Source organism: Oreochromis aureus, linkage group 20, assembly GCF_013358895.1.
Source record: "Oreochromis aureus strain Israel breed Guangdong linkage group 20, ZZ_aureus, whole genome shotgun sequence".
Taxonomy (NCBI): Eukaryota; Metazoa; Chordata; class Actinopteri; order Cichliformes; family Cichlidae; genus Oreochromis; species Oreochromis aureus.
In genome coordinates, this window is record NC_052961.1 from 15322156 (window position 1) to 15394244 (window position 72089).

Below are 72089 nucleotides of genomic sequence, written 5' to 3' on the forward strand. Positions count from 1 at the left end.
CAACTCAACAGGGCACCGTGAAACGAGTTACATTAGTTACTGTTTTTTCATTAAAGTCTCCTGAATGTGATGTTTCATTTTAATATTTCTGCAATAATCCATGTTCCTTTTTCATTTCTCTCGGTGAGGCCCGAGATGTCGACAGCGCAGACTTATTGCAATGTCTTGGCAATCTGTTTGCGTTTAAAGATTAGATGGCAAGTATTTGTGAATTTGAGCATGACTGTAGTCAGTGTGAGCCATCTGTGAAATCATCACAAAAGTACTCAACCTCTGGGCAACCAGCTAGTCACTGTAATTACTGCAGTCAACAAATGTGAAAAAAGTGCAATAAACTCTTGATAGCTCCCCTCCTATTTTATACTAGTGAGTTATTAGACATCGCTGGATCTTCTGCTAGAGACAGAAAGAGACAGAAAGCTGGAAACTCGTCTCTCTTCACTACTGATCATCATCAACACTGTCTGATCAATTTGTCACAGAAGTTTAATACAGTGTTTTCTCTCTGTTTGATGTCCTTAGTGAAATCACTGATGTGCAAGGGCCCAGAATGGGGCTGTATATGTAAGGACCCTTTTTATGAATGGACTCTAACTACAGTTCTTATGTTGAGAAAAACTTTCAATATTAAATCATTATTATTATTATTATTATTAAAAAAAAAAACAATTAATTGAATTGCTGTGCTGTTTAAATGATAATTTATTATACTGTGCATGTCAAAGACGCAGTTAAGGTTAGGTTATATATCAAAAAACATGGAAGAGGGTTATGAAAGTAAAGTCTTCCAGACATCTGCATTTAATGAACACTCAATTGTTTACATATGTAGCCTCAGCGTAAGTTTACATACAATGAATGGTCGCTGAAGAAGACGGATTGCAGACCCTTTAGTGTCAAACAAACAAAAGTTTTTTGCCGAATGTTTTGCATATATGATTTTTTGTGTGCCAATTCTTTATTTCCCGCTGTTGTATGGAAGCACATCAAAAGTATGATTTTATAAAAGGCATCTTGTTTAGGAAAAATTGAGCAGTGTATGTTTAAATTATTTCTCATTATCTGAATTCTGTCACCCAGATGGGTGATTGCGGTTTCTTCCTCTTTCAACCACCAAAAAAACCTGCTGTAGGCCTCCAAAAGACCAGATGTCCTCGTCAAGCTGTTTTTTGGTTTAACTGGCAGTGTCATCTTTTACCCCTCGTATTGACAGTAAGACTAAAGTACATGTAATTTTGAAAATGATTACAAGAGCTGGAGGATCTTTCCATTCGGACAAATGGATTTAGATTCAAATGTGTGGCTTATATCAAACATTTTTACCAACCGTGACGCATCTAGTCGGCACTCCTGAGTAATCTCTGTGGGCTGATTACAGCTGTGAACATGTACTTCTGTTTTGATAAATGTCACAGTCAATCGAGTGACTTCCTCAGAGATTAGACCTTTTGATATTAGTCATAGTAATGTGTAAGCAGAAACAGCTGTGTCAACAGGATATTCTCACTTATACACATATTTGTGGCTGCAAGGCATTGTTTTGTGAAATGACATTAAACAAGCTGCTTCTATTTTCTTGACACAGCATGACTTGTAAATAATCCCCACTTTGAATTTGTTTTTTAACGAAACCCCAAAACTTGAGCTAGATTTCTTGTCAACTGTTGTTGCTGAAGGGCTTCAAGACTTTAACAGTCTGTAGAGGGTTTGCTGTGGTTATTAGAGATTACATTGTGTAACTTCTTCAAATCCCTCATATGCTGCTTTAATGACCTCCTGCTGCAGTCATTAAATGTCAAGCACAAGCCAAATAATAGTCCAATTAAAACTGTATGTGCTGGCTACAGACCTTCTTGGTACAGTGGAGTACAACATATCCTGTGAAATATGGTGTCTGGGTGTCACTTTGTGTATTTTTAGTGATTTTATTGTTGCTATTATGGAGTAACGTGCCTTTGCATTGCAGCTTTTCTGGTTGCTTCTAATAAGATCCATCTTGTCATCAGGGATTTTTTTTCCCCGTCTTCTTACAGACACGCGTTTCCCTTTTTTGCCACAGGAATGCAAAGATGGGTCTGTAATAAGCAATATGAGTGGTCTTATGTGCCTGAGCAATGTGAGAAGAAGGCAGACTGGAAATTTAAACGAGTAGTTCGTACTTCAGTGAATTACTTACTTGATTTACTTTTTTTCTTCTTCTTTTTTCCAGTGCAAACACATGATCCGTTCTGTAGACTCAGTTAAAAAAAACCAAACAAAAAAACCGAGTAAAGCAATGCAGATCATATTCATATGACAATATTGATGTTCACCTCAGTCGATAATATGTAGAAGCTAAAACTGACATGCATTTGCAGTTGCTCTGTGTCTTTAACAGACATGGCGTATGATGTTGGAGACACATGTGGACACTGAATGATGATTATTTCTTGTTGCAGCCATATGAAAACTGAGCCCACCCAGACAATTAGCATCAATGAGTCCATAAACCATCCCTGGATTAATGTAAGCCTGAATCTGTTTATGTCACTGCTGCTTTAAAAAGATGTCTTTGAGATCTGGAGAACAGTTATTCAATATTTTGTTTCCTGCATGAGTCAGTGGAGGTCCCTCAAACGCACGTTCAGACTAGTTCAGGTCTAGGAGCAGGATGCCTGGGTGAAGGTAAAGGTAAGTTTTGGCACTCATGTGTATGTATTTAGTACTATTTCTTTAATGCTGATATTTTCATGTATGGTTTGTACTTAACTCGGTGTTTTAACTGGTTGAATTTGAAAGTTAATGATGATACTCCAGCAAAAAGTGAGAGAAAGATTAAAACTAATTAAGACTCAACCAGTCCTAATAGTATTAAAAAGAAGAAGAAAAACTAAACACAGCCATGTAGCATCAGGGCTAAATCAGTTTTTCAACCGTTACCTAAATAACATGTGTTAGAAACAAATGCTTTCATTAACTCTAAGGAAATTAAATCATAGTAAGAGTCTATAGTCTAATAGTTTAATAAAATCGTTCGGGCTTTTGTAACAACATTATTATTTTGTCTTCGAAATGATCAAACTTGAAATTAGCTGCGCTTTGTGGTAAAGATCCAGTAAGCTTTATTATTATTCTTCATCCTCTTACTATGCAACATTACTCTGTTCTCTATATATGAAATTATTAGCTGTTCTAGAAAAAATGTTTCTTACTGTAAGGATTTTTTGGTTTCCTAGCGGTGGTACAGTATATAGCTTTAATCATGCTCGCTTTCTCTGATTATGGGAAAATAATAACTGCTAATGATTCGGTACTAACTAAACTGTTCATGTTTCTAGATTATTTTTGTCCATAGCAGAAATTGGGAGTAGTGGATGAAGGTAAACAACAGTAAACCTTTAGATAAAGATAATAGTGCTGGAACATGGTAGGAAATGCTTGACATCACCATTATGCTCTTTCTTTTTTGCTATGAAATTCATTTCTTTTCCTCTGAGGTTTTTTTCATGTTGTGTATTAAAATCAGTGGCTTCCAGCTTACTTTGAGATGAGATGGTAAATGTAAAAGGTTAGTAAAGTAAATATGTTGCTTTACAAATAACCAGAGCAAGCTAATGTTTCCTCACTCCCATTTTCACAACTCAGGATTCTGTGTAAAATGTAAATAAAAACATTATTTATGTCAAATAATGACACTAAGGCCTATTTAATTTTAAACTTTTTAACTATTGAAAGTAAAAATTCTCAATTTGAATTTGATGCCAGAGCACAATTTTAAAAATTTGGTAAGGGGAGGAATTCAAAAGTTGTTAGCGCAACAGAGAAGTTAAAAAAATATCCAAAAGTGGATAAAAGCACCAAAATTTGCAGGGAAAAATACTTTCCTTTTGAATTTTTATTTTTAATGCTTTAAACTGTAAAGAAAAAACTTCAAGTAAATCAAGGTAATTGCATTGACATATATGTTATTGGTTGCTCCAGTGGCTCACTCACAGGTGCAGCTGCACACTGCACATTGAGGAATTCCTCTTGTACTCCTTTGATATCTCTGTGCATACAACTAGGTTTGCATCTGGGGTCAATTTATTCCTGTGTGACTGAAAGAATATCATGTATGTGATGCATGAAGGCTTGTTTACTCTTCACTCAGCTCTTTCATGCTTGCACAAACCTACATTTTTTTTAATCACTTATTCAATTAAGGGATCCCAGAAATTGGGTAAGAGACATTATATTGGTGAATCAAGTTAATAAGGTTAGTTATCTAACTCTAAACCCTAAGAAGACTCCCACCTGTGATGTCACTAGTGTCTGCTCATCTACTGTGGGAACTTGTAAATGTAATTTTTTATCCAGATGTTCTGTGTTCTGCGCTGTCCATAAATAGTCTGCATTTTATTTAGTCCTTTTTTACTCTACTGTGCTTTTTACACTGCAAATTGTGTCCACAGAAATATTTCTTGCACACACATAAACCCAGATGGATATTTGAGGTGTGTCTTGCACAAGGGCACTTGGATGCAGGAGCTGGGGGATTTTGCCACTGACCCAATGAATAGTTGACATCCTGCTGTAAATCCTGAGCCACCACAAACAACAAGAATTTGGGGGGGGGAATGAAATAGTATTACTTAATATTGTACCACATGCCCGGTTACCAAATTATATATTTAAAAAAACAAAAACAACTTCTGAGTAAATTCAAAAGTTGATTTTTAGTAATTGTATCCACTTGTGAATGATTTTCCCCATAATGTACTAATGTACTAATGTGCAGTAAATACATTACTCAAAGGTCACACCTTGTGGAACTAATTAGGTTAATTGCAACAAGTCAGTCATATGATGGGAGAGAAGAAAGTGTTTTTGAGCATTTCAAATGTCAACATGGGAGGGTTTCCCAGCTTTGTGAAAGACTCCAAAGGCCAATAATTAGGCAATTTTAAAATAGCATTTCTCTTAGCGAATTCCACGAATTCTTTACTTTTTAAACTAACTTTGTTACAAAATATGGCCTGGCCAAAACCCAGTTGTGAATGGACGTGATCTACAGGCCCTCAGGAGAAAGAACTCTGCATTAAAAACAGACACAATAAACTTCTGAAAAGCTTTGCCAGTAAATATAGTTTGTGGCAGTATCCACCAATGCAAGTTAAAATTCTACCAAGCAAAGAAAAAAAAATATATAAACAAGATCCAGAAATGCTGGCGCCTTCTCTGGGCCCAAGCTCATTTATGATGGAATGAGGCAAAGTAGAAAACGGTCCTGTGGTTTGACCAATTAAAATTTGATATTTTGTTTTTTTTTTTTTTATCATGGATACAGCACTATGCAGGGTAAAGATGACAGGGAGTGATTGTTATGTTGGATACTTCAAAAGCAAACATCTGTGATGGTATTCTGACATATTTTTCAAGGAAGACTGCGCTTATTTCAGGAAAACGATGCCAAACCACATTCTGCACGTACTACAACAGCATGGCTCCATTGTAAAAGACTCCAGGTGCTTAGCTTACATGCCTGCAACCCAGACTTCTCACTCACTGAAAACACTCGGTGCATGATGAAATGAGTAATATGACATAGTAGGCCCTAAACTTTTGAGCAGCTGAATCTTATATCAAGCAAAGAATGTTTTTGAAACTACAGCAGTTGCTCTCCTCAGTTCCCAACAGCGTTGTTAAGAGTGTTGTTAAAAGAAGAGGAAATGCAACACAGTGGGAAACATGCCCCTGCCCCAGGTTATTGCACTTAACCAAAACTAAAGTAAAGCAAGTTGTAAAAGAATTAAACCATGAGTAAATAAAAAAATGTATAAAAAAAGACAACTTAAACAACATTGTGCACTAAACAAAAACAATGAAGAAATGTGCTTTAGTTCTCCTTAGTTTGGCCAAATGTACCAACCCAATTAACCTCAGACAGCATTAATATCTATTTAGGTCTTGACAAAAAGATTATTCACATTAAAATGATAAAAAAAAAAAGTAAAATTAATACTGGAGCCAATAAAAAGACAAAGCAATTATAACTTTGCTCTGCCCCAGCTTTTCTTAACGATGTCCATGACGTCAAATTCTAAATATTTTGAGTTTCAGTGTTTGCTATGTTCTGTTTCTGTTTTCTTTACATTAAAGGTAGGACTTAAATTAGACGCAGCATTGAATGGCCCCTGGGCCACTTCCTGCCTGTTGGTTGCCTCTGATTACCCTTGTTATGTCAGTGAGAAATAAGGTTCAAATTTTCAGCCAGTTTGATCAACTTCCCATCAGAGAATAGTTTACTGTTTTATTTTTGCAGTTTTGTTGGAAATCACAAAACAAACTTGCTGTTTTTATTTTGAAGCCAAATGCAGATTTTATACATTTATTTTTTAATTTATATATGCACAGTGAATGGAGTTTTACTGTAAATACATTGAAACTGAAAGACTTGAAAGATTAAAAAAAGAGTTTTTAAAAGCTTTTAAATAAGACATAACACTTCAAAGTATTTATTTATTAAAGTCAGATGTAAAGCTCTATGCTTAGTTTGTGGAAAGCAGATTGAGTGTTTTTCAAACCTTAGATTAAGGATTGTTTTAATCACCATTATAAGATTAAACTTGCAGAGAAATACACTACCAGAACTGCACTGATGTAGAGTGGAACCTTTGCTGGCAAGCTTTCCAGGCTTCATGCATCCAGGGATGGAAAAGTCTAGATGAGCTTTGTGATTTCACTCAAAATCGTGAAATCACATTCTCAGTGGAAATTCATGACTGGAATTTCAGTTGAATAACAAAGTGAAGCATTTTGACTGTTTTCTCCTTAGCACTGGACTAGATTTGTGAGGTCTGTGATAGAGCTCAATCGGAGGAACTGGCAGATATTCACTCAATGAAAGGGACTATGAGAGGGAATTCATGCATACTCAGCTAAGCTGCATTACCCATCCATCCATCCTCTTCCAATATTTGAATTCAGGGTTGTGGGGGTCTGGATCCTGGACAGGTCTGGACAGGTCATTAGTCAGGGCTAACACATAAACACAGGCAATAATATTCACACCAGCAGCTAATTTAGAATAACTAATTAACCTAACACACATTTTTGGCAACGGCCCCAGCCAGGCAGACCTAGAACTATCTTGCTGTAGGCAACAATGCCAACCACTGCATCACCGGCCACGATTTAACAAAATAACTGCGAAGTCACTGTTATGGTGGCTAACCAGCTTGCATCTCTAAACTGTTAGGAATGGTAGCATGCTCATGTTAGAACCATAGCATTTTATGTTAGGATTAAACTTAATGACACGAACATTCCCCACATTCAACAGTTTACTGCCCTAGTGTGTCCATATGTGTACTTGAAAATTAAAAACACTGTTCTGCGGTCTTCACCTACTCTTTCTTTCTCTGTCTCTTTTAAGAATTCTCATTCAGAAATTTTCAAATAAGCATGTTTACTTTCTACTATTTGTATTCAGTACTGAAATTCATTTACAATAAGAAATATCACATTTACCTGTCCTGTTGTCCTTGGGCAAGTCTACTGGTGTTGGCCAAGGGGCAGAGAATGGGTCTGTCTGCCCCAACATTTCCACCAGTGTGTGAATGTGAATGAATAATGGCATTGTAAAGCGCTTGGGTGTGAAAAGCTTATATGGTTAACATTGATTCAGATGTTTTGGATTAAACACGACGTTCACATTATAAGAAAATACTTTCGGTTATTATTCAAATCCTGTTTTAATTCAAACTTTCTTTGTGGTGGACTCAAAGATGTACACAGAAAAAACAAAGCTGTTTATCTCATACTATCTAAAAATCTGGGTTGTATAAAGAAGATTAAAGTGAAATCTGGACTTTGTGTGACAATGATCGATCAAGGCCAAAGTTTTCACACGGACATGGTTCTACTGGAAACATTTAATTTCTTCCACCAATATTTCTACTCTGGAGGTGATTTGTGACAAAGCATAGCCATTTTTAATTGATTTTGCACTTTTAGCATAATGCTATTTGATCATTGGGTCTTAGAAAATGTAGCTTCTTAGTTTGATAGTTTAGAAAACGAGTTCTTTAGGGATAGAGTGTCTTGTTGTTTAAGAAAAAAGGGAAAAAGTCTTCCAAGTCTTTCCTGGAACGATTCCCATCTGTTATCCTCAGGTTCCCTCATCTTTCATCTAACATCTAAGAGTTTGGTTAAGGTATGTTACGTGTTGAACCACTTCCATCTTAAATCAGCACATTGTCTCTCACTTTCTCAGAGGGGCCTAGAAAGAAGACTGGGAAAGACACACACACACACACATAATCCCTGAAACTCTGCATCCAATTTGGTGGAGGACATGAATGGAAAGGCCTATTCTGAAATCTATCCGCTGGCTGATAATGATGCACTTCTGTCTGCAGATGCCAGCAAAAACACATGTTATCTTTCTTCACCACTTGAATACTGTAATTGAGAAAAGTAGTACTTGTAGGCAGAGAAAGAAATAAAAATATTTAAGGCGAATGATAGTAGACAAATGACAGGGTTTGGCATAGTTTGTTGACACATACTGCATAGTATATATTGGACAAAAACATGCTGCCATTTAAAAACTGTACTTGAAATTATACTTAGCTCTTCCAGTATTTCCAAGAAATAATGGCACTAATTTAATTATCAAGGCTGGCAATAGTGCATTTCCATACCATAACCTCCACCCCAATTTTTTCCATGACCACCACACCACAATAGTAAACATCAAGCCAGACTGCATGGCTGTACTAATGATAAGGCATGACGCAGTAAAGGAAAACAAAGCTATTAAAAAACAGATGTCCATACTAGTTCACACATGGTATTGATATTTGCATGGCTGGAGGTGATATGTTGATGTGTAGATGGTGGAAAATATATGTGCACTAATGAGACAGAGTGGCTGGGGCTACAGGGGCTACAGCCTCAGAGAGAGGGGACTTACTCTATACCGACAACATTTTCCACTTATTCTGAGAAACACACAGGCAGCGTGAGCAAGGGAGGAAGCATCGTCTCAGATCAGCCAACTGGTAGGTATACTGCACCCACCTTACATTTAAAAAGTGGAGCAGAAAGAATGAGATCTGTCTGAAGTTAATACAGCAGCGTAAGTCAGTGTTAGTTGCCAATCATTTCCACAAAGATCAGTGTTGTTAGGACTTATTATTACCTTTTCAACTACATAATTTCTCCCCGTTTTTCCTGGGTTTTTCAGAGTGATCATGCGGACATTGGTGCTCCTCCTCACAATAGGAATAGTGGATTTGGGTATTGGCCAACACTACAGCCAGATCCAGTGGCTGTCCCACCTGCGCAGGCGGCAATGGCACGCTGGCTTGCAGGCTGAGGATGCGGATTGCCCCCTGGAGTGTAACTGCCCCTCAGCCTACCCCACAGCCATGTACTGTCATAGCCGCAACCTTCAGCATGTTCCCTATGTCCCCTCGCATATAAAGTATGTCTACCTGCAGCATAACCAGATCACAGGCATTCAGGATGGGGTGTTTGACAACGCTACCAACTTGGTCTGGATTGTGTTATTTCACAACAAGCTCACCTCAGACAAAATCGGCAAGAACGTCTTCAGCAAGCTCAAGAACTTGGATCGGCTCCTCTTGGATCACAATGACCTAACACATGTGCCTCCTAACTTGCCTACTTCAATCACAGACCTGCGACTCGGGCACAACAAGATATCAAAACTCCTCGCCAGCTCATTCGAGGGGATGGCCAACCTCACCACCCTTCATCTCCAAGCAAATGACATAGAAGATGTTGGAGGTGTGTTCAAGGGGTTCAAGTCTCTGACAATGCTGGATATCAGGAAAAACAAGCTAAGGAAAATCCCTGACAACCTCCCTGTGAGGGTGCAGCAGCTATACCTGGAATTTAATAATATAGAAAGCATTCCAGCAGACTTTCTCACCATGTATCCCAAACTGCAGTTTGTCCGCTTGGCTCATAACAAGCTGACTGATAAAGGACTTCCTTCCAATGTCTTCAATATCAGCACATTGGTCGAGCTTGACCTGTCCTTCAATAAACTGGAAAAGATCCCTGTTGTCAGTATGAACCTGGAGAACCTTTACTTGCAAGGCAATAAGATTAAAGGTATGAGGACTTCTATTATTTTAAATTAGATAATGCCTTGAGATATTTTATGGGCACAGAAAGACAAAAAGGTTAAAAATAAGCAAAGAAGAGTAATATGATTACATACACCCTCAGTGCAGAACTAATTTCCTGAATGTTGCAGGCTGTCTTTATGTAAGTCTCAGAGGTCTCCAGTAGTTTAGTGGTTTTACTCAGTGAGACACACACAATGCCACGCATGCACATAAAGCGAGTGATAATACAGAAATCTTGAATACTTTAGATGTAATGTTTAAAAGGACTCTGCTTTGTCCAAATATGGTTTGCTAGTCAATTTGTTATGCTCCAGGATGCCTCCAGTGGTGTAATTTTCTCCCATTGCTTGGTTGATAAAGAGATGTGCTAGTTAACCTGTATGCTTCATAGCTATATTACTCAACTTCATTCAAACGGTCATCCAGCTTGTATGTATATATCCACAAATATGTTTATTTGGCATATCAACTTCCTAAAATGTAATTTTTTTTCCGTTCTTTAAATGAGAGTGATGTAAAGTCTGTATGTAATGTTCGGGATCGGAGCTGCACATGCAGCAAAGTGAAAATTTCAACCACTAGATGACAGCAAAAGCAAGATTTTCAAACTGTTTACCAGATATTTAAATTATTCCCTTGAAGCAGGGATTTTCCACGAACTCTCTCTCAGTCATGGCACAAACTTTACGAAACACCAGATATTCTCACACTAGGGCTCTCAATAGAAAACAACGTGTTTTTTTTGTGTTTTTTTTACAAACTCCAGAAAATAACTCTTGACTGACTCCATTTAAAGAAAAGTTTAGAGAAGATCTGCCCCTTCTGACACAGTCATACATTTTGGAGTTTGCATGGACTAATATGCATAGGTTTATGTAGCAGTGAGCTTGGTTTGGTAACACGTGTTACCAAACCACAAGTACTTGTGGTGAACAGACATCATCAAGACATCCTTTTTTACTTCACATCTCACAAGACGAGAGTAACCTATTTTCTCGTCCCTTTCCTCTTTCAGAGTTCTCCATGAGCAGTTTCTGCAGTGCTGTTGACATGTCAAACTTCTCCAGGCTGAAGATGCTCCGTCTCGATGCTAATGAGATCAATGCCAAAGACATTCCTGCTGAAGCCGCCTACTGTTTGCGGCATGTTGCTTTCATTGATGTGTAGAGGTTTCCGAAATGTCTCTATCTGTAACACATGCCATGCTATTATGCTTCACTGTATTTACCTGATATTACTCACTCTCCTCTCCATTAAAACATGGTTGAATAATGTTTGTTTAACCTGTTACGAAAGCTGTTAGCATTACTGAAATGATAAAACTAGCCAAAAGGAAATACCATAGTTATACAATCACATATCCGGGTGGCAGACATGTGGATGACAAAGAGTGAAGAGTGCTGGTCTAATGAGTTACATCCGCTCAACTAATTAATTGGTTCCAGTTGTCTGGTAAAATGGTTAGTAATAATAGTGCTCAGGTATAATAGGAATATATAATATGAATAATATGAAACTGCCAGTCATTGGATTTTTGCCTCCACCATGTGGCACCTGGTGGAAAAAACAGGAGGCCAAGCAGCAGTGATTATCATCAGTACGTTTTAGTGAACATTTTAAAATTATAATCAGTGATGGACACTGAGTAAAGCATTTACACTTTGTCTTCTGGTTATTCAGTCCATAGAACAATTTTGATTTTCTCCCCCTTCACATTTAACCTGTGAAATTGTCTGATTAAGTGTGTCTCTAATTAAATATGTATTCTACTTCAAATGAGCCGTGACTGTTATGTCTCACTGTTATCTAATTGTTTACTTCAGTTCACACAGTTACTTTTCAAGACCTTATTGGGCCACGTAACTCGTCAGAGTTTTTGACAACAAGTTAATTTGGTTTCCTCTAATTTGAAGGTAAGAAGCAGACGTGCTGGGAAAGAGGACTGTCAAAAGGTCTCTCCGCTTCTTCTAACTGATCTTAAGCAGTTCCCACATATTTATTGTTGAAGACAACTTGCCTTTTCATCTTCCACAGCTGCCTTTAATCCCTTGCAGAAAGGCACTAAATTGAATTAGAGAAATACTTTACTTGTTTTGTAATGGTGCAGTGTCTTGGGATAAAGAATGGATCACTGCCATGCAACGGTGGTTTGCACTCTGATAAGCGGTAGCATGTGAAATTAAGTGTGTTATAGATTAGGTTGTATTGCAGGTTGCAGTTGGTCCTGCAGACGATGGGTCGAAGAGCTGTGTTTTCCCTCTCTGTTTCCTTCAAAAATTCATTGAAAACACAACAGAGGCCAGCACACATGCACATGAATCCTTTGACATGATTTACTGATTTGGTCCTCTCAAAGCCACATGCAAATGTTTCACTTTTTGGGGAATTGTCCAGTTCTTCTGAAAACCGTTAAAGTATTTATTAACACAAATAAAACATTTGGCCTGACCATCATGGAGTAAATACAAGTGAATACAAGCAACTGACAGCATTAGAGAAACGCATGTGCACAAAGCCTTTCTGTTTTCTCAGTATTATAACCAGTTATTTGTCATTACCATGCAGTAATGATTGTTATGCGTGCGTATGAATAAATTGTGTTATTATTCCCACTAAAATCTGTCACCTCCATATGTAATAAAACACATTTCCTTTGAAGCTGCAGCAGTGATATGCATCTATTGTAATAATTTCCTAACTATTCTCGTAACCAACAACACATTATTGTACAGAAGTCATATTGAAACTGTTTGTACAATTTTGAAATAATTAAAAAAAAACAATCACATAAAAAAATCGAATTCTTTTAACAAAAGAACAAGTATGTAAAGACTTTGTAGATTGATAAACTTTTTGCAAGAGAAATAAAATGTCCAACACAAAATGTACAACAGTGGACACTATGAAGTGGCTATAAATCCTTTAATGAGAACATGACCCGCTCTGTAGATGTGAATGTATTGTGTTCAGATATGAACTGGACAGCTGGAGAGCTAAATAAATTTTCAGCTGGTTATCGATGGTTAACTTTTATTACCAATACAGTGATTGAATAAAGTGACGAAAATAAATAACTCTTGGAAATGTTTGGCAAATAACATTAAAAACATGATGTTAACTTGTAGCAAATAGAGACACATAATTTCAACATTCATAACTACTGTAAAAAACACTTTTTTTTAGTGAAATCAAAAAGTTATCTGTAATAGAATATGCATAAACATAATATACATACCACATTATTAACAAGAAGTTCCATCTTTGGTCTCAGATAAAGCAAAGCTTTTTATCCAAAAGGTGTGCATGATACATTACACATATACTGACACAAAAACTCAGGTTCACAAGTGCTCTGTCTGCTGCTGCAGTGACTGCCTGGAGAGAGAGAATGATACTGAAAATACACAAAAATGTAAAGACGTATGTGCAGTTATACTGCTGCACATAATGCATTTGTTTAACGCATTTAAACAGATCCAGATGCTTAACTGTTAGCAATGCTTTATAGGCCAGTAGGTTACTCACATTACTGTCCCTCAATTTCTATGTCCGGCAGGTCTGTGCTTTAATAAGATCACAGAGGCATCCTTTAACGTCATTTCAGTAAAAACAGCAAAGTCGGTGTTTTTGCTTAATTAATCCATATATTCTCACCTTGTGTTTGTTTGTAATCTTGATCCATAAGGGCTGTGAGTTTTCTGTATTGGGGAAAAAAAAGCACATTTTAGACACATCAACACATCTGAACAAATAATACAAACAGTTGGACTTGTCTTTATTGAAAACACTGCATAATCACTCACATTGCCAGCTTGTAAAACGTGACTTATTCAAAAACTTCTTCAAGAAGATGAGATGCGTGGGTTGTTTGAGGCATGCAAAGTCTTGTTCATGGTAAACTACTCTTTTCAAGAAGGATTGCAATGTGAATTATGCCTCAATTATAGCAACTTTCACAGAACTTTAGAAGAAATGTTATGAAGATGCACTAAGTAAGGCTACAGAAGTGTGTCTGAAAAGCTGGATGTTCATCAATTCACAATAAGACAAAATGTCTTATGTATATATAGGACTTCTGTCAAAAATACACAATGCTATTTTTTGAGGCATAAAGGCACTATAGTACACAACAAAGCTTCCACCATGTCTCACATTGTGGATGCACCGTTGTAGTTTTGGGCTGCTTTGCTCCCTCAGGGCATTGCAGTCACTGAGGGCACAATTGCATGTGGGAACATTTAAACTGCTATTTTTTAGGAGAAGTGGAAAAAAAATGTATTCATTGTTGCCTCAAGTCTTTTAAACCACTACAAGCACCATCTGACGGAGAAAGGAAGTTTTTATAAGTTACTGAAGCTCAACAGTTTGTAGCATGCAGATTATTTTTAGTCTTCACTGTGCGTGATTGCTCATTATGTTCAATAAAGACATGAAAAGTACAACTGTTTGTTCATTATTAGTTTACCTTTAACATGGAGTAATATCAGACCACATTTTTGTGTGTAGTCAACACAGAAATTCTCCTAATTCCAAAGGGTTCAGAGCTTTTTCTGGGAACTACAATGTCAAGTGGTGATAAGAGATAAAATCAGTTCCACTGCTTGAACTGGTCTTGTTGGAAGGATGGCTGTAAAGACTAACAGAAAAAGATACGTTTTTGACTAATAACCCCAAGTAATGAAACGCACCAAGATTTCTGTCAATATGCAAAACAGCTGCGAAGATAAGCTCTCACTTCCATCCTTCTAAGTATGGTCAGAAGTTCTGCTCCAGTTATGGAGCACATTCCAAGATGACTGTCCTGGGAATATTTTTAGACATTTCATTGTGATCCACTGTGACAGTCAAGTTTGGTAATTAGAAGAACATTAGAAGTTCAGCCTCCCACTTGTCAACAGACACAACAAATATTTGTTCAAAGCAAAAAGAAAACAGCCAAAATGTTATTTTGCTCCCTAAATGTTAAATACCACATTTCATGCTTCCCTTTCTAAACCTTGGTATTATAAGTGGCACCATGGTGCAGTGGTTGGCACTACTCTATTCTGTGTGCATGCTCTCTTTGTGCCTTATTAGGTACTCCAGCTTTTTCCCACAGTCCAAAGACTTACTAGGTTAATAGGTAATTCTTGGTGGATCTGTTTTTCTGTCCTGGACTGGTTAACCTGTCCAGGGTCTAACTCGACCAAATGACAGCTAGTATAGGTGTCATTTGGTGCCCCAAATGCTTTGAGTTGCAGCAGCTTTTATGCCCTTTCCTTTTGTAAAGGATAGCCCAGAAGCTCCAATGCAAAAAAACAAGGCAAGTAAGGAAGCACTGAAGCACCTGTCTTTGAACTTTCCTTTACGAATTCATCAAACTTTTTTTGTGGCTACAACTGAACTTCTTTACTTTTAGTGTCACTGATTGTGCTGGTGCCCATTTTTTGTGGTGTTGCTGGCATAATTTGGCATAAACGTCCTTAAACTTTGAGAAATAATGTTTTCATGAATTTCTTTACAAATAAAGTTACTCAAAGCCCTCCCACAGATGTTGCATATGTATCATTACATACAGTAGCTTTAGAAACCACTGAACTTTATTTGTTATAGATTGCTACTCTTCTATGTATATCAGATATTTCCTTCAGTCCCCTTAGACCCAACACCATTGATTAAGAAGCTACTATTGGCTGCTCTCTTTTTCATAAGTGGTTACCACAAAAGGCAGCACCACATTTTTACTAGAGATGGCACGATACCACTTTTTGATGTCCGATACCGATACCGATATCATAAATTTGGATATCTGCCGATACCGATATGAATCCGATATAGTGTGTTTTTTAATCAATAAAACTGTTTTTTTAATATCTTGCTGCATTTTGTATACGTTCATACTCAAGTTTAAATAAACAACAACACTAAAGCTATTCTGTTATACCTGTATGTAAAAATACACTGCACCCAAAATATTTCATAGTTCAGCAACACTGATCAATCTAATAAACTTAAACCTACTCCATCCTTCCTATTCTGGTATTTTTAAAGTACTTAGCAGAAATATTAAGCAACCTAACTAATAGGGTTGCAAACTCCCAGCAAAAAAATAGGGAACCACCCCCACCCTCCACCTCATGATGCTTAATCGACGTAATCAACTTTAATTTGATGCAGGGTGAAAAAAAAATGCACAGAAATAAATTATTTTTCAAGAATAATTAAATGGATTCAACATCTTTCTTCAACAGAATTGCAGACTGCACAGATGGTATCTTCCCAAAGGAAAAAGTACTATAGCTTACTAGGGTATATTAGACTTAACAGTTACTATATACAGTAATGGACTTCGATACATTTTACATCAGATTAAAACTTTGGGTGTAAGATTCAGATAATTATTTATTAAAAGCTAGACATTTTAAATGAGAATAAGAAAGAAAAGTATGTCTTTGTGCCCCCAATGTTTCAAATGCAGTTTTGACAGGTTTGTGAGTGTACACTTTATCCAAAACCTAGTGAGGGTTTACTCATCTTTGCCACTGGGCGGCTGTAGCTCAGGAGGTAGAGCAGGTCACCTAGTGATTGGAAGGTTAGTGGTTCAATCCCTAGCTCCTCCACTCTGCATGTCAAGAATGTGAATGTAGTTCGGAAGCTCTCAGTTTACAGAAAGGGTGTGTGAATGTGGCATGTTGTATAGAACACTTTGAGTAATCTGGGAAAGTACAAAAACGCTATATAAGAATCAATCCATTCACTGTCTGAACATAGTTTTGTCATGTTACTTTTGCACTATTATGTTCTGGTACATGTTGTTATTACATGGTTTGATTAAGGTACACATTAGGCTGACATCTGGGGCCAGAGCTGAAACTGTTCTGGGCCAGCAGTGTGTCTGCAACTGGCCTTGCGCTGGCCCATGTGTGGGCCACCTCTGGCAAACCAGATCTGGGCCACCAAAGGGCCGTCATTCTTTGCGGGATGTGGGCTATGTGTAAGCACATTGTGTGGGCCAGATCCGGGCCATAGCAATTTTGCTATGTGGGTTAGGCAATACTATTACAAAACACTGCATTCATATCAATTGCTGCCAATAATACCCAGTTAGGTTAATCAGCGAAGCCAGACCAGATTAAAAATGTGTCTAAACAGACACATTAAATAAACCACTTCTTTCATTTATATCATATAAAAATTAAGAAAATCCTGTGTTAGAGAAAACCAAGTAATAGAGCTGAAAACTTCACATTTTACTTATAGGATGGGTTGTTTTAATCATCAATCAAATGTCCTCAAAGTTCTCTGAAAAGCCTTCAGCTAATCCAAAATTCTTACTTAAAACTAGCTGATATTTTTCCCTAATATTAACTTATCTTTATTAGGTACCAGTTATTGCAATGTGGGTGGAAACCAAACTATCGATGAAGCCCACACAAAGGTACAAAGAGAACATGGAAAAGCCACAAAGGCCACAGCTGATTAAGGGTTCAAATCAGGAACCCTCTTGTCGCCCCTTTTTAAATCCAGAAATCCTATTTAAATCTTTGATCATGCGCCATCACATCTTAAAAACTTCTTGTACCCTATTATCCTAAGAGAGCACATTGTTCTCAGAGTGCAGTCTTATTTGAGGTTCCCAAAAGTATAATGGAAGACAGAGCTGTAACCTGTCAGTCTCCACTCCTGTGCAAACATCACAAACACTGGGAGAGAGACACCCTCTATACTTTTATCATTAGCTTTTAAACTTTCATGACATGAAAGTGTTTAAAACAAATCCTTCTTAGGGTACCAGCACCACATTGCTGGAAAACAGATGTATACTTCCAGCTCATATTATCGAAGTATCTTATATAAAAACAGCTATTTATCAGCAAATGTTATTACAAAAAAGGATGGGGTTTCAATTATTGCGCCAAGTTGCTTTCTATGCAAATTGGCCACAGGAGACTCCCAAACAATGATGCAGCATTGCGAATAATCTGATAATTGACAGGATTGTATACACATAATGATACAACAGCTGTATTTTCACATATTTTACATTAAAGTGATAAAGTTGAACGATACTGTGCAGAAGAATTTGAGTATACAAATGCTACACAAAGCTTCTATGTGTGATTCAATAACTTTTCCACCTTCCAAACTTCCATTATTACATTTTCAGATCCAGTCTTACTGCTATAAATTAAAAAATGCCGCTGCAGCCTCCATGCTCCTCAGCTGACTTATAGTCTTTTTACAGCGATCTATCAGGCTTAAAGCTTTGGGAATGTAATGTTTATGTTACTGTCTGTCTCATCCCTGTAGACAAAGCAAAGCTACAGTAGATCTTAGTTCTCAAGTGGTGAGTGGTGGCCCAAGGTAGGTCACAAATCATATTTACCAGAAGCGTAGCCAAAATGATCTTTTAAAGTCAAACATATTTTCATTGGATTTTGATCAACTTGAGGAACACTGTTTGTTTGACGATTAGAGGACTTTTTGAAAGACAGTTTGTTTAGCTTTGGTTGCTAAAAACAGCTGTATGTTTGTCTCCTGTTTGGATCTTTATTTATGCAGTTGCAGGTTTGAATCAAGTTAAGCTTTACATCACAACTACCATACTTTCTAAAAAGTGGACAGAGCATGGTTATATTACTGTTTACAACAAAGCTATAGTTTAAGCCATGTGGCTCAGCAAGCTATGACAGCCTATAAAATGCTTGAACATCTGACTTTATTTTCACTTTATTTGCCTTGACAGTTTTTTCCCCAGTAAAACATTATAGAACAGATGCATACTGTAATTAAACAGCCTACACTACAAACAGTATAAGCATCTTTAAAATGTGGCATGGCAATTTATATTCACTAATCTACAATTCAAGGTGAAAAAAGCTCTTGCATCCATGTATCAAAGAGGTTCAAAAAAGAAAAAAGAAAAAGCCGAACAAGGTCCAAGCTCCAAAATGCGGTTAGTCGGCTAAAAATAGCGTTCCACAATTGTCCAACACATCCAGCACTTTACTGAGGTTACCAGTTGTCAATGTTTCTGCACTCACCACCAGCCATGCAAGATCCCTAATGCTCTGCTGCGTGTACTCATGTCACCACATGTAATTAGCTAAACAAGCATGCAAAATCATTAATTCCTGGAAGAGAAGTCAGAAGTCAGTTCCACATGCTTTCTCATGCTGTCTGGTCTCTTTTCATCTATTTATCTTTTTTATTTCCTTTTAAATGAATTAGCTGCAGCATTCAATGTAATTTCTGGTACACATTCCTTATTTGTTTAGCAATTACTGGTCAGTGTCACTGCCTAGAAACCTTTAGTGTCTGTCTGATGTTGGATTTAATATCAGACATCAAACATCAAATCTGATGTTGGATTTATCAATGTGATTGATTGATCTTGGATAAATCAGCTTCTTAGTAATAAAGCAATTATTGTACTGATAAGAATTACATATGGACTTGAAAGAGCTACTTAAATTAATACCATTTGTTTGCCTTTATCCTATCACTGTGGAGGTCTAATGTGACTGTAAAATTCTCTGCAAGGATTAATAAAATTGAGTCTGTCTAACATGACACATGACGCTAAGCAAAAACATCTTTGTCAACTATCATTCCAGTTTTAGACTCTCCTCAAGAGCTAAACCATTCCCGGTTTTCCCTTAAGTATACATTCTTGACAGCTGCTGCTGCCTGTAAGAAGCAGAGTGCTATGTGACCACGTTTGATTTCCCCACAGAATGAATGTAAAAACAAAACACACGCCGACTGCAAGAAAGCTATAGAGCATGGGTGGGCAAACATTTATAGTTCTGGGCCAAATACACAAAAATATGTTGAGTCTTAGGGAAAACAAGCCTATGTATTTCACACTATTGTGCTTTTGTAACCCAAGTGACAATAAACCTTCACTGTAAAGTATTTTATCTCTTTTGACTTCAGCGCTGTTCTGTTAGAGGTCTTATTAGCATATTATTGTTTTCAGTGTTCTTACCGTGCCATTTCCATGCTTTGCTTTATTGGATTTCTTATTAAACTTTGTGTGTGTGTGAGAGAGATTTTAATAAGCTATTCAGCATTTACCAAAATGCATTTGCTGGATTTTGGAGGAATGAGTGAAGGTTAAAACCAGCATTATGTTAAAGTCATGATTTAGAGTCAGTAAATAAAGTCAGTATAGACTGTAAGTCTCAGTCAGCTAAAAATCAGTGTACTCTAAATCATTTAGCTTCTCAAGCAATAGGTGATTGCACTAAATACCCTCAAATCCATAAATGCAATGCTTTTGCATTTGCATATTTTTGTGCATGTGCTGCTGCAAAGTAGATGCCAGCCTACACGGTATTTATTAGTGAGAGAGGGCCAGTGCTTCTGCAAAAAAGGAGTGCCCCGGAGAGCAGAGCTGACTGCCAAAGCCTACTCATTTGCAATATGACTGGAATGCCTGGCTAAACTTTACAAGGGCACATGTGATTTTGTAAATTAAAACAAAAGCAGAAGCTCTGATACCTTGTGTGCGATGAGACAGTAGAGAGTAAGAATGAACAGCAGTCCTCCACAGATAGATGCGATGATGAAACCCAGCTTGTACAGGTCACTGACTGGTTCTCTCTGAGAGGCCTGCACAGAGTCTCTATCATAACTGTCTGTAGGAAAGGACACATGATCTGTGATCTCTGCAGCGGCCGCAGACATCTGAGTGTTTCATCACAGAACTACCCAATAAAATTGAGATTCTCACCTGTAAAATGTTGTGTGATTGACTCTGTGTATAACTCTGTGTATAACTCTGTGGTAGAGCCAAAGGTTTCTGTGTATTCATGCTGGCACCTCCAGTCAACCGGTGCATCACTCGTCGTCACCAGCTCCCAGTAAACCGTTAAGACTTCTGAGACCTTCTGTAATGCATCTGAAGGAGACCCTCTGTAGAGCACTTCAAAACTCTCTGGTTTATCCTAAAGCAGATTCCAAGAAACAAGCATTTCATATGTCTTTAAGGTACTGCAGATTCATCTGCTCACACTATTCATCTGATTTGTCAACTTCATATGACATTATGAAAGAAACAGGCTGCAAGTTCAGCATTCGGAAACTCACGCTGACCTCAATCTCTTCATTAATCCAAGGCACACATTTCTGAGAATAGATGTTGAGGATGAGCGCCCTCAGGGACTGAACATAGCCATCATTTACTGAACCCCGAATGTATTTGAAGTGGGTCGTAAGGAGCTCCAGGATCCAGGGTAATGCAGCTTTTACAAAGCAACATTTGCTCTGTTGGAAATCAGAACACAAGGTAATAAACACGAAAAGCATAAACCAGTTAATGGAAAACCTAAATCAAAGGTGTTTGGGGAAAAACAGTTGCATATGGTTATATTACCCACCAAACTCCTCCGTTCTATGAATGTGTAGTTTATTGAACACCCACTTCTTAATTGGTTATCCATCTGCGGAAACAACAATTGCAACATCTCAGCCTGGGCCGTGCAGGGTGATTGCTTTGATGTTGTTTCAACACCTACCAGTTGCCTAACTGTCAGCAGGTGTTCCCTAGTGATGGAGTGTCTGCATGGGCCAGGGACCTCAGCCATAGTCAGAGGGAAGCTCAGGAACATTATCATACACAGACACTTTACCTGCAACTAACACAACCGCATAGTGTATTCATGAGAACCACAAAAATCCATTAGAATTACTCTCAGTAGACTAAAAAACTCCCACTGAAGCAGACAGTCCTTGTAGACAGTGTGAAAAAAAACTAAACTGAATAATACACTCGAAAAAACAACTAAACCACAACAACATTCTGGGCAGCCTTTCCTTAACATTTCAACATGCATGTACTCCTCACCCTGTAGCAGTCCAATTCAGTGACCCCTCCCAAGTTGTGCTAATCTAAAATTATTTCCAAGAAAAGAATAAGTTCAAAGCAAACCTAAGTTGAATTTCCACCTAATTGAGCTATAAAAATTTAACAGTAGTAATTCTTTCCATCCAAAATATCTACACTCGAAACGTAACAGCAATACTTTATTTCCAGAAAACACAGTGTTTGTGTTTAACAGCTCTACTCCGTCATCTGGATCTCAGCTCAGATAAAATATCAGGTTTCAGATTGAGTTTGAGAGGAATGCATAGTGATTCCTTGCTGCAACACTACTAGTGACTGATGTTTAAGTAAGTGTGGTCTCAGAGGACTGTGGCGTGGGAGTGGATAACTTCAATTTTTGGTCAAATACTGCCCTCTACCATGGAAGCCTAAGCAGGGAGGACAATGTGCACAGGATCTGACTGTAGCTGATGTATGTCTGCTACCAAGCACCTTTTGGCAACAGTAACAGTCAAATGGGCTCCAGATGGAATTAATGCTTCCACTAAGGATTAAAACATGGTGATAAGCACATGTTCTTCACACTAAAAGCTAAATGTTTACACAGAAAGGCATTTCATAGGTACCTCTCTGACTCATTTGGCTCCTAAAGTTTGATGCAGCTTTTGCAATAAATAGTCAAGATAGAGGGAAGTGAATGAAACAATAAAACAAGATTTATTTGTCTCCAGTCAACTTCTGAGATGAATTAAGGCACAAAAGACAATTCTTTGAAAGCCACAGAGACAAGAAATAATCTTTTTATATTTGGTTTTCTGTTCCTAATACAATTTTAAGCTGTTGAGTTTAACTCTTACTTGGTTTTCTTGACTACAAAGCACTTAATCCGTGCACATGGCAGGAGAGAATTATTGCCAGGACCAGGAGGAAAAATAAGTTCCATGCCATCAAAGTTTGATGCTTTGATGTAAATTTAAAGCAACATGCTGAATAATAGTAACAGAGTTACTTTTATAGTAAAGTGGGATAGTACGTTAAAGACTAACATGCCATACTAATAATAGTAACCAGCATAAATACTTAATGATAAAATTAATGTTATTAAATAAAACTATTAATGGGACTGGTACTTGGCAAATGCAGGAGCACATGATGTAAATGTCATCTATCACATGATTCATTTTCTCCATGGTGTCCAAGATATCTCTATGTAGGTCAGCAAACTGCATGATCAAGCAGATAACTTCATATGGAGACTAACGCAAGCTTTGCGCTCAGCGTACTAGCGGTGTTTTAAAACAAATTCTGATTAGAGAAATGTTCTCACCTACCTTAGCTTTGCTCTGAATCAGCGTGGACACAAGGATGGTCATCTGGTACGTGTTTGACAATGGAAAACACCAGACTCCTCTGTCAGACACATTGAAGCAAAGAGATCCTTTTCAAAAATTTACCTCCACTCCACCGAAAGGAATCTGTTATTAAGTAAATTTGACACTTCGTCATGTGGCGCTGTTCTTCAAAGCACTGCTTGATGTGTTTCCCCTCTACAGTGTGAGTTCAAACTGAGACTGTTTCAGCTGATGGACAGCCCTTTTAAAGACCTCCCACCTCACTATGTGGGACAAGATACACATTCCTGAGTCTGAAGACCAATGTTTTGGGGACTACAGATCAATTGACGGTTGTTAACAATTTCCTTTTTTTTGTATTTTAACATATCTGACTAAAGCATTACATGTAAATATTAAAACTAAACGGGCAAAGAAAATTCTGCGAGCTTGAGGTGCATACTAACATCTGTTCTTGTTGAAATGCTTGAAGCGAGTTGAAAAGTGATCATAGTTTTTCCTCGGGAAATACAGGCTGTGAGTGAGTGGACCCAACCGAGCAAACCGAGCAAAGAAAAACAAGATGTTTTGAGCACTCAAGGAGAATTTCTGACGATGATTTGTGGCAGAGGTTGTCGGAAGCAGGTGATGTTTCACGCTGCTTGAGGAATCCAAAACTCCTTTTTAAAATAACGTCACATTTTTCCAAGCCCGAACCTAACCCAAGGGAGAAGCACATTCACATAAATGCTTTTATGAGCTCTATTTTGAAGGGAAAACGAAGAAGAAAGCGAGAAGAAAAAAACAGTGGTAAGAAATTCATTGACACGGAAAGATTTTACGCTTTTCTCACATTCTTACATCTAATGTCACATTCTTCATGCTATCAGTCTGAGAAATGTACTATTATTTTATACAATTCATTCAGCATTGGAAAGAAACCATTTACATTAAGAGACGCCCGCCCCACTGTCTTGGAGGTGGTCCTAGCCAGAGTTTTGACTTTCAGCTTTTCAGATTAGTTTCAGTTAGTTTCCAGAGTGGATTTTCTTGTTTCAGTTTAATTTTTATTGTTTAAAAATGTTGAGTCTAAATCGTATTAGTTTCAGTTTTAGTGTTTAATAATTATTATTGTACGGAGAGCATATGCCAGAGGCAAAATTCTGGAAAATCAGTACATGTATTACAATAAAAACACAAAACCCTGTGAAAGCAGTTGACTCACTCACTTGTAGACATCCAGTCTCGGCAGACACGTCTATCAAAGCCTCAACAGGCAAGTAGTAAATTTTTATTAAAAAATATTAAAACTAAGATAACTTGAGGATAACTTGAGCTATCCAATAAAGGTTCATTGACTGTCTTAAGACCAGTTTGGTTCAAGTTTGCCAATTGTGAATTCACACCCCATGGTGACATTGTCAGCCCTCTTCTGTAATGATCTAAACTGTGGTGTATTAAAACATAGCAGGCCAGACAGTCTTCACTCACCACCAGCCAACTTGTTATATTTCCCTCACTCAAATTTAATCTGCTTTCCGAACATTAAAATCAAATTGAAGGTTTGCTGTTTTGACTTACTGGAGAAGATCCAGCATGCATTTCCAAGGCACGAGTACAAAGGGACAAAACAGGACCTCTTTGGAGCGATCTATAGATTTTAAGTCAAGGGTTTAAAAAAAGAAAAATTGGGCCAGTTCCCAGAATGGTTCGGGGCTGGGGGTGGATACTTTCATCCTTATTGACTTAGTTATGGTTGATGTTGGAAGAATGCAGTATAAGTCCCAATTTTCTTTGGTATGGTTTTTTGAATGATTATAGCTTATGAGCTACTCTTTGTAGGCTGAAGTGGCTGATATATAGGAGACCAAACAAGATGTTTTTCATTTCAAAGTACTGTATGGCATTGTCTCTAGAGTAGGGCCGTCATGATACTAGAATTTCAAAAGTGATACCAATCTCCAGGAAATACTCAGTACTTAATGCTATGTTCAATATCACAGGAGGAAAAATGTGTAAATTAAGATGTGCATATTTAAAAAAAAAAAAAAAAAGAACAGAATAACACTGCTATGTGCAGATGTATACCACTACAGCCCTATTTACTTTCTATGCTTCCAGCAAATTGGGACCATATTGCGTTGCTGAGCAAATGGAGTTGAAAGGGTAGGTTTCTTTCTCAGATTCAGTCTGGGAGTTCAAGAGGAACATAACACCAGTGTTGGCACCAGAGTATTTGAACTTGACAGGCAAACAACTTTGATGGGTTGGGCATTTGGGTCAAGTCACTTTACTATTCTGGAAAAAATAAAATAAAATAAAAAATACAAACAAAAATAAAAAAGAGTGCATCCGTGCTGTCATCTATGTGCAATTGCACTTGCATGTCCAGAAAGCAGGGATTATAAATTAAAATGCAATGCAATGTTAAATCTACACTTAAGAGTATTATATGAGTTAATCCAGCAAGTAATTGACCTACACATTGGGCCACATTTACAGGCTACACAAAGTTGAGAATAAACAAGTGACACATAATTACAACCATAAGCAGATAGTGTGCTCCTAGAAATGTAGCCACAGTTATAAAAATACTAAAATATCTTTGATTGCATATCTTTGATTTATGTAGCACCTTTCATACAAAAGCAGTTCAATCTGCTTTACAAAGACAAAAAGAGGAAAGCAATTTTTAAGAAAGTTCATGCTTTAAAACTACACCATATGGATTAGAGTGTCTTCACATTACACCTACAGGAGTGGCTTCACCATGAAGCCCCCAGCACACAGTTTTTGAGCTGATGTTAATGCCAGAGGACGTCTGAGCCTTAGAAGTTACTGAGTTAGAAGAGGGCTGGTGACTTTTAATCAACGTGCACCTCAGCAGTCTCTGCTGCTCTGTCACTTTGCTTTATCTGCCACTTCGTAGCTGAGTTGTTATTGTCCTAAATGCTTCCTCTCTGCCACAAACAATTGATTGTGGAATATCTCAATAATTATTTCTTGCTCGGGCTGCAGTAACTAATAAGCATTGTGGGTTTTTGACCTTTTCTTCTAACTTAATTTAACATAAGTTAGTTATGTTTTTTATGATGGGCCTGAACCCCCAAGACTTGTCCATAATGCTGGTGTTTCATAACATTTTTTAGACATAAATAATTATGTTATCCTGTTAAATTAACAGCTTCCACATATGGTTTTATTATTGTTATCTAGCTGCTATGTTTATGATAGCTTAACAGACAGCTAATGTGGCCAAAACTGCCAGTTTAACGGCTATTTTTAATGTGCACTGGCCATGTTAATGTTTATGATAAATGCTTAATGCTCAATGTTGAAAAAGAACCCTTATTAGCCTCTTGAAATTCTTTATAAAGCCCAGGGGTTCTTTAAGATGCTTGGCTAGTGTTGTTGTGCTACTGTTCCTGTTTGGCTGCTAGTGGGGGGAGGGGCTTTGCACTTGCCTATCTGAAGTAGTGCTGTGTGAAGTAGAGCTGTGCAGTGCTGCAAATTGATACCAAATAAATACAGGAGAAGTATTGCTCTTCCCAATAGTGATACTTTTAAAGTATAAAGGCAGTTTATATATGGAATAGCAGTGTGTCATTATTTATGAAGTAAATCATCGTCAGTTTGCAAATCCTGAACACATTTTAAGACCATTAAAGGCCACTAAAAACGTTTCACAATAATTTGATTTTCAGCCAAAGGAGGTGAACACAGCACAACTGGTATTGATACTGTTGCAAATGAGTATCTAATCCGATGGTCTGTATGAGTATCTTTTCTTTTTCTGGCAACCCTACTGTGTAGAGAGCATTTCCAGAAGGTTGCCAGTGTTTGGTTGGCCTGTAGTTCTGACCGAAAATGGGGCTCAAGAACTTCAGTTACTGTAAGTCCCATAGTCCGTGTTTTAGATTTTTATGCAAGATTTTCCATTGGTTTTCTTTTCGGTTGGCTAGTGAGGCTTGTTTTAGAGAAACCTTTGGGTATGTTACTTCAGTTTAGTGCTCATGTATTAACTCCAGTTTGTTTTGGTTGCTGGATCTTTGGCAAAACAGACTGTGGTTTGTTTTCCAACTGCAGGCAGTGTGGTTTTTGAGTTGTAATGAAGAAACAACTTTTTGATTTGTTGTAGTGGTGGGTGGATGTCAGAGATTGAACTCCTTTCCAGCCTATAAAAGCTGTACCATGTGTTCACTTGGCCTCCCTCTTCCACCCACCAAATGTTTTTGTTAATTTATTTTCATAAAATTCTATTGAATCTATTTCAGTGACTTCCCTCTTGTGCTTATCTTGAATCACTTTGTGTTAACGGGTACATTGCTTTTTGGAGCACAGGGAAATTTTTGTTGCTAAGCAAACTGGGACTAACCATGTAAACACCAAACACTGATTAGCCACAATGCTAAAACCAAGACTAAAGACACATCTCACCTGTTGGAACGTGGACACTGGTTCTCTATAGTAGTGTCCTGTGGGTAGTAGTGTCCAGATACTGGGAGGTGGCAGCAGATGCTTCAGTTTGCAAATATGAGCTTAGTGCATCGGGCTTGTTCTGGTGCACATAGCAGTAGCTCAGATCTGGGGAGCTTGGCCTTCGCATCTAACCTCTTTGCCCAGCTTGTGAGAAGCTTCTTTTTTTCAGTGTGGCTGCATTGTTCTGCTAGGGAGGAGGCTGAAAAGGGCAGGTCTGGTCAGCAATAACGTTTCATTAGCTGGGAAAGAGCAAGACATTGCACAACACTATCCATACTGTCAACGTCAAAAGTTTTTATGTTGGAGTTGTTTGGTGTATGGTAAATATAAAATATGGAGGATCCTGCATGAAAAAATACAAAAGTAGAATTATGAAGGTTATATCATATGTAATTTATATAATTTTTTTTTCTTTTCTTAAATGCACACCAGGATGAAACTTGAAGGGTGGGTTGGGTTATTGTCAATTCTAATATTGCTGCCTGCATGTTAATTTTAAGGCTTTAGTTTTATACAGTTTACGGTTAAAAAATATTTAGTAGGATTAACATAGATTGCATCTAACAAAACATTGGTTGTTTAAGTAGGTTTGCAGACAGATAGTTGTTGACTCACACTGAAAGATACATTTTTGCAGTTTTTTGACTCTTGATAGAGTGCCGGTATCAACCCTCGCCTCTCTGCACTCTGTCAACAGATAAAATCCAAAGCAGACAATTCATGGATGTGAGGGGCGAGGAAGCATGACAACTCCACTGTCGCTCTGCTGTAGTATGAGAGGACTTCCTTAACCAATTCAGAGAAAGTAGAACAAAAAGATCTGACCCGAGCACCTGACAAATCTACATTTTTAGATTGTTATCTATGTTTTTTTTTTATCTGCGTGTCCTCTGTCTGCTAAGCAAGCAGAAATGCCTTCCTTTTTTATTCACTCATTGAACGACCTTAAAGGTCAGCATTTTGTTTTGTTTTTTTCTCCAAAGGTTTTGTCATTCAAAGCATTTTATAAATGAGATTTACTCTGGTAAAAACAGCTGAAGCAGAGTAACTTGTTTTGCTGCAGAAAAAGGCAACTCCCAAAGAGAGGGATCACACACTGCTGAAAAACTTGAAAAAGCATGATTTGAGTTTGAAAACTAACTGACATTACACCAGCCGAGTTTCACTCCTATTGTAACTTTTAGTTGCGTAAATGAAAGTCACACTGTGCCAACATAACTGGAATGAAACAGAGCAAGGTTTCACATTACACTTTCTAGCACATACTCTATGGCTGACGTTTAATTGTGTACCCAATAGTCACCTAAAAATACGCATCTTTATAATATTAAGCGACAATGACAAATATTTCTGTGAAGACAGCGGTGTGGTCGATTAAATCTGCTACAGCAATCTGTTTCCAAGTTCAGCCTTGACTTCCACATGGTCATATAATGCATTAGCCAGACCTAGAAGGAAAAAATGCAGCAAATTTAGACTCAAGTTGAATCTTCAATTTTATTGTTTCGTCAGAACAATATAGATATATAATTCGGTTGTGGCTGTATGACAAATATAATAAGCGAGTCACACAGAAAGAAACATTGTATTTGTTGGTGAATGCATATTCAGAAGGGGTTTAGTGCAACAGGTTCCCAAATATAGAATAGGAATGCATGCATGCAAGAAATGTGAGGATGACATTCCTTAATATGCATCCCTTATAATTTCTATAATATGACTTATTCAGATCATGTGTTCATGTAAAAACCAAGCAGGGGAAGACCCGGACTAAAATTAAAAACATCGGGAGATAGCAGCGAAAACAACAAGACAACAGAACAATGTGGTGAATATTTAAATTCCTGTTAGACTGCTGTGGCAAACCCTATCCGATTATTGCGACGATCAAACTCTGTGTAGTAGCGTGCAATGAAGTTGGCTCCCAAAATCCATATGGGACCTGTAGGGGGCGGCACATCCAAGCCCCTGAAGGTAACGGTGCAGACTTCCCCTTCGATCTGTGATTGCTGAAGCCACAAAGAACAGATGTATTATAACACAATAACACACAAAACAAAGTGCTAGAAGTAAAAGTCTACTATTAAAACTATACTCAAAAGTATTATCTGCATAAAGGGATTACTGGTGTGGTCCCTTATTTTCATATTTTATAAACTGAATATTACAATTCACAACAGCAGAATTAAAATACACGTAGTGCTGTAAAAATTTATTTAACAAAAATAGAAATACTTCACTAAATTGCAAGCACCACAACACTGTACTTGACTGTAGTACTTGGGTAAATGAACTGATTTAGGTTTGAACAATGCATGCTTATGTTAATATGGTTGAGCATCCATCAACACTCTCACCCATAATATATAATCCTCCTGTGTGAGCGAGTATTCCTGGCCACCGAGGTGGAACGTGACACTGGGTAACGTCTTCACAGTATCACAGTTGACTTTGTACTGACGAACAACAGAGTAATAGTTGGTGACAACTCATGAATTTCTGCAAACATGCTTTTTTGTGGGAAACTGTGTTGCGTGTGTAAAAGCTTACTCCACTTTCATCCAGCTGTGCTCCGATGGTTTTCATCAGCACGGACACAGAGGAGGCCGGGCCTGTGATGTAGGAGGAGCCCGTGTCGATCACAGCTGTGCAGCCCTCTGCGCAAAACATCATCTCCCTCCCCACAGAAACACTGAAAGAATGAAAGAGGAGGTAGAAATGAAAACACATGTACTTTCTGAATGGCTGCACCTTTGTACTCATGAAAACACATTACATGATAGCAAACAAAGATCATACCCTTTCATGGTAAGTTCCCATTTGCCTGTCTGTCTGGTGTTAATATAATTAAAACTTCCAGTGTAGTAGTTTGGATCTGTTCCACCGAGGACAAGCTCTCCACCTGGGGAACGTTTTGGGTCCCTGAAAATGATAAACAAAACTCTTTGACAGTAGAAATTGTAATTTTGCTGGTTCACCCAGGTTGCTGAGCTATATCACATATTAAAAATACAGTACTGTGCGAAAGACTTGAGCCACCCCACATTTCTTTATATTTGTTTCCAAGGAGCCAGACTTTCTTGTAGCTTTTGAAAGTGGTATTAAGCAATAGTGTTCCAGGATTTCTGAAGATCTTTCAAAAAATTTTTTGGACATGTGCTTCTTTCTCACTCACTTTCAGTCCAGTGCTTCAGTCCAGGTGAATGTTTTTTGATGTTGCTTTTTTATTTGTTTGTTTTTTAAGCCATTTAACACTGACCTATAAATCATTCATGCATACAAATGGCATCTAATTCAAGGGATGAACACACATAACCGACAACTCAGAACAAAGAACACATTCAAATCACAATCAAATCTTTGGGCATGTTATTTAGCCTCTTGCAAAAGCACAGTGTGTTCCCATTTCATTATCTTTGAAAAATGTCAGAGACAGAACGGTCTGACAGGCATAAAGCAGTATTTTTGTTTTCCACAACAAGGTGACTCTCAAAGAGCTAGTAGCCAAAAACCTGGAACCATTAACAAAAACAAGCAAAAAGAAGAAAACATCTACAGCAGATAAACAGGATCTGAAAGTCATGTCGGTAAGAAAAAATACACCAAGGACCTGTCATAGGATCTGACAGATGGACCTGAACCTTAATCTGATCCATCTAACGTTCCCTGAAACCTCATCAGAAATTGTCTCATTGCACGGCTGTCAAGAAGGGGAACACAGAGAAAAGACTGAGGTATGCTGCACTAACATCTGGAAATTAATTAGCAATGGCTTTATTTTTCAGCATCACACTGATCCCAAGCGCACCGCTATTGCAGAAAAATCATATTTTGACCAGAAATGGAGCCAAGGTAGCCAACATCCAAAGAAGAGTGTAACAAACCACGGCAGACCGGGTGACATTTCTACGCTTCTCAGCATACTTTATTTTATTACTTATCACACGGTTGCTAACACTTACCGGCTGCAGCTTCCCAGCTGCCAGCCACACGTACACAACAACAACAACTACTGACAACAAGCACAGCTTTTATGCCGGCAAGGCGTGATTGTAGATGCCAGATGAGTCCATCCCACCTGCACAGCATCACAGGCCATGCCCCGCCACAAAGAGCGCTAAATATCCTTCAAGAAGCCGGAAGAACTATTTCTGCAGATTACTTAGAGAAATCCTGCCTAAGAAAGTTTAGGCCGTGTTAAAGAAGAAAGGTGATACCAGTATTAACTTTCAAACTCACTGGTTCTCACATGTCTTACATTACAATCAAATGCTGCAAATATTTACCACTTTCCTGGCAAAATGTAGAGTGATGAGAAGTGGCTCAAGGTTTTTGCAAACTTCTGTAAATAAAAACAAAAAATCCCACTCCCTCTGACAGTAAATAATGATCGGTTACAACTTAATCGTGAAGGCACCTCAATTTTTAATATGTTTATTTGAGTTATACCTACTTCTTAAATCTTACATAAAAAATGCAAAAGAGGCAAACTTCATGAGTAAAACATGGGTTAATGCATGTTTCATGAGACATCCAACACATATAAAACACAAAACATTTATTATATCTTTTCACTATTTCATTTATAATATGGGACGTTCCTTTAGCTTAAGTTAATTCTTTCGTATGGCGCTTCCCACAGTAAAAGAAAACATCATAATATTTTTTCAACTGGTTTATTCTGGATATAACCAAGTATAATAAATGACAAAGAACTATGAGAAAATACACATAAATTTTTTTTTCTATTTTCTCACAACACCCTTGTGTCTCACCCAGATCCAGATCCATCTCGTACGATCTTGGGTTTTTTCTTCTAATTCTAACTTTTTCAGCTCAACAAATAAAAATTGAAAAAACGTGATCCTAAAATCTAACAGATGTTCTGACGAGACATTATTTATGGTTATAGTGTTTTTCTCTCTGATTGATCAATTCAACACTTGGCAGCAAGTTCATTTTTTCACTGCAGCATAAATATCGTTGACAGCTTGATACATTTTCTTCAGCATCTAAATTATTGTCATTATTTTTTCCTCGCGCAAAAGCCTTTCATATAAAATGTCAGTTCAGTTGATTTACTTACACCCACCTGCTGTAGTAGATGGAGAAAACTTCTTCTTTGAGGACGTGTTGAGACATGATACGATCGAACACCGGGGTTATGCCATCAATGGCCACGTTGGGGTATCCCATCCCCAGCACTCCATCAAACTTGGCAAAGATGAAGGGCATGGCAGACAGAGCCGTGGCTTCAGCAAACACTTGCACTACTGGGATACCACCAACCTGCAGCAATAAAACACTGCTAGTCAAAAGTTTAAAGTGTAGTGTGCAAGAGGAAGTTTAAAAAAGAAACAAAACCCATTTAATTTGTAGGTTTCTGACTTGAAACTCACCACAACCACATCCTCACTCAGGAATCCCCTGACATTTCCAGAGGCATACTTGATGGAAAATCCTGTTCCATTCTCAATGTAAGTCCGGGATTTTGAAGCATCATACCTGTTGTGAGTAACTGAAAGTTGAAAAAGTATTTAAGTCCAACAGTGAATGTTTACCTGGGAAGTTTTAATGAACAATGTTCCCTAAATATTGCATCTATTTTTTCGGGGGAGGGCCAGTGAGCATAAACTAACGTTGGCATATTGTCATCTTCTAAGTTCATTAAGTTCACTAAGTTCAGAAAAAAATGTTTGAATATGCACTTACAACATGCAGTGGAGAACGGTGAGCAGCTTTGCGAGGGCACCCACAGGTTGGCTGAGCCCGTGTCAAACACCACATTGAACATCTGGGCCGGAGAGCCAATACTGATTTCTCCAAAGTACTGCGTCTATTGAAAGTGGAAAAATGTCCCACGTCATTGTTGTTTGAATAGTTTTTCAAAGGTTTTCCCACGTTTTAAATGTCACTTTTAAGGCCAATGACAGAGAAACGTGGAAAGTCTGACTCATACAAAGAGAATATTTCAAGAGACTAATTCAAAGGCAAGTCCATCTGCTGTTGTCTTGAAGACATCTCAATGCTCATCCAAGAGCAGAGATGAAACCTTTAATCATAGAGGCTAAAGTCTGTTTCTATCTTCAGAACTGAAATAGCAAACCCAGGTGGTTTCAGTGCTACATTTTCTATCACCTGTATCATCTGTAGCTCTAATCAATGGATCACATTAAGCTTTCTCACATCCAAATAGTTGGTTAGTGGTGTGGGAACAGTTCCGTTGTTGGTGTCAGCTATGCTCTTCTGGGCCAGCTCAGTCATCACCTGCTCAACAGAAACCCCCAGCTCCTGCAGAGTCTCTCTGATAGATGGCATCTTTTTCAGGGCAATTCTGAAACCAGAGCGGGCAAGGGGAAACATTCTGAATGAATGCAAAGAGGAAACTCGATAGCTAAGGACATGTTAAAGAGGTACATGGAGTTTATTTTCCGTGCTATGTATCTATTACATATGTCTGGTGATCATCTCAGTATGAACCTTTAACAAAGTACAGACCGCTTTGCTCTCAGCACCTAGCCAAATAGATGAACAAAAACACATGTGAACCCAAATGCTGAAATCATTAGCTTTTGTAATGAATCAATAAAACACATTTGTTTTCATGTCCTTATATAATTTATGGTTTACTGTCATTACATTTCTCCAGAATGTTATCTATAATGCTAGTGCAGAAATCCAGCGAGTTAGATCCTTTAAGCAAATCATGTAGGCATGCAAATGATTCTTTTTTTTACCTTCTCAAAGCGTGGCTCGTGGTCACTGTCAGTGATAGAGCAACCAAATATATCCACTGATTTATCAGTAGTGCCATGGTGACTTCTCAGATGGCAGGAGGAAAATCCAGGCCGCTGATGTCGGTTCTGTATACAAAAGTTGGTTTTCCTGGTTTTGTGAAAGCTGTCTCTTCTTCTCTCTCGCTCTCTCCGATATCGTGCACCTCAACTCTTTTTATACCATGCCCTCTTTTAAGTGCTCTCACCCATGGGCCCGGCTCTGGTTGGGAGCTTTCCTGGAGGTGACCACTGGAAAACAAGCCCTCTTCCCTCCCCTCACCTTGCACTCTACCCCTCTGCCTTGATCACCCAACCTCTTCTGTGATAAACAAGTCCCAGTGAAAGATGTGAACTCTGACCCCTTAAAAAACACTGATGACAGAAAGCAGGGGTGAAGAGGTCTGCAGATTGGTGACGTAGGTAACCTGGAGACCTTGTGTGAAGGGCTGTGAGAAAATTCGAAGCAACCAAATGATGCTTTGAGTTGTCAGGACAGATTAGCTTGTTTACTAAAGTCAAATACAAGCCACTTTAAATCCAGATCTCGCTGTGCACTTTTACATTATTTCTCTAATCTGCTGATGATTTCATTTTATTAGATCAGGGGTGTGAAATTAGTTTTAGTTCATGGGTAGCCTGCCCAGTGTGATCTGAAGCAGACCAGACCAGGAAATCTAATCCATAATAACCCACATAAACACCTACAAATGTTTCCCTTTCACTTTGGATTAAAGAAGTGCATTTTTGAAAAATGTTCACATTTCTTGAACCAACCATTTACATAGGTCATAGGAGATGTCTTTGTCAAAACACATGATAATCAAGACAAAATTGAGAAATTGAGCACCTGTGTAACTCAGTGAGTGAGCAGGTACCAATATGCACCATGGCCCAAAAGTAGTGGCCTGGGTTCGAGTCTGACCCGTGGCCTTTTGCTGCATGTGTTCCCCTCTCTCTGCTTTTCTTTTTGTCTCTACTGTCACTATCTAATAAAGGCAAATGCTAAAAAAAATAATATTTAAAAAAAGTTCTCTGCAATTTTCTGGCAAGTGATGTAGGACCCTTTGGCAAGCCAGCTGTGTCTAATAACATTAGATGGGGTTTTGTTCTTGAAAATAACAAAAACAATAATAATAATAATGATAAAAAAACAAAATTAATTTTTATTAACCAAATGTTCCTATTAAAATCCAGTACGACTTCAGTTTTTAATCAAAGGTCTTGTTGTGGTTTTTAATGTCTGCATTTAACACACCTTTGAATTTCTTCTATGTGAAACAGTCAGGTTTTACACGTCTGCAGTCTTCTTCTGATGTAAATTGAGAGAAGGGAAGGACAATGCATATCTGTAAGTTCAGTTCAAGGTCTTAGAGAGTGCTGGCAGGAGACAGAGCCCATGCTGAGTCCATTACACAGTCCAAGCGATTGGCAGCGTACTGTGTTTTCTTATTGTACCCTTTGCTGCTGTGCTTAGACTCAACAAGACTAAACACCTAGTAATTTGTGGTAGTGCTTACTGGATTTTACCACAGGGAGGATTCCCACGGTATCTTGCCTGTCACAGCTGTGTGGTGAGTTGGTACTGTACTGACCACGAAGTCAAGCCAGGAGATATGTGGAGGTCCATGTCAGGCGCAAGCTCAGACAACCGTAACAGAGGCCAGAGGTCAGCGGCTGAGATAGTCCCGGTGGACAGATCTTCCAGGGAATGATGCCATGTTTTCACACAGATTATAGAGGCAGAGATGATTTACAGCAGAGTTATATTGCACTATGTTTGCTTAATAAACACTGGAAGATTCTACTGCCACTATTACCACCGTACTTTCTAAATAAAAGCTTTTTTTTCATAGTGATGACAAGTGACAAAGGGATGATTTACAATAATAAAAACATAAAAAGTCTTTTCAGCTGAATCTGCAGCTCTCCTCAGATTAACGGGGCTTTATAGGGAATTTAAGCCCATCGTTTAGATATCCGGCCGAGCATTACTGCTATGGTTCACTGTTACAGCTCCCCCCCCCTATTCACCTGCAGCATTAAAAAGCAAATGCAGATGCATTTAGACACCAGTAATTGCACACAAAGCAGCATTCAGCAGGTATAGAGACCAAAATCAGAGAAAGCATAGCAAATACAAGCAAGAGAAAGGGGAGTGTGTCAGGCTTATATGCATCTTGTTGTGTTTACAACTGTTTCAAGTGGCCAATAAACTAAGTTATTGCAGGTTCAAAGCTTTAATGATTGATTTTTTGGCTTCTTGGCAGATGTGCAAAAAGCCATAAACACATTATTATTGTCTAATAAAGCTGCTGTGGTGAAATTATTAGCAAACTATTATCCTTTTACCAGTTTTACCAGAGGCTTGTTTTAAAAAAAATAAAAATGAATAAAGAGGAGGATACGGACAAGTATTACCTTGTACCGAACATCAGTTTTTACATTTCTAAGACACACGTTACTTAGGAGGCCCATGCCTGTTTATTCTTTAATACAATTAGGCCTTACAAGCAGGTTTTGATAGCACACTTTGGCAATCTCACAGACATCTGACTCTTGACCTGCTAGGTTAAATGGATACCCATAGGTTTCTTTCCCACACTGCCTAGGGAGACCCATGCGTCACTGCTGCATGGCCTCCCACCTCTCCAGTGAGTCTACTCCACTGGTGCACATGGGAAATGTAAGATTATCTCCTGCATAACAATTTATACGAGTTTTATATTTGTTTTTTGTATGCGTCATTAATATTTCCTCGTAGACCTTCACTTCAAGCCAAAATTTAGTCTTTGGTCATGCAGAACTACTCAGAACTGTATAATTATAAAACAGGCGAAAAAGCTGTTGAAAAAGGTGCAACAGAGCAAACCTCAAATGTGTTTCTGCTGACAGATGCATATCAGAAGCAGAATTCGTGCGAGAAGCTATTGCAGGGTTGCGTAGGGACTGCGTTATCTCTCAAGATAAGAATGATAAGAAGCAGAGCAGTGGTTGTTAGCAGGAAACGAGACTCAAGGAAGTTATCACTCAAACAAATAAGCCTCACTCCCAAAGCCACAAAAATGCTACATTCTGCCCATCTGGCATGCATATAAATGCTACATGTCACTTTTTCTAATTAGTTAGTTCATATAATTAGCTACAAAAAAAGCAGCGAACAACAATTTGGTTTCACAGATTTTATGCCTAGTTATGTTTTCATCATTTGAAACCCATGAACTTCAAATTAGGAATGATGAGTCTGTGATTCCATCTGGAGACAATATGTATGAAAATATGTGGGGCAGTCTTCACATCAGGAGGTAAAAAATGTCGAAATTGAGATCAAAGGTGGCAGTAAAATCATGTTTTATGTACAACAGATTGATAGCCATCATCAAAAGCTTGAGTGTGTGATTACATTTGATCTTACACATTTTATTTTTATTTTATACATTGATAGTTGGAGTTATCATCCTGAATTGGTGCTTGAATTTTCACTAAGAAGCAGGGTTTATTTGTTTAAGACCTTTTTGCTGCTTCATTTCCGACCAGCAGAGGGCAGCATTTGACTGAAAAACCCACTAGGACAGTCCCCAGGAGTTCTTTCCGTTCTTTGATCACATGCAACTCAGAAGAAAAACATTACTTATTAATCTCCGTGAGTCTGTTTGTAGGATATGCACGTGTGTCTTCATCCTTACACTTCAAGATTAAGACTGTCCAGACTCATCTGGGACAAGCTACCTCCAAAAGAATTGACATGATGTCTGAAAATCCCTGTTCTTTATATTCAAGCATTTCCATTCTAAAGTATTTATAATAAATTTATAATTTAAGCATAAAATGGCATAACTCAAGGGATGCACAGTGTTAACAGACAACTTATTAGAAAAAAACAACTAGTATTACTAGAAGCCTGTCCCAAGAAACAAATGTTCCCATTTTGTTATTTAAATCTATGAGAAATGCCAAAGATAGCATAGTTTGACAGACGTAAAATAGTATTTTTGCTATTTTAGAGTATTTTTGATTCCCAAACAGCTATTAGCCAAAAATCTGGCATATCATTGCCTGGCATGCAGTGTGTTCTTAAGCAAATGAACAAAAGAGGGCAAGAGAAGTTGACCAAAGCCTCATCAGTGGAAGGATACCTGTAAAGAAGCCATTCTTAAGAAAGGAAAACAGGGGTCCATCAAATTACTCAAGAACTGGACTGAAAATCAATGGTAATAGAAATTATAAAGGGAAGTGTCATGTTTGTGGAGTGCAGAAGGCTTGGACCTGAATGCAAGATGCAACAAGACAAGGTTCAAAAACAACAAGTAAGACATTTATTTGTCTGAAAAAGTAAAACAAAAAACAAACAAAAAGACAAAAACAAAAACAAAACTGAGGTATAAAATCCGAAGTACAAGGAGCCCAGGGAAAACACAGAGGAAAAGTACAACACAACAAGGGACAAGCGGAGGACTGTGGCAATATATACACAGGAAGACAGTGCCCACTAACAAGGGAAGCGGAAACAGCTGGGAACAGCTGGTGATGACAATCAAGACAGGAGGGAGGAAGCAAAACTGAACATGAGACTAGAGACAAATGACTATCAAAGTAAAGCAGGAAATGAAAATCAACACAACTGAAACCCAAACAAAAGAGCATAACAAACTTAACAATGTACATCAGTAAGTGGAAAACTAATCCTGAATACTACTTAAATAAATTAAAAGAAGGCTTGCCCATAAAGGTGGTTATTTTCAAGCTCACTGGAGTTATATGACTAGATATGAAAAGATATTGTGAAAAAAAAAATAGTTTTGCGTTCTATCAACATTAACTGCAATTCCCAGAGTGCTCTATTAGGAAGCAGGTGCACTACTAGGACAAAACAGCTGGAGAACACACCAGAAACCATGGCAACTGCACTGTTTTTGCTGCTCAGTGTTTGCGACTCAACACAGTGTGCCCATCCACCTGGATCGATGAATATTTAATAACAGCAGTCACACAGTGCCTTAATTATAGGTAAGCAGCTCTGGTTGGTACTTGCTTGGCTCATACTGTACATCTGAATTACTTCAATGTGTGTTAATTGGTGGTAGTGGAGTGCATAGATAGATACTTCCTCACCACTGCTACCACTTTACTCCTACCACTACAGCTACTGCTAATACTTCTCCTACTGAAACTCTTACTAGTAGTGAGAATCTATTCATCCAACATGTTTAATTCACTGGTCTTCTACATGTGATTTCACATGATGATGCTTTATGATCACATTTTGTATTTTTAGGGCTCTCTGCAGGCCTGGATGCTGAAACTGGTTCACCAAATAAATAAACATTCAAGGCCATAAATAAGGTTTTTATTTAGACATTATATGCTTGATTTAAAATAGAGGCATAACAGATAAACATCATATTTTATTAAACCACCACACCGGAAATACACTGATTAATAAATAGATTGTATAGTATGGCTTACATTCTACATCAGTCAGTAGTAGAAACATATAGTCAAGTAGAAAACAAACCCACAAATGCCAACATGCATACAAAAAATGTAAAGGTAAAAGTATACAGACCACACAACGACAGTCTTAAATGACTCAAAACAAAATCCTAAATGACAGAGCACAAACCTCATAAACAAAATTTAATAAGTTCCCAATTTCTTATGCTCTTTTTAAATAAACACTTTCACTCTTTTTAAATAAGTGCCTGTTTAAATTCTTAATATAATAACGAACATTAAAGGCGGTATCTGTCAAATCCATTACGTCTTTACAGAATAGCAAACTGAAAGATGTTGTGGTTACTGCAATCACAGCAGGATTGTGTGTACAGGATATCCTCATTTAAAAAAGACATCCTCCTCTAATTGCTTAGCTTTGTGACTTCCTGGACAACAAGCACACATATCCTTGCACCCACCAAACATCCTCTGTGTGGCGTTAACAATAATGGGCTGACTCATCTCTGAAGGAAGACAATGGAAATCTCTTATTGTATCAGTTTGATTGTTGTTATCTGTCTTGTGTGCCTGTTTTTTGTTTTTTTCCTCTGCTGCTACTGTGACTGTCATTACTCATCCAGAAACACAGTGCTGGATAGATAAAACTGTGATATCAGACCAGAGTAAAGCACTCTCAGACTGCTTTAAGTCTTTGTTCCATTTTTAACAATCGGCTTGGGCTAAACTAATATGCTAATTTTGACATGCTGAGGTGCCTTCAACTATGTTCAAGAGTTTTTTTGGTAACTCCCTTTAATACAGCCCGTGACTAAGGGCATAATTCCCTTCAATTAAATATAATTACATTGTATATCATTTGAAATTACAATGTAATTATATTTACCTACAAATACTCAAAAGGTAGGTACACTAGAATGAAGGGGCAACAAGTCAGGTTTTTACAGGAAGCAAATAAATAATTATACTGTAAGTACATTTGTTCTGTAAATAATTTTTAGTACTGCATAACTTAATATATTTTAGAGGAAAGAAGAAACAATTACAACGTAAGTAGAGAGTCTACAAAGAAGTAGCATCTCTTTTTCTGTAAAATACATGGAAGTTAGGCACCGCATCCTGATATATGATATAAGTTAAGCTAAGCTAAGCTAATTATCTATTTGGGAATCACTTTGTTGGCGCAAAAGTTGAGAAGAAATTGGATCAAATGCTTTGTACCCATTATTGTAGCTACTCTTATTTATGAAAATTTATAGACACAAAGACTGGACTGAAAATGAGTGAAAAAGCAGCCAATATCCAAATAAAAACTTTGAAAGAACTTCAGAAAACTGGAGAAACAGGAGAACTATTGCTCAAGGCCACTTCATTGTATTAGAAGAAAGTCTGGCTTCTTGGGAGCAAAATAAAAAGAAAGGAGGGGTGGCTTAGGAGCTAGCTGCCAGCTCAGCTTTGCAAAGAGACTGGGAGCAAAGACAATGGCCTAGCTCTGCCCAAATGTAATAAACCCAGCATACCAACACTCACTATAGAATGCTCACATTACATTTCTTTATATGCAGAAACAACTTTTGGATTTTATGATTTTATAGAATATATTGGCTTAAAAGACTACAGTTCTATAAAGACTAAGTTGGAAATAGGTTTGGAAGAATTTATTACATGATTTAGTTCTTTAATTAATAGATGAACTTGCAGAATATTTTTTATACAGAGTTTACGGTTGACTTAATAATTGCAAGGTGCCTGTTTCAGGTCCTGTTTTGGCAAAACAAGCCTAAATAATCATTGCTCCACCACCACGGTTTGGAGTTGGTTTGAAGCATTTGTGCTGATATGATGTGTTTGTCACATTTAACCAATTTAGCTGCAAGAATATAAAGTATGATTAATGAGCAGGTAAGTGTGTTGTACTAATGGGAGGTTTCTCACCTGGAATGGAACAATGTTCAGATTGGAGGGGAGACAGGATGTTAGTGATGGCCAAGATGAGTTTAAGAAGATCTTGCAAATTTTGTTATTAAATTAAGAGGCCTTACTTCTTTGTTTATTGAGCAGGTGACTCAGAAGAGCAGCTGGCAGGCAGATGGGAATCCATTAAGATGAAGAGGGATTCAAGGGTGGGCATGCAGATGAGTTACAGGTAAGTATTTTTCCTTACAGGTAAAGAGGCAAACTGGAAAGCTCAGATCAGTGGATTTAAATTAATTTTCATCTAATCAGTCCATAAATTGTGGCTCATCTCTGTACTTCAAATTTCAAATTTCAAATTTCTATCTGGTGCTCCAATTGTATTATATTTAATTGTTTATTATGTTTTTATTTCACTATTTTAATGCTGATGAGTGGGTTTTTATGGAATTCATGGAACCTCTGCAGTAATTTGGACTTCAGACAGGTTACTATGGAACAGACAAGACAACAGGGTTGAAAAGTCCATAACACAAGGGCTAGATGAAGACACAGTGAAACACAATTACCATCCACAAAGGTGCTAATGATCTGGTGGGGAGTACCTGCATAAGCCGGTCCTAAATACCATGAGCTGATGAATGACTACAGAACAGGTGTGAAGGGGAGAGCCCAGGAAGAAAGGATCTTCTCCCCGTAGGCTATCCATCGAAGAGAGCCAGTCAACAATTCCAACTCGGTGTAAGAAAAAGAGAAGCAGCAAAAGAGAGGGGGCTAGAGAGAGAAGCTATGGGGGGAAAAAAAGTGAGAGAGAAAGAGGGAGAAAAAAGAGAAGAAACCATGACAGTGTGTGTTTTTTCCAGATATCTCCACTTTGGTCCTGTCTGTCCCAAGGACATTGTTCCGGATGTTTTGCAGTTTATTCAGATGCAACTCTGCAAATCCAAGCTGTGCTGCCATGTTCTTTTTATTGAGAAGAGGCTTTCTCCTGGCACCTCTTCCAAACAAGCCATGCTTGTTCAATCTTTTTCTAACTGTACTGTAGTGAAGCTTTAAATGTAACACTCCAACTAACGCCTGTGGTGTCTACTGCTCTTGAGTTTTTGCAGTTTTTCTGCACAGTCTGACTTTGGGGTGAATTTGCTTGGATGTTAACTCCTGGGAAGACTTTTTTTTTAATGCTATCAGGTCTCATCATGTAGATTCTCAGTGCCATAAAGTAAAAATATTGTTTACTTATATTTCACACAACATAATTAATCACAGGAAATGAAAACATAGTATGAAATGTTATGGTTGCTCTGAAGCTTACCATATTATTCAAATCAGTAAAACTGTTGTTTAATCATAACTTTGATTACAATACCTAAAACAAAGCTAATGCTTAAATTCTTTGGAGGATTAGCAGATGCATCATAAACAGAGCAAGCTAGAGAGCTAATGTTATTTAACATAAATCATAAAAAAGACACATCCATACCAACTGATTCTTCACTGTATGCCATGAGCTGAACATGGCCTCCTCTCTTTCAAAGATTGTGTGACACACCTTTGAGACAGGCAGTCACACAGCTGATCAAACAGTAAATCTGATTTTGCCTAAACAGCTTCACTAACTTCCAGAACTTCAGAGCTTGCTTTTCTTTTCAAAGGAGAACAACCTCAAGTTAATACACTGTTAGTTTTAGCCACCATAAAAATAGCCGACAAAGTGAAACACTGGAATTCTTTTATGACAGAATATCAGGTCTAAACTGCTCACTGTTCTTGAAAAATACATCATAATTTGTGGTCTGTGCCACTAGCTGAGTCGGATTGTCTGCTGCCTATTTTGATCTGTGAGTAGAGGTGGAAGAAAGTCATATTATCTTGTTTGGTGAAATATTTTTAAGTCAAGCATGAGATCTGAGGGGGATGAGAATCTCGTGGTTGGTAATAAAGTGCATTAGACTGGGATATGCGGTTACATGTTAGTCTGGAGGCAGGAAATGTGTCTGTGAGCATGCCAGTGATGTAAGTTAACTTATCTATGGAAACCTCATGGCCTGTATTCACAATCTTCCTAAAGTTAACACTAAAAGTAGATTATCATTACACAATGACGCACTGGCAGGTAAACAGCCTTAAAAGATCTTAAAAAGTGTTTTTTTAAACCGTTGACTGCAGCAGAAACTGTATGTTTTCTTTCATGACAATCTTATTAGCAAATATTATTTCTACAATAGGGTCACTATTTACTGAATTTGCTCAGCTTTGATATGTTGTATTGTGTGACCTCTGCAGGCTGTATGTAGCTCCATGGTTTGCTCACATACACCTCATGGTCCTCACACAGTTTTTATGGTAATGTGCAAAATACATATTTTTTATCCTGCATCAGATTTTGCCAATAGCTATACTTTTGTGATTACTCAGATGTATTAACTTTTCCAAGAAAGGTAAAATGTTTAGCTGTTGTTTTGAAAAAAAAAATTTAAAAAAATAAACAAAGATCTAACTTTTCTGTGCACAAAAAAATCTCCCTTCATGTTACTCATCCATCATTTGTTTGTTTGACATGAAGTGCAAGTCACAAAAATAAGCGATGACACCGAAGCTGCAAACTGACATAAGCATGGCTCTACAGTATTTAGAGGCTGGTAAGAATGGAAAAACCAAATAAAGTGGGAAAGTAGAGTTAACAGCTCTATGAAAACTGTATGTGGGTCAAGCATAAAAAATAAACACTTTCACAGGACTAATCCAATATTTACTCATCCAGTATCTGACGTTGTTATAAAATGTTAGAATTAGATTAAATAAAATTATTGCCTGTCTCATGTGGATGTGCTATTTTTGTGAAGTCATGTTTTATGTGCATAAACAAGCTAAAACACCTGCATTTGACATGTTACTACAGTTAAAATCACATCAAAAAATCATTATTAAAACTGATGCATTAACACTTGCATTATTAAAAGATATTTTTTCAGACCAATGTGGGCAGAAATAATACAAAATATTCATATAATTTTGTCAATCCATTGGTCCAGTTTCAGTCTTTACTATAATATTTTGTGACTTCTGCATTCTCTGTTTTTCTTTCAACATTTGAAAGTTCACTTTTCAGTCTTTTATCCTGCAGCAGATTCTACAATTAAATATATTTTCTGTGATCACACAGATGTCTGCTCTTTGCCTACAAGGATAACATGTTTTGCTGAGAGAAACTCCAGTTTAAATCTAATATTTCCACTGACTGCTGCACTCCACAGTGGACTTACTTTCCACATACTTTCCAGGGAACAAGATGAGGAGATTGGGAAATATTAGATTTAAACATTTGTTTTGCCTGGAGGCTAACATTTTATCCTTACAGTCAAACTGGTATATACTGTATTTCAAGACATGAAAGACCCTTGAAGACATACCCTACAGGACAAATGGACTAAACTGATTCCTATATAGAGCTTTTCTACTCCATTGCTTTATACTAACCTCATTCACCAATTAACACACACTTTCATACAAGCACTGTTTTCTATGCCCAAGTGCTTTCTAACATTTAACATTGATTTACCTTGTGTCACAGGTGTCCACACGTGCAGAATAAACAATTTCACAACAAACAGTGCACTAGATTAGAATTTGCATAAATAACCAACATTGTCTTTTTAAAATCTCTTTGCTCTGTTTCCCAGACTAAAGGCAACACGAGCTTCTTCCCTGCACTGCTGCAATGTTCTCTGTGCCTGAATAATTCAATATTGCTCACTGTCTGCTCCTGTTGTGTACTGCATGGTTAAGAGCCAGTGAAGGGGAAGGCTCAATGCATGGGGACAGGCCTTGTTTTCTACGCCCGCAGCCAAGCGTGCATCTTATGTAAGGGAGGGGGCTGGATGGCCAAAGTACAACATCCACAGCATAAAAATTCATGTCCCTTTGTCACCATGTCTTTTCCCAGCCCTACTCTCACTTTCTATAGTACAACCCTAGTAATGCTCTACCTTTTTAATGTTAGGTCAACATTTTCATCACAAATTCTAAGTTGTTCTGCCCTCAGTTCTTCATCTTTCATCGCTGGCCCGACAGTGAAACAGGCAGGAATTCTGACAGGACATGAAAACCATTTTAGACTTCTTGAGGAAAATTGGATTTTAATAACAGTGTTCTGTGTTCTGATCGTGCAATTTTGCCATATTAAAATAAGATATAGACTTTTGTTTTAAATGTAACTGTGACACATTTAATGTAACCGCACTTACTCCTCCAACTTCTCTAAAAGGGAAGAACCTTGAACCTTGTCTCCTCTGAGACATCTGTGATGTGAGAATTCAACTGGTATTTGCATTATTTAACAAACCCTCCAGTCCTCTGATCTTTTGCAGGTATACCTGAGTCTCTTTCCCATATTCTCCCACTTCACAAACAGTATGCCCCTCAAATATAACCTTGAAATACAAATAACCATTGACTTCATCTTTTTAGCAAAAACTTTGCTCAAACTTCAAGTTATTTTTCAGAGGTTGTCTGTTTAAAACGGCATACTTTCATAACATTAAAACACAGCTTTTAAATGTATTTGCTCTCAGATACTCATACATGTAGAGCAATATAGCTCAACACAAATGAAGCACCGTGTGTGCACTGCACAGTCAGAGCTTGTGGGCATTTTTTTCATGAGCAGCAGAAATAAATCTCACCAAAGTCCAATGACCAGCTGTTCATCTGTGTTCTGCTAATCTCTTTCACATGCACAAGAAGGCATCAGCTTGCCCACATTTCACACTGTTGTCCTCCACAGCAACATGTAAAGCAGCTATAATTGGTATCTTTATAACACACATGAATACAACTCTGTATATTTACATAGAGGAAATTATTACATAAAAAACAAGGAAAGAAAAGTTAACACTGCCTAGTAACCGCTGCAAACAGTTGGAGACTAGATTTGAATCAGTTGAATTTTTGTTTTGCAACTAACACGACAGATATTCCCCTTGTTTAAAAAGAAAAAAGTGAATATTTGACCAATCACCAGTTTTCCTGTGTTTCAAATTGTTGGATGTTGCTGTTAAAAAGTTCCAAGACTAATCCTGTTCCACTTCAATGGCACTGCACTGTCACGCACATGCAGATGATAACGGTAGTGACCTTTTTGTGACCTTTTTTTGCGCATGGAGCAGAGAAAACACCATGTTGAAGCTTGCAAGGATTTTTGCCAACAGGCTCAGAATGAGCAGTTTTCATTCTGAAAGAGTTCACTGTCCTCTGGGAGAAAGAAACCATGTCAAGTAAGTTTCAAGAGATGAGCTTATTCTGTTATGAACTTTTAGCATAAATGATGTCGAGGTGTTGGTTGAATACTCTGCTTGCTTACTATAATTTGAAAATGTTACATTTTTTAAACTGCAGTATAATTACAACTACATACCTACCACACTTACCAGATTCAGCTCCAAGAGCTACATCAAAAGGTTTGTCCTCCTTTTCAAAGAGAAATGAAAATCCAAGGGTCATTGTTTGGACACCTAGGAAGAGTTCCAGTTCACTACGCAATGAAAGACAGTTAGTAAAACAGTAAAACAAAATGTTAAATTGTTGCCTAATTTAACAAAAACAACCTTATAAGTAAAGTAACCAAACTGTTTGATTGCAACTCATAGATAACTGCATGCTATCAGCTAAAACTTTGTCACATAGTGTACTGTATGTTAGTGTTTTTCAGCATTTTTCAGTAGATATTTAAACACAGAAACCTTCACTTGGGGCTGCTCAGTTTAGCTAGTGTCTATGTCGATTTCCTCCTACCAAGGTTAACTCAAATTAAACTCAAATTAAAAGTTATCACACAAAACATATTGTGATACGATAAAAAATATAAATGTTTGAAAAGTACCACTGCCTTTACAAAAGTGTTTGTAAAGTGGTAAATAAAGTTTTCACTTGAGTCTTTGTTAGTTTTTCAGCACAAGGAAGTTTTTGTTTATTCAGGGTGAGATTTCTACATAACTTAAGGTCTTTGTTTTGTAATAATTGTTCTGCTCTTATTAAATTTTGCCTTACCATACCACACATTTCATAATAATAACAAAAACTACACTGAAAGCAGGAAGTCCACTTTGAAAATAAGTAAACTCAAATAAAACTGATAAACTCAAATTTAAAAAACTATAACACTGCTGCTTCCCACACACACCAAAGACATGCTTTTTATCTTAACCCTGTTACGCATGAATTATGACTACCTCAATCAGGATTTTTTTCTTGAGTATTTTATTCATCTTTAGGCATGAAAAGATGAATAAAAATACTTAAGAGAAAAAATCCTGATTGAAGTAGTCATAATTCATGCATAACAGGGTTAAATAACAATAATTACAATGAAACACGTCATACATCTATAGTAACATTAAATGGGTGGCAGGGTATGGAGTGACACATCAGTGTCCAATGCAGTGGTTTATGTGCAAGTATACCATCAACACTGATACAAATACAAGCAAACAGCCGTCCACATGCATGAAAGGGTTAAGAGCTAAATCTGAGTTGACCTTGGGTGTAGTTGTGAATGGTTGTCTTTGTCTCTGTGATGGATCAGTGTATGCCACCTCTTTCCTGGTGTAGGCTATAACCCCCCACAAAGTTGCACAAAGAGTTAAGGAAATTGATAGATGAACTTTTGTCTCGTGTTTTCTGGCTATAAAAGTTTTTTTTCCTCTCATATTTTATATTTTTATTTGTAAAGTTTCAAAGTAATGAGATTTAATTCAATGTATAAAAGAATGCACTCACACAATAAGGATGTGCTTGCAGAAGAACTTGTGTTCATGGTGCAATGCCTAAAAGCACTTTGAACAGATCACCTAAAGAAAGAGAATTCTTTACAAAGCGAACAATGGGGGAGGGGGTTCAATGAAACACCCCGTATTAGCACACCACACTCTCTTTGATACGATATATTTTTCTCCCTGGCAGCCACAAGAGATCCATACAGTCTTTGACTTGCTGGTTAATATTTAGCAGCTGTGTATTGATTGTGAACTTGCGGCATTTCTGCTGTTTGGACAACTAATTACTGTCTCTCACTGACACTAAACAACGTCTCTGTTACACAATAATAGAAGCTTTGAATTCATTATTTCAACAGTCATTGCTGCAGGCTTGCCTTTATGTACCACTCACAGTCAAGCTTTTGTCATTAACAAAGAGATTTACTTTACTTTCTTTTCATATAAAAGAAACTGTTGGTTCAAATTGTTAATGTTTTGAGTTGAGTTATTTGTGTGGAAGAGTTTGTTTTATGCATTGCTGTCTTTAGGGCGTGCATACTCCTTTCTTTTGTTTTCATTTGACATTAACATCTTTTAACATGTCATATAATGTTCACGAATACAACTGGTAAAAATAAAAGCACACATGTTGAGGGTTTCTTACCTCTTCTTTGTTGCATGTTTTGATCTCTGACAATTATATAAAATAAATACACCAGTAAAAAGAAAGATAAATGTTTTCTCTCAGTAGCACTGGAATTCTTTAACCCAGCAAAGTTATGTAACACTACTCATTATTTCAGATTTAAGCCTTACAAAAAGTACATTATTTAATTTGGGTTCAAAGATTTTATAGAGTTTAATCAAATTTAAAGTATGCTCACACACACACACACACACACACACACACACACACACACACACACACACACACACACACACACACACACACACACACACACACACACACACACACACACACACACACACACACACGCACACACTTGATCCTCTTCAGAATTTGAAAGTCTGTTTGCCTCAAAAGCACCCTGTTAGCAATCAGTCAGACTTTAAAAATGTATTGTGTACTTTGTAACCAGATTATGTTATTCAGAGACCTGAAGCTACCCTCTACTAAGGATTCAAAATGAAATAGTTACACAGTTGGAGATGTAAACTGTGTAAGTGCTAGCGTGTTCTGTTGGTGGGTATAACAGGGAAGATGTGAGGAGTAGAGCCAGTGAAGATGGACAAGTTTAAATACCTGGACTTAACCATCCAAACAGCAGATAGTTCACAAGAGAGGTGAAGAAGCAAGTGCATTCAGGGCACAGTGTCTGGGGTGATTTGTGACAGAAGCATATAGCAGCAAGAGTGGAAGTGAATGTTTGCAAGAAGGTAGTGAGACCTGCTACAGTATGATGTATGGTTGGGAGACAGTGACACTGTTCAATAGACAGGAGGACGAGCTGGAGGTAGCAGAGTTTCATTGGGAATGACCGGGATGGACAGGATTAGAAATGAGTAGAATGAGTAGAAATGAGTAGAAATGAGTCCGCCACCGGTGCGTTGGTGGTTCTTTGTGTCCGGGGATGGGCGTCCAGGTACCCACCTGCTCACTCCTTGGTGGCTGCTTATCGGGGCCTGGAGCCTGGGGCTCGCTCGGGCCACTTCGGGGGTGGGGTGCCCTCGGCCTCTCGGCCTGGGGCTCGGTCACTCAGGCACAGCTGGCTGCCGGCGGAGCTCACGGGCACGTCACTGCAACCCCCTGGCTTCTGCTCCGCGGCTGCTGAGTGACCCTCATCTGGGACTCTCCTCAGCTCTTTCTGGGATAGTGGCGCGGCTGCCCCTCTGTTGGTCTTCCTTGGTCTCTTGTGTTCTGGAGGCCTCTGAATGTCTGGAGTTTTGATCTCCTCCATACCTGCTTCATGCTCTGGAGGACGGGGCAGTGGCCCCCCACACCCTCTAGCAGATCATTACATGAAGGAACCTTTTAAAAAAACAAGCGCGTTCATGCTCACAGGTGTACACATGGGTGCTCACACACACAAACTACACCCTTTTTGGCTCCTACCTCAAAGCACACTGTGCGCTGTCGATCTTATGTGCTGCACAATAATGTTTAATATTCAGTATTTACTGTCATATTCCCATATATCATTGTGATGTTGTTTATTCTATTACTCTCGTAAAAGAAAAAAAAGAAAAAAAGAAATGAGTATAGAACAGGAACAGCTCATGTTTTGCATTTTTAAGCCAAAGTTTGAGAGGATAGAAGGATAGAAGATACACTGGACAGAGGATGTTGAACATGGAACTGCCAGGCAGGAGAAAAAGAGAAAGAGCACAGAGATGGAGTTCATGGATGTAGTGAAGGAGAACACGCAGAGGATTGGAGTGACAGAGGCAGATGCAGTCACACTGGAAAAATATTACAGATAGTAAATCTAAAAGTCTTCTTCCTATAATGCTCCTTCATAAGCAAGACCTTGTTTCTTTACACAAGAAATGCTCCTTATTAAAGAACATTATGAAAGGGGATCAGATGAATTTGCTGGACATAAATCAGCATAATATTGCAACATGCAGTCACAAACTTACTGAGTGAGGAACGATATGTGGTAACTTTATCTGCAACATAAACAATAAATTGTGTGGGAAAAAATCAGCAGAGTAAATAAAGTTTTGTAATATCCTTAATAAAACTCCAGAATTGAAATTTTGGCATATTTCATTTAACAAAAGGTTAAATGTCCACAGCCGGCATTACATGGAAGACAGGAGTGGTTTGGCATTGTCACCTGACTTCATATTCTACCACAATATATTTTATTGAGTTTAACTTTTTATTTTTTTCAACTTCCCATTTGACTTACTTGACTGGTATATGTGTGTGTATCATGGTATACAGGTGTGGTCCCAAAAAAATCCCTTTACAAAATGTTTTTTTTTTTAGAATTAATTATCTTTGGCCTGTCAAATTGTCTGGTGTGAAAATGAATTATTGAAACTTCTCATTAAATCTAATCTCCACTTTACCCTGAGAACAGGTTGAAATAGTTAAAATAACTAAAAACATCTGCATGTGTGTGTGTTCAGGGCCTTTAAATTTTACAAATGCAGTAAAATGTGGTTTGATTTCTGGTTTGAGGGTGTATGAAAAGTGTCTGAAACATTAAGCTGTATTTTATTTTTTGAAAACTGGCAACTTGAATCAGTATTTCTTTGATTTTTCTTTCATCTTGTAAGTGATCAAACAGCAAATGAACCATGTACAGTCAGACAAAGCCCACAAACATATATATGCAGTGGAGGTTTCAGATGGTGATGTAACTGAAGTTCTTCATCTTGGAAATAGTTCGCCTCTCCATTCAGAATACAGCAGTGCCAGGGATGTGTGCCATGCACCATGACTTGCAGCTATTTATGTTGACCTCACCACCACACGCCCACCCGTTTTGAGAATGTCATGTGATGTGTGACCATCACAAATGAGCCCACTTTGCAACACACAGAGGAAATGATAGTAAAACGTGCAAAAACATTTATAAATCAAGTGGATTTGGAGCTTAAAAGAAAAAGATTGATGCCATTTTCTGGTCATTTGAAACAAACGCTTTATGAGATAAACAGTAGAGGTAAAAAGTGTCACGGTTGCCTCACCATGAAGACTCCCAGCACTCACCATTGAGATGAAATGGAATGGAAAGCTGCCTTTCATCCACTGCTATCCAGGCCACTGCCCTCACAGTGGTAGAGTGCCAGTTACTCTACTTTATCTGAAGAGGCAGGAAACACAGAGAGCCTGCTTTTCCCTTGCAGTGCCATGTGTTTCTCACCTGATCCCTCCTCTCTTTTTCCAAACTGCAGAAGCCACAGATATTTGCATTGCTCTAGGTAATGTGAATGTGGACACTGCAGTCCATTGACTGGGACTCTGTTTAAATGTCAAAAATCACATTTTGTTTGGTCAAAGGAAGCAGAAACCAAAAAAAAAAACCTTTTTCCCCCAACAGTAAAGACAAAATTATTTGTGAGGTTAATAAAAAAAGAATCATTAACTTAAATATCTTGTTTCACTTGCAAAGATTAGGCAATAAGCTAGTGAGACAGTTATGTCTGCCTGACTTTGGTCACAAGATCTGAACTCTCGTTGATTCATTTGAGTGACTTCTTCTCTTTGAAGTTGACAGGAAGATGGTGGAAGTTGCTCTGGTACTGTTTCAAGGATTTTCATGAAACTGCTACTTTAAGTTTTTACTTCCAAAATGCATGTTTTGAATTGTTCTTGGAAATGGTGACCAAGCAGCATCCTCCACAGGTTTGCACATTCCTGCAAGCCTCAGTGCTTAGCCCACCAACTCAACACAAAGTAAGGGTAACATTCTTAACTAGAAAGCGAAAATTTCAGAAGAAATTTTATGTGTGCCTATGCCGCTGCTAATCACTGTAGTTGCCATTCATACGGCTACAGACAGAAAAACTCAGAAGAGCAGCCATTCTCCACCATGAACTATGGTAAAACAAACACCGCTCACGCTTCACAGATGACAGCTTACAGTTTTGTGTAAAGATGAAGTTGCCAGTACAGCGCCGATTTGCAGGCGCTGCACACAGGTTCATGAGAAGTCCCATTGTACCACGGCAGACCCGACAATGTTTGCATGAACACGCTTTGAAGCATTACATTATAGACCACTTTTCACACATGCATTCACTTTTTGTTTTTTGTTATTTCTACACAGTGTTCTGAATTATGAACAATGGTCTACAGCCAATCTTGTGTATTATTATACAAACTTTGGTTGTGAGATTCAGATAACTATTTAATAAAAGCTAAATATTTTATATGAGAGTAAGAAAGAAAAGTATATCTTTATGTCCACCTTTCTCTGTTAATGCCCTACCTGGCCCCCTGGCAAAAGCTTTGCTAGATCCGCCCCTGCACAGTTACCAGCTGTCAGCTACACAAAAAAGGAGCTTGGTGTTTACAGGGAGTGCAGAATTATTAGGCAAATCAGTATTTTGTCCACATCATCCTCTTCATGCATGTTGTCTTACTCCAAGCTGTATAGGCTCGAAAGCCTACTACCAATTAAGCATATTAGGTGATGTGCATCTCTGTAATGAGAAGGGTATGGTCTAATGACATCAACACCCTATATCAGGTGTGCATAATTATTAGGCAACTTCCTTTCCTTTGGCAAAATGGGTCAAAAGAAGGACTTGACAGGCTCAGAAAAGTCAAAATAGTGAGATATCTTGCAGAGGCATGCAGCAGTCTTAAAATCGCAAAGCTTCTGAAGCGTGATCATCGAACAATCAAGCGTTTCATTCAAAATAGTCAACAGGGTCGCAAGAAGCGTGTGGAAAAACCAAGGCGCAAAATAACTGCCCATGAACTGAGAAAAGTCAAGCGTGCAGCTGCCAAGATGCCACTTGCCACCAGTTTGGCCATATTTCAGAGCTGCAACATCACTGGAGTGCCCAAAAGCACAAGGTGTGCAATACTCAGAGACATGGCCAAGGTAAGAAAGGCTGAAAGACGACCACCACTGAACAAGACACACAAGCTGAAACGTCAAGACTGGGCCAAGAAATATCTCAAGACTGATTTTTCTAAGGTTTTATGGACTGATGAAATGAGAGTGAGTCTTGATGGGCCAGATGGATGGGCCCGTGGCTGGATTGGTAAGGGCAGAGAGCTCCAGTCCCACTCAGACGCCAGCAAGGTGGAGGTGGAGTACTGGTTTGGGCTGGTATCATCAAAGGTGAGCTTGTGGGGCCTTTTCGGGTTGAGGATGGAGTCAAGCTCAACTCCCAGTCCTACTGCAAGTTTCTGGAAGACACCTTCTTCAAGCAGTGGTACAGGAAGAAGTCTGCATCCTTCAAGAAAAACATGATTTTCATGCAGGACAATGCTCCATCACACGCGTCCAAGTACTCCACAGCGTGGCTGGCAAGAAAGGGTTTAAAAGAAGAAAAACTAATGACATGGCCTCCTTGTTCACCTGATCTGAACCCCATTGAGAACCTGTGGTCCATCATCAAATGTGAGATTTACAAGGAGGGAAAACAGTACACCTCTCTGAACAGTGTCTGGGAGGCTGTGGTTGCTGCTGCACGCAATGTTGATGGTGAACAGATCAAAACACTGACAGAATCCATGGATGGCAGGCTTTTGAGTGTCCTTGCAAAGAAAGGTGGCTATATTGGTCGCTGATTTGTTTTTGTTTTGTTTTTGAATGTCAGAAATGTATATTTGTGAATGTGGAGATGTTATATTGGTTTCACTGGTAAAATAAATAATTGAAATGGGTATATATTTGTTTTTGTTAAGTTGCCTAATAATTATGCACAGTAATAGTCACCTGCACACACAGATATCCCCCTAAAATAGCTAAAACTAAACACAAACTAAAAACTACTTCCGAAAACATTCAGCTTTGATATTAATGTGTTTTTGGGTTCATTGAGAACATGGTTGTTGTTCAATAATAAAATTATTCCTCAAAATACAACTTGCCTAATAATTCTGCACTCCCTGTATGAGAGTAAGAAAGAAAAGTATATCTTTGTGTCCACCTTTCTCTGTTAATGCCCTACCTGGCCCCCTGGCAAAAGCTTTGCTAGATCCGCCCCTGCACAGTTACCAGCTGTCAGCTAAATAAAAAAGGAGCTTGGTGTTTATTTCTCTCAGAAACAGTTCATAACTTCCTTCAACTCATTCATGTCACCTCAAAAAAGGTAAACCTGTTTCTCCATCACCAGTTCAGCTCTGATGATTCAGTAAGGTCATCTCCTGGTTTCGACCAGCCGCTTCTACAGCTGTGGCTCCAGCAAACATCAGCTGATACTAGAAATTAAAATCAAATGAATTCTAACAACAGCTGATCAAGCTTAAACGTGCTGCTGTTGTTTAGCGCGATAAACAAACAAGAGAGAAAAGCCGATCATTGATCAGTTTCATGACTGAAGTTTGAACAGGCGAGAGAATGACAGGGAGGCTGTCATAAACTCCATCGTGTTAGCTACCACGCAGTACGAGTTATTATAACTGATTGTAAAAAGTCAGCACAACAAAAATAAACTACACCTAAACTCGGTTTATATCTGACCCAAATAGAGTGCAGGTCATAACTTACCTGAAATTCAGTTCACCTCACGCTCCGACCGGCAGCCGCCTGCTTCTCCTGCCTTCGGTTTCCCTGATCCACGATCTACCACCGGTCGATCGCGGTCGCCTCTCGCCGCCTCGTTCCCCGCATGTTCTTTCTGACACACACCGGTGGATAGCTGCCCTCGGTTGTAGCTCGCGCGTCAGCGATCACCAAACAACTCAGTTATTTTTTCCACATCGACCAGCATCTGGACAATCCACCGCCTTTCACTGTTTGTACCGTTACTAAAAAAAACCCTCATCGGCTCATAAAATCGAAAAAATAAGTCCAGCTATGACCCTGAGTCAAAAGACAGCCAGCTCGGGTTAGCTAGCTACCTGTCTAGCTCTTTGCAGGCACCGAAAACATCAGAGCTAATATGGGATGTCTTGGTAACACGAGCAGATATTTGAAGTTTACATCTGGCCAATCCACCACCTTTCACTGTTTATACCATTACTAAAATGAATAAATAAATAAATCATCGGTCCATATAAACGAAAAATAAGTCCAGCTAAAACACATACTGTCGGCGAGCGACCGGTGCTGACACGAGTTTCACCCGCCTCAATATAAGCCAAGCCTGGGTGCTTTTTCACGAAGGGTCGCTAGCGGTGCTAGCTAACTATGCTAGCGGCGCTAGCTAGCTAGCCGACTATCAGCAACACATAAGAGAACTGCTGCTAAATAAACTACACCTAAACTCGGTTTATATCTGACCCAAATAGAGTGCAGGTCATAACTTCTTACCTGAAATTCAGTTCACCTCACGCCCTGCCTTCGCTTTCCCTGATCCACGATTGACCTCCGCGTTAGCAAACACAGGTCGATCGGCGGTCGTAACATGTCCTTTCTGTCATACACCGTGGATAGCTGCCCACTGTTGTAGCTCCGCGTTATAGCACCACCAAACAACTCAGTTATTTTTTCCACATCCAGCTGTAACTCCGATTCTGTGCGAGCATTTGCGAGACCGGGAGGTGAAACGACAGAGAGAGTCCCTCGCTATCCATTTGCAGCCAAGTCGCGGCAGCTAGCTAGGTAGCCGGCTAGCTGTCAGGCAGGACCGGCGTCGTCAGAGCACTGTCGCTAAATATGGGATGTCTTGATAAAACAAGCAGATATTTGAAGTTTACACACCTACATTCTCGCCTGAAAATATCTTAAAAGTTTATTTTGTGACCTAGAAACACGAATAAAAGACATATAAACGAAGTGGTGGCCGCCATTGTTCACTCTGTAGAGGCGTGCTATGAATTGTGGGATATGGAGTTTTCAACACAAGGATAAATCTTTTCGGCTGTACTACTCCCGGTATACCACTAGAGAGAGCCAAGACACCACAAATGAAGTCTGTTTATTTGGCGCCAAAAGATGAATTGGCCTAAATTTGTACTAAAATATTAATATTTAAAAAACTATAAAAGTCATAAACACCAAAAGTCACAACATAATAGTCCAGCTCCAGCTGCACAAAATGATCTAACATATGTAATCCTAATGTCAAAACTGTTTGGCAGAGGAGCGGGAAAAATTTTCACTAAAATATTAATATTTAAAAACTATAAAATTCATAAACACCAAAAGTCATAGCACACCATTCCAGATCCGGCCGCACAAAATGAGGTAACATATATGAAGCTTGTCTCAAAACTGCGGGCGTGATACGCGTGCGTAAATTTAGGCGGAAGATGGAGAATAATAATAATAACTAGAAAGCGAAAATTTCAGAAGAAATTTTATGTGTGCCTATGCCGCTGCTAATCTGTGTAGTTTTCCATTCATACTGCTACAGACAGCAAAACTCAGAAGAGCAGCCATTCTCCACCATGAATTATGGTAAAACAAACACCATCGCGCCTCACAGATGACAGCTTACAGTTTTGGGTAAAGATGAGGTCACTTTGTACAGCCCCGATTTGCAGACGCCTGTGCACACAGGTTCATAAGCAGAAGTCCCTCTGTACCACGGCAGACCCGACAATGTTTGCACGAACACACTTTGAACCAGTACGTTATGGACCACTTTTCACACATGGTTGGTGTACCCTCCCAGCCAGCTGTAGCTTTTCAACTCACAGCCCGACACACACCCAAAAACAGCCGAGAGAGCACAGACTACGCCCGAGAGGTGTGATTGCAGATGCCCCTCAGGTGGGTCCACCTCCCTGCAGCGGCACTGCAGACCACGCCCGCCACACATATCAAACACGTAAAATAAATATTTATGCACTTTTGCATTCACTTTTTGTTTTTGTTATTTTTACACAGTGTTCTGAATGATGAACAATGGTCTACAGCCAATCTTGTGTATTATTATACAAACTTTGGTTGTAAGATTCAGATAACTATTTAATAAAAGCTAAATATTTTATACAGGGAGTGCAGAATTATTAGGCAAATGAGTATTTTGTCCACATCATCCCCTTCATGCATGTTGTCTTACTCCAAGCTGTATAGGCTCGAAAGCCTACTACCAATTAAGCATATTAGGTGATGTGCATCTCTGTAATGAGAAGGGTATGGTCTAATGACATCAACACCCTATATCAGGTGTGCATAATTATTAGGCAACTTCCTTTCCTTTGGCAAAATGGGTCAAAAGAAGGACTTGACAGGCTCAGAAAAGTCAAAAATAGTGAGATATCTTGCAGAGGCATGCAGCAGTCTTAAAATTGCAAAGCTTCTGAAGCGTGATCATCGAACAATCAAGCGTTTCATTCAAAATAGTCAACAGGGTCGCAAGAAGCGTGTGGAAAAACCAAGGGGCAAAATAACTGCCCATGAACTGAGAAAAGTCAAGCGTGCAGCTGCCAAGATGCCACTTGCCACCAGTTTGGCCATATTTCAGAGCTGCAACATCACTGAGTGCCCAAAAGCACAAGGTGTGCAATACTCAGAGACATGGCCAAGGTAAGAAAAGGCTGAAAGACGACCACCACTGAACAAGACACACAAGCTGAAACGTCAAGACTGGGCCAAGAAATATCTCAAGACTGATTTTTCTAAGGTTTTATGGACTGATGAAATGAGAGTGAGTCTTGATGGGCCAGATGGATGGGCCCGTGGCTGGATTGGTAAAGGGCAGAGAGCTCCAGTCCCACTCAGACGCCAGCAAGGTGGAGGTGGAGTACTGGTTTGGGCTGGTATCATCAAAGGTGAGCTTGTGGGGCCTTTTCGGGTTGAGGATGGCGTCAAGCTCAACTCCCAGTCCTACTGCAAGTTTCTGGAAGACACCTTCTTCAAGCAGTGGTACAGGAAGAAGTCTGCATCCTTCAAGAAAAACATGATTTTCATGCAGGACAATGCTCCATCACACGCGTCCAAGTACTCCACAGCGTGGCTGGCAAGAAAGGGTTTAAAAGAAGAAAAACTAATGACATGGCCTCCTTGTTCACCTGATCTGAACCCCATTGAGAACCTGTGGTCCATCATCAAATGTGAGATTTACAAGGAGGGAAAACAGTACACCTCTCTGAACAGTGTCTGGGAGGCTGTGGTTGCTGCTGCACGCAATGTTGATGGTGAACAGATCAAAACACTGACAGAATCCATGGATGGCAGGCTTTTGAGTGTCCTTGCAAAGAAAGGTGGCTATATTGGTCGGTGATTTGTTTTGGTTTTGTTTTTGAATGTCAGAAATGTATATTTGTGAATGTGGAGATGTTATATTGGTTTCACTGGTAAAATAAATAATTGAAATGGGTATATATTTGTTTTTGTTAAGTTGCCTAATAATTATGCACAGTAATAGTCACCTGCACACACAGATATCCCCCTAAAATAGCTAAAACTAAACACAAACTAAAAACTACTTCCGAAAACATTCAGCTTTGATATTAATGTGTTTTTGGGTTCATTGAGAACATGGTTGTTGTTCAATAATAAAATTATTCCTCAAAAATACAACTTGCCTAATAATTCTGCACTCCCTGTATGAGAGTAAGAAAGAAAAGTATATCTTTGTGTCCACCTTTCTCTGTTAATGCCCTACCTGGCCCCTGGCAAAAGCTTTGCTAGATCCGCCCCTGCACAGTTACCAGCTGTCAGCTAAATAAAAAAAGGAGCTTGGTGTTTATTTCTCTCAGAAACAGTTCATAACTTCCTTCAACTCATTCATGTCACTAAAAAAAAAAGGTAAACCTGTTTCTCCATCACCAGTTCAGCTCTGATGATTCAGTAAGGTCATCTCCTGGTTTCGACCAGCCGCTTCTACAGCTGTGGCTCCAGCAAACATCAGCTGATACTAGAAATTAAAATCAAATGAATTCTAACAACAGCTGATCAAGCTTTTAAACGTGCTGCTGTTGTTTAGCGATAAACAAACAAGAGAGAAAAGCCGATCATTGATCAGTTTCATGACTGAAGTTTGAACAGGCGAGAGAATGACAGGGAGGCTGTCATAAAGTTCAACATCAGTAACTTAGCGCGCACACAGCTGTATAGAAACTCCATCGTGCTAGCTACCACGCAGTACGAGTTATTATAACTGATTGTAAAAAGTCAGCACAACGAAAATAAACTACACCTAAACTCGGTTTATATCTGACCCAAATAGAGTGCAGGTCATAACTTCTTACCTGAAATTCAGTTCACCTCACGCTCCGACCGGCAGCCGCCTGCTTCTCCTGCCTTCGGTTTCCTGATCCACGATCTACCACGGTCGATCGGCGGTCGCCCGCCGCCGCCTCGTTCCCGCATGTTCTTTCTGACACACACGGTGGATAGCTGCCCTCGGTTGTAGCTCCGGCGTCAGCGACTACCAAACAACTCAGTTATTTTTTCCACATCGACCAGCATCTGGACAATCCACCGCCTTTCACTGTTTGTACCGTTACTAAAAAAAAAAAACCCTCATCGGCTCATAAAACGAAAAATAAGTCCAGCTATGACCCTGAGTCAAAAGACAGCCAGCTCGGGTTAGCTAGCTACCTGTCTAGCTCTTTGCAGGCACCGAAAACATCAGAGCTAATATGGGATGTCTTGGTAACACGAGCAGATATTTGAAGTTTACATCTGGCCAATCCACCACCTTTCACTGTTTATACCGTTACTAAAATGAATAAATAAATAAATCATCGGTCCATATAAACGAAAAATAAGTCCAGCTAAAACACATACTGTCGGCGAGCGACGGTGCTGACACGAAGTTTCACCCGCCTCAATATAAGCCAAGCCTGGGTGCTTTTTTCACGAAGGGTCGCTAGCGGTGCTAGCTAACTATGCTAAGCGGGCGCTAGCTAGCTAGCCGCTATCAGGAACACATAAGAGAACTGCTGCTAAATAAACTACACCTAAACTCGGTTTATATCTGACCCAAATAGAGTGCAGGTCATAACTTCTTACCTGAAATTCAGTTCACCTCACGCCCTGCCTTCGCTTTCCCTGATCCACGATTGACCTCCGCGTTAGCAAACACCGGTCGATCGGCGGTAGCCTCACCGCCTTTATGTCTCGTTCGCGGCATGTCCTTTCTGTCACACACCGGTGGATAGCTGCCCTCTGTTGTAGCTCCACCACCAAACAACTCAGTTATTTTTTCCACATCGACCAGCATCATCGGCCCATATAAACGAAAAATAAGTCCAGCTAAGACACAGACCCTTGCCGAGCGATCGGGCGATTAAACAAATTTTAGCCACCTCACTATCAGCCAAGCCTGGGTGGTTTTCACGAAAGGGGTCGCTAGTCGCGCTGAAGCTAGCTAGCTAGCCAGCCGGCTATCAGCAACACATAAGAGAACTGTTGCTAAATAAACTACACCTAAACTCGGTTTATATCTGACCCAAATAGAGTGCAGGTCATAACTTACCTGAAATTCAGTTCACCTCACGCTCCTGCCTTCGCTTTCCCTGATCCACGATTGACCTCTGCGTTAGCAAATACCGGACTATCGGCGGTAGCCTCACCGCCTTGTATGTCTCGTTCACGGCATGTCCTTTCTGTCACACACCGGTGGATAGCTGCCCTCTGTTGTAGCTCCACCACCAAACAACTCAGTTATTTTTTCCACATCGACCAGCATCATCGGCCCATATAAAGCGAAAAATAAGTCCAGCTAAGACACAGACCCTTGCCGAGCGATCAGGCGATTAAACAAATTTTAGCCACCTCACTATCAGCCAAGCCTGGGTGGTTTTTCACAAAGGGGCGCTTAGCTAGCTAAGCTAAGCGGCGCTAGCTAACTAACCGGCTATCAGCAACACTTAAGAGAATTGTCGCTAATATGGGATGTCTTGATAAACGAGCAGATATTTGAAGTTTACACACCTACATTCTCGCCTGAAAATATCTTAAAAGTGTATTTTGTGACCTAGAAACACGAATAAAAGACATATAAAACGAAGTGGTGGCCGCCATTGTTTGACTCGGTAGAGGCATGCTATGAATTGTGGGATATGTAGTTTTCACCAAGCATGGCACCCTTTAGGCCGTACTACTCCCGGTATACCACTAGAGAGAGCCAACACACCACAAATGAAGTCTGTTTCTATGGTGCCAAAAGCAGAATCTTTCTCAGGAGCCTAGAAATTGGCCTAAATTTGTACTAAAATCTAAATATTTCAAAACTATAAAAGTTATAAACACCAAAAGTCGCACCATACTAGCCCAGCTCCAGCCGCACAAAATGATGTAACATATGTACCCCTATTGTCAAAACTGTTTGGCAGAGGAGGCTTGGAAAATTTTCACTAAAATATTAATATTTAAAAACTATAATAGTCATAAACACCAAAAGTCATAGCACACCATTCCAGATCCAGCCGCACAAAATGAGGTAACATATATGAAGCTTTTCTCAAAACTGCGGGCGTGATACGTGCGAAATTTAGGCGGAAGATGGAGAATAATAATAATAATAATAACTAGAAAGCGAAAATTTCAGAAGAAATTTTATGTGTGCCTATGCCGCTGCTAATCACTGTAGTTTGCCATTCATACGGCTACAGAGAGCAAAACTCAGAAGAGCAGCCATTCTCCACCATGAACTATGGTAAAACAAACACCGCCACGCTTCACAGATGACAGCTTACAGTTTTGTGTAAAGATGAAGTTACTTCATTACAGCGCCGATTTGCAGACGCTGTGCACAGAGGTTCATGAGCAGAAGTCCCATTGTACCACGGCAGACCCGACAATGTTTGCATGAACACGCTTTGAAGCATTACGTTATGGACCACTTTTCACACATGGTTGGTTTACCCACACAGCCGGCTGTGCATTCACTTTTTGTTTTTGTTATTTTTACACAGTGTTCTGAATGATGAACAATGGTCTACAGCCAATCTTGTGTATTATTATACAAACTTTGGTTGTAAGATTCAGATAACTATTTAATAAAAGCTAAATATTTTATACAGGGAGTGCAGAATTATTAGGCAAATGAGTATTTTGTCCACATCATCCTCTTCATGCATGTTGTCTTACTCCAAGCTGTATAGGCTCGAAGGCCTACTACCAATTAAGCATATTAGGTGATGTGCATCTCTGTAATGAGAAGGGTGTGGTCTAATGACATCAACACCCTATATCAGGTGTGCATAATTATTAGGCAACTTCCTTTCCTTTGGCAAAATGGGTCAAAAGAAGGACTTGACAGGCTCAGAAAAGTCAAAAATAGTGAGATATCTTGCAGAGGGATGCAGCAGTCTTAAAATTGCAAAGCTTCTGAAGCGTGATCATCGAACAATCAAGCGTTTCATTCAAAATAGTCAACAGGGTCGCAAGAAGCGTGTGGAAAAACCAAGGCGCAAAATAACTGCCCATGAACTGAGAAAAGTCAAGCGTGCAGCTGCCAAGATGCCACTTGCCACCAGTTTGGCCATATTTCAGAGCTGCAACATCACTGGAGTGCCCAAAAGCACAAGGTGTGCAATACTCAGAGACATGGCCAAGGTAAGAAAGGCTGAAAGACAACCACCACTGAACAAGACACACAAGCTGAAACGTCAAGACTGGGCCAAGAAATCTCTCAAGACTGATTTTTCTAAGGTTTTATGGACTGATGAAATGAGAGTGAGTCTTGATGGGCCAGATGGATGGGCCCGTGGCTGGATTGGTAAAGGGCAGAGAGCTCCAGTCCGACTCAGACACCAGCAAGGTGGAGGTGGAGTACTGGTTTGGGCTGGTATCATCAAAGATGAGCTTGTGGGGCCTTTTCGGGTTGAGGATGGAGTCAAGCTCAACTCCCAGTCCTACTGCCAGTTTCTGGAAGACACCTTCTTCAAGCAGTGGTACAGGAAGAAGTCTGCATCCTTCAAGAAAACATGATTTTCATGCAGGACAATGCTCCATCACACGCGTCCAAGTACTCCACAGCGTGGCTGGCAAGAAAGGGTATAAAAGAAGAAAAACTAATGACATGGCCTCCTTGTTCACCTGATCTGAACCCCATTGAGAACCTGTGGTCCATCATCAAATGTGAGATTTACAAGGAGGAAAACAGTACACCTCTCTGAACAGTGTCTGGGAGGCTGTGGTTGCTGCTGCACGCAATGTTGATGGTGAACAGGTCAAAACACTGACAGAATCCATGGATGGCAGGCTTTTGAGTGTCCTTGCAAAGAAAGGTGGCTATATTGGTCGCTGATTTGTTTTTGTTTTGTTTTGAATGTCAGAAATGTATATTTGTGAATGTGGAGATGTTATATTGGTTTCACTGGTAAAATAAATAATTGAAATGGGTATATATCTGTTTTTGTTAAGTTGCCTAATAATTATGCACAGTAATAGTCACCTGCACACACAGATATCCCCTAAAATAGCTAAAACTAAACACAAACTAAAAACTACTTCCAAAAACATTCAGCTTTGATATTAATGTGTTTTTGGGTTCATTGAGAACATGGTTGTTGTTCAATAATAAAATTATTCCTCAAAATACAACTTGCCTAATAATTCTGCACTCCCTGTATGAGAGTAAGAAAGAAAGGTATATCTTTGTGTCCACCTTTCTCTGTTAACGCCCTACCTGGCCCCCTGGCAAAAGCTTTGCTAGATCCGCCCCTGCACAGTTACCAGCTGTCAGCTAAATAAAAAAGGAGCTTGGTGTTTATTTCTCTCAGAAACAGTTCATAACTTCCCTTCAACTCATTCATGTCACCTAAAAAAAGGTAAACCTGTTTCTCCATCACCAGTTCAGCTCTGATGATTCAGTAAGGTCATCTCCTGGTTTCGACCAGCCGCTTCTACAGCTGTGGCTCCAGCAAACATCAGCTGATACTAGAAATTAAAATCAAATGAATTCTAACAACAGCTGATCAAGCTTAAACGTGCTGCTGTTGTTTAGCGCGATAAACAAACAAGAGAGAAAAGCCGATCATTGATCAGTTTCATGACTGAAGTTTCAACAGGCGAGAGAATGACAGGGGAGGCTGTCATAAAGTTCAACATCAGTAACTTAGCGCGCACACAGCTGTATAGAAACTCCATCGTGCTAGCTACCACGCAGTACGAGTTATTATAACTGATTGTAAAAAGTCAGCACAACGAAAATAAACTACACCTAAACTCGGTTTATATCTGACCCAAATAGAGTGCAGGTCATAACTTCTTACCTGAAATTCAGTTCACCTCACGCTCCGACCGGCAGCCGCCTGCTTCTCCTGCCTTCGGTTTCCCTGATCCACGATCTACCACCCGGTCGATCGGCGGTCGCCTCGCCGCCTCGTTCCCGCATGTTCTTTCTGACACACACAGGTGGATAGCTGCCCTCGGTTGTAGCTCCGCGTCAGCGATCACCAAACAACTCAGTTATTTTTTCCACATCGACCAGCATCTGGACAATCCACTGCCTTTCACTGTTTGTACCGTTACTAAAAAAAACCCTCATCGGCTCATAAAAACGAAAAATAAGTCCAGCTATGACCCTGAGTCAAAAAGACAGCCAGCTCGGGTTAGCTAGCTACCTGTCTAGCTCTTTGCAGGCACCGAAAACATCAGAGCTAATATGGGATGTCTTGGTAACACGAGCAGATATTTGAAGTTTACATCTGGCCAATCCACCACCTTTCACTGTTTATACCGTTACTAAAATGAATAAATAAATAAATCATCGGTCCATATAAACGAAAAATAAGTCCAGCTAAAACACATACTGTCGGCGAGCGACCGGTGCTGACACGAGTTTCACCCGCCTCAATATAAGCCAAGCCTGGGTGCTTTTTCACGAAGGGTCGCTAGCGGTGCTAGCTAACTATGCTAGCGGCGCTAGCTAGCTAGCCGACTATCAGCAACACATAAGAGAACTGCTGCTAAATAAACTACACCTAAACTCGGTTTATATCTGACCCAAATAGAGTGCAGGTCATAACTTCTTACCTGAAATTCAGTTCACCTCACGCTCCTGCCTTCGCTTTCCCTGATCCACGATTGACCTCCGCGTTAGCAAACACCGGTCAATCGGCGGTCGCGGCATGTCCTTTCTGTCATACACAGGTGGATAGCTGCCCACTGTTGTAGCTCCGCGTTATAGCACCACCAAACAACTCAGTTATTTTTTCCACATCCAGCTGTAACTCCGATTCTGTGCGAGCATTTGCGAGAGACCGGGAGGTGAAACGACAGAGAGTCCCTCGCTATCCATTTGCAGCCAAGCGCGGCAGCTAGCTAGGTAGCCCGGCTAGCTGTCAGGCAGGACCGACGTCGTCAGAGCACTGTCGCTAAATATGGGATGTCTTGATAAAACAAGCAGATATTTGAAGTTTACACACCTACATTCTCGCCTGAAAATATCTTAAAAGTTTATTTTGTGACCTAGAAACACGAATAAAAGACATATAAAACGAAGTGGTGGCCGCCATTGTTCAATCTGTAGAGGCGTGCTATGAATTGTGGGATATGGAGTTTTCAACACAAGGATAAATCTTTTCGGCTGTACTACTCGGTATACCACTAGAGAGAGCCAAGACACCACAAATGAAGTCTGTTTATTTGGCGCCAAAAGATGAATTGGCCTAAATTTGTACTAAAATATTAATATTTAAAAACTATAAAAGTCATAAACACCAAAAGTCACAACATAATAGTCCAGCTCCAGCCGCACAAAATGATCTAACATATGTAATCCTAATGTCAAAACTGTTTGGCAGAGGAGCGGGAAAATTTTCACTAAAATATTAATATTTAAAAACTATAAAATTCATAAACACCAAAAGTCATAGCACACCATTCCAGATCCGGCCGCACAAAATGAGGTAACATATATGAAGCTTGTCTCAAAACTGCGGGCGTGATACGTGCGTAAATTTAGGCGGAAGATGGAGAATAATAATAACTAGAAAAATTTGCATTTCCTGCGAAAATGCAGTGTGGATGCTGTAAAGCTGAAGCTGTCAGCTGAAACTAGCTGAAAAAGCTGAAAAGTTGCAGAAGTTGTAAAACCTTTGCAAAAATTGTAATAACTTTGCAGAAGCATAAGAACTTAGCAAAATGTAATTACTTAGCAGAACTGCAATAACGTAAAGAAAACATAATACTTGGCAGAAATACAATAACATAGCAGAACTTAGCAGCAGAAATTAGAATAAATATTGTAACTTAGCAGAAACAAGATAACTTTTCAGAAATACAGGATTTTAGCAAACATGGTACAAGATTAGATAGATACTTTATTTAAACAAAATACCTAAACATTGCACAAATACTGTGATTTAGGACAAATACTACAACATAGCAGAAATGCTGTAATTCAGCAAATATATTATGCTATGGCACAAATAGAAAGAATATGCTCAAATACTATGATTTTGCTCAAATAAAATGATTAAGCAATAATACTAAGATTTAGCAGAAATACTGTATTTAGCACAAACACCGAAAAAGTAGCAGAAATACTGTAATTTAGCATAATAGTAATAACTTGCACAATTACAAATATGGACATGGTAAATGGCCTGTATTTATATAAGCGCTTTTATGGTCCCTAAGGACCCCAAAGCTCTTTACATATCCAGTCACTCACCCATTCACACACTGGTGATGGCAAGCTACGTTAGCCACAGGCACCCTGGGGCGCACTGACAGAGGCGAGGCTGCTGGACACTGGCGCCACCGGGCCCTCTGACCACCACCAGTAGACAACGAGTGAAGTGTCTTGCCCAAAGACACAACGACCGAGACTGTCCGAGCCGGACCTCGAACCGGTAACCTTCCGATTACAAGGCGAACTCCCAACTTTTGAGCCACGATCGCCCCCATATATGGAAACACACATGCACAGAGACACACACAGGATCCAATTCAATCAACCAGTGTAAATATATTGATTTTAAATCACACAATAAGATACACCCATAAAAATGCTCTCTCTCTCTCTCTCTGTCATACACAGACACACACACACACACACACACACACACACACACACACACACGCAGCAGCAGCAGAAGCAAGTGAACAAACAGGGGCTGTACATACAGTGTTTCCTGTATGTTTCTAGGTGGGTCAAAAAGCCTGGAGCTGCTTAATTTGAATCCACCAATCAGAAAGGCTATGTACTTTTTTCCCGCCAAAACAGGTGCACCTGTTTTTACACACGCAACACAGAGACAGGATTTGTGCAGTCTATTTTTCATAGTGAGGACTCCTCTCAAACAAATGGCTATAATTTCCTTACCAGCTGCGCCACTGGGAAAGACAGCGAGCTCTTGGGAAACAGGGTGATGAGCAGTCAGAATTAGATCGCGGTGAGAGGCAAGAGCGCCGTTTTTGGAGTTACAAAACGTCGTGTAACTCCAAAACTAGGTGGACTAGAAGCATAATTCTTGTACTGGGTGAATCAGCGGACTTTGGTGTACTTTGACTGCGATTTTCATTACTCTTTGTACATCCGTCACTGAGATATGACGAGAGAAGAAAGGGCAGACCTCAGATATGATTGGCTGGCTGGGAAGCTGGCAGAAATATATAGTAATAGTGTGATTAAGCATAAATACTACATTTAGCAGAAATACTGTATTAAGCACAAATCCTATAAAAGCAGAAATACTATATTAAGCAATATAAAAATCCTATAAAAATGGTATAAAAAGCAAAAATACTGTAATATGATTTGGTAGAAAAACTATAATTAATCAGAAATACTATATTTGGCAGAAATACTGTAATCAGCACATATACTGTAACATGACAGAAATTCCTCCACTTAGTAGTAATACTATAACATAACACAAATGTTATGATGAGTTGAGCTGGCTGGTACTCTGGTGCAGTCAGCACAATCTGGAGCTGAACACTCTTAAAACTGTAGAGATGACAGTGGACTTCAGGAGACATCCTCAACTCTGCCCCCTCATCATATCAGACAGCCCTGTGTCGACTGTGGAGATCTTCAAGTTGCTGGGTACCACCATCTCCCAGGACCTGAAGTGGGAGACCAACATCAACTCCATCCTCAAAAGACCCAGCAGAGGATGTACTTCCTGAGACAACTGGGGAAGTACAGTCTTCCACAGGAGCTGCTGATCCAGTTCTACACTGCAGTCATTGAGTCTGTCCTGTGCTCCTCCATCACAGTCTGGTATGGTGCAGCCACTAAACAGGACAGGTGCAGACTGCAGCGGACTGTACGGGCAGCAGAAAGGATCATCGGCGCCCCCTGCCCTCCATCCAGGATCTGTACCTCTCAAGAACCAGGAAACGGGCAGGAAAATCATCACAGACCCCTCACACCCTGGACACAGACTTTTGATCTGCTGCCCTCTGGCAGACGGTACAGAAGCCTGCAGACCAGGACCACCCGACACAGGAACAGTTTCTTTCCCTCGCCATCTCCCTTCTAAACAGTTGAACTGTCACACTCCTCCCACTGCCAGACTGCAACTGCACCTTATGTACATTCTGTAGTATTCGTTCCACCTCATTTCATTTCTGTATTTTATGTATATACGTTTAGATTAGTTTTTTATAGTTGGTTTACACAGCTTTGTGTATGTATGTGTATGCATGTGTAATGTATATATAGATACGATGTGTGTGTGTGGGTGCATGTGTGTGTGTGTGTGTGTGTGTGATTTACATTGCTGTGCTCGAGAGCCACCATCTACGGAACCAAATTCCTTGTATTTGTCTGCACATATACTTGGCCAATAAACACGATTCTGATGATTTGGCACAAAAACCATGATTTGGCAAAAATACTATGATTTAGCAGAAATACTATGATTGAGCAGAAGTACTAAGATGTAGTAAAAGTACTTTGATTTAAGAGAAATCAATTATGGAGGAGTAATACTTTAAAGTGGGAGAAATATTGATACACACACACATTCACAGAGCCTAAAGGGAAGAGTATTTGTGCCATGGAGTGTTAAGAAGAATCTGAGGTCCATATTAGAAAAGCTGGTAAAAAGTTTTCAGAATTGTAATAAATGATGAATATGAATTAGTGGTCTGTGATAGTGTATTAATTTGTAGGGCAAAAACATGTTGTCCAAGGTGGAGTTGAACCCACGACCTTTGGGTTGCAGACCTGTGTCATTACCAGCTGCGCCACTGGGAAAGACAGTGAGCACTTGGGAAACAGGGTGATGAGCAGTCAGAATTAGATCGCGGTGAGAGGCAAAGAGCGCCGTTTTTGGAGTTACAAAACGTCGTGTAACTCCAAAACTAGGTGGACTAGGAGCATAATTCTTGTACTGGGTGAATCAGCGGACTTTGGTGTACTTTGACTGCGATTTTCATTACTCTTTGTACATCCGTCGCTGAGATATGACGAGAGAAGAAACTGCAGACCTCAGATATGATTGGCTGGCTGGGAAGCTGGCAGAAATATATAGTAATAGTGTGATTAAGCATAAATACTACATTTAGCAGAAATACTGTATTAAGCACAAATCCTATAAAAAGCAGAAATACTATATTAAGCACAAATCCTATAAAAGCAGAAATACTATATTAAGCAATATAAAATCCTATAAAAATGGTATAAAAAGCAAAAATATTGTAATATGATTTGGTAGAAAAACTATAATTAATAGGAAATACTATACTGGGTAGAAATACTATATTTAGCACAAATCTTATAAAATAGCAGAAATAGTATGATTCAGCACAATAGTAATAACTTAAACAGAAAAATTGGAAAAGCAAAATGGACAGCTGAAAAATGCTGAACATGCTAAGGGTCCCTCAAATGTACTTGTTAAAAAAAAAAAAACTCAGCAAAAAAAGTGTAACAGTCACACAATCACAAATATGGAAACATGAAACACACATGCACAGAGAGACACACACAGGATGAAATTCAGTCAACCAGTCTAAATATATTGAATTTAAATCATACAATAAGATGCTCCCATAAAAACTCTGTCTCGCCCTCTCTCTTCTCTCTCTGTCACACACACACACACACACACACACACACACACACACACACACACACACACATAGGGAGAGACAAGCAAGTTTCTAGGTCAGTCAAGCAGCCTGGGAGCTGCTAAATTTGAATCCACCAATCAGAGAGGCTGTGTACTTTTTCCTGCCAAAACAGGTGCAGCCGTTTTTACACACACAGCACAGAGAGAGACAGGATTTCTGCAGTGTATTTCTCATAGTGAGGATTCCTCTCAAACAAATGGCCATAATTTCCTAACCGTAGGGGCTAGAACGGTCATTCTTACACCGTTTTGTTCAGAAGAGATGGGGGAATCTTAAAGTGTTTACAATTTATCATTAAAATATGAATTATTAAAGATATTTGACTTCTAATGCACCATAACTGAGTAGAGGCAAGCGAAAACTGCCTTGACCTGCCCTCAAACAACGCTTTCTAACTCTAAATCTATTTGGAGTATCGATATAATTCTTTCACCGTAAGAGACAGCAGGCTTTGGTGAACAGTCATGGAAATTTTCAGGTCTCTGTGGAAATCCATTAAAAAGATATGACGAGAGAAAAAAGTGGTTCATTTCCAGAGTTTGAAATCTGAAGAAATCTGAGCGAGAGACGAATTTCCTACCCTCAAACAAGTCTAACTCATTTCAGAACGGTAATAGGTGAGAAAGAAATTCTTGAATTGTGAGCGTCAGGAGTGCCTGAAGATATACTGGGACAAGCCTCATGTTTTAACTTCGCTTCGTTAAGGAGATATGACGATTCGAATATGCCTCTCATTGCAGAAATCAAGCGGTGATTTTGAACAAGCTCTCCATTGACTTTCTATGGAGAGTTTCCAGACTTTGTGTTGGTCTGAGGAGATTTACCAAAATTCTATAAATCCCACAACAATGATAGTAACATTTTCTGAAAGCCAGCAAAAATACCTACGTTTTGATGTATAATTTGTGGAAGTTGAGT

General features: G+C 39.0%; 3 protein-coding genes across 9 annotated transcripts; 1 reads left to right on the plus strand and 2 right to left on the minus strand.

The window, feature by feature from the left end:
- Nucleotides 1-2596: 2596 nt before the first annotated feature.
- Nucleotides 2597-11306, plus strand: fmodb (fibromodulin b). Of its 3 annotated transcripts, none has more exons than XM_039603929.1 (3): nt 2597-2670; nt 9209-10104; nt 11137-11306. In XM_039603929.1, exons 2-3 carry the CDS (start codon nt 9216-9218, stop codon nt 11286-11288), a joined length of 1041 nt encoding a protein of 346 aa, XP_039459863.1. In that variant the 5' UTR covers nt 2597-2670; nt 9209-9215; the 3' UTR covers nt 11289-11306. The 3 variants fall into 3 exon arrangements, with proteins under 3 accessions (XP_039459863.1, XP_031601411.1, XP_039459864.1); XM_031745551.2 differs by lacking the exon at nt 2597-2670 and adding an exon at nt 8899-9023; XM_039603930.1 differs by lacking the exon at nt 2597-2670 and adding an exon at nt 9007-9100.
- Nucleotides 11307-13357: 2051 nt separating this feature from the next.
- csf1b (colony stimulating factor 1b (macrophage)) lies at nt 13358-23483 on the minus strand. Of its 5 annotated transcripts, none has more exons than XM_031745541.2 (9): nt 23262-23483; nt 21623-21742; nt 21485-21547; nt 21201-21371; nt 20839-21052; nt 20607-20743; nt 13776-13819; nt 13647-13679; nt 13358-13496 (listed from the first exon to the last, which is right to left on the minus strand). In XM_031745541.2, the coding sequence occupies exons 1-8, from the start codon at nt 23301-23303 to the stop codon at nt 13658-13660; spliced, it is 813 nt and encodes a 270-aa protein (XP_031601401.2). In that variant the 5' UTR covers nt 23304-23483; the 3' UTR covers nt 13358-13496; nt 13647-13657. The 5 variants fall into 5 exon arrangements, with proteins under 5 accessions (XP_031601401.2, XP_031601399.2, XP_039459866.1 ...); XM_031745539.2 differs by having other exon boundaries at nt 13647-13684; XM_039603932.1 differs by having other exon boundaries at nt 13647-13684; nt 23258-23483.
- A 5466-nt stretch (nt 23484-28949) lies between these two features.
- Nucleotides 28950-34569, minus strand: ren (renin). The gene is made up of 9 exons (XM_031745504.2): nt 34478-34569; nt 33927-34074; nt 33453-33576; nt 33140-33258; nt 32833-33029; nt 30540-30662; nt 30291-30432; nt 30098-30196; nt 28950-29749 (listed from the first exon to the last, which is right to left on the minus strand). Exons 1-9 carry the CDS (start codon nt 34552-34554, stop codon nt 29588-29590), a joined length of 1191 nt encoding a protein of 396 aa, XP_031601364.1. The 5' UTR covers nt 34555-34569; the 3' UTR covers nt 28950-29587.
- Between the last annotated feature and the right edge of the window lie 37520 nt (nt 34570-72089).

What these genes read in the sequence shown, in the direction of transcription:
- fmodb (XM_039603929.1), top strand. Translation starts at nt 9,216, where the DNA reads ATGCGGACATTGGTGCTCCTCCTCACAATAGGAATAGTGGATTTGGGT. An exon ending in GCAAGGCAATAAGATTAAAG is followed by an intron (nt 10,105 to 11,136) that starts GTATGAGGACTT and finishes TTCCTCTTTCAG; the next exon opens with AGTTCTCCATGAGCAGTTTC.
- csf1b (XM_031745539.2), bottom strand. Translation starts at nt 23,303, where the DNA reads ATGACCATCCTTGTGTCCACGCTGATTCAGAGCAAAGCTAAG. An exon ending in TCATAGAACGGAGGAGTTTG is followed by an intron (nt 21,372 to 21,484) that starts GTGGGTAATATA and finishes GATTTCCAACAG; the next exon opens with AGCAAATGTTGCTTTGTAAA. An exon ending in ACTGTCTCATCGCACACAAG is followed by an intron (nt 13,820 to 20,606) that starts GTATCAGAGCTT and finishes TCCCCAATACAG; the next exon opens with AAAACTCACAGCCCTTATGG.
- ren (XM_031745504.2), bottom strand. Translation starts at nt 34,554, where the DNA reads ATGGCACTACTGATAAATCAGTGGATATATTTGGTTGCTCTATCACTG. An exon ending in CACTAACCAACTATTTGGAT is followed by an intron (nt 33,577 to 33,926) that starts GTGAGAAAGCTT and finishes CACTTTCAATAG; the next exon opens with ACGCAGTACTTTGGAGAAAT. An exon ending in TTCTCCATCTACTACAGCAG is followed by an intron (nt 30,663 to 32,832) that starts GTGGGTGTAAGT and finishes TATCATTTTCAG; the next exon opens with GGACCCAAAACGTTCCCCAG.